The 72089-nt window shown below is 39.4% G+C and overlaps 3 protein-coding genes across 4 annotated transcripts in view; all 3 read left to right on the top strand.

Moving 5' to 3' along the window:
- The window catches only part of Abhd10 (abhydrolase domain containing 10, depalmitoylase), a 10102-nt gene extending 7086 nt beyond the window's left edge, over positions 1 to 3016 (top strand). The window contains exon 5 of the mRNA XM_047564194.1: positions 2354 to 3016. Within this exon, the coding sequence (XP_047420150.1) occupies positions 2354 to 2689 (336 nt within the window). The 3' untranslated portion in view covers positions 2690 to 3016. The remainder of the gene's footprint in view (positions 1 to 2353) is intronic.
- Positions 3017 to 9617: 6601 nt separating this feature from the next.
- Tagln3 (transgelin 3) lies at positions 9618 to 23769 on the top strand. The gene is made up of 4 exons (XM_047565408.1): positions 9618 to 10352; positions 11479 to 11653; positions 21804 to 21906; positions 23288 to 23769. The coding sequence occupies exons 1-4, from the start codon at positions 10173 to 10175 to the stop codon at positions 23427 to 23429; spliced, it is 600 nt and encodes a 199-aa protein (XP_047421364.1). The 5' UTR covers positions 9618 to 10172; the 3' UTR covers positions 23430 to 23769.
- A 15594-nt stretch (positions 23770 to 39363) lies between these two features.
- On the top strand, positions 39364 to 71459 carry Tmprss7 (transmembrane serine protease 7). Of its 2 annotated transcripts, XM_047564881.1 has the most exons (18): positions 39364 to 39411; positions 41249 to 41456; positions 45100 to 45230; positions 47299 to 47366; positions 48429 to 48622; positions 49293 to 49331; positions 50103 to 50331; positions 51637 to 51767; positions 52415 to 52527; positions 55477 to 55583; positions 59177 to 59313; positions 61131 to 61238; positions 63406 to 63516; positions 64601 to 64717; positions 65623 to 65794; positions 67410 to 67678; positions 69239 to 69375; positions 71043 to 71459. In XM_047564881.1, exons 1-18 carry the CDS (start codon positions 39364 to 39366, stop codon positions 71211 to 71213), a joined length of 2490 nt encoding a protein of 829 aa, XP_047420837.1. In that variant the 3' UTR covers positions 71214 to 71459. The 2 variants fall into 2 exon arrangements, with proteins under 2 accessions (XP_047420837.1, XP_047420838.1); XM_047564882.1 differs by lacking the exons at positions 39364 to 39411; positions 41249 to 41456; positions 49293 to 49331 and having other exon boundaries at positions 45138 to 45230; positions 48432 to 48622.
- The last annotated feature ends 630 nt before the right edge of the window (positions 71460 to 72089 follow it).

Here is a 72089-nt window from a genome sequence, read left to right as displayed (position 1 = left end):
TAGCATTGTCTATATAATCAGAATTTGCATATTATTTCCTGTCAGGGTTGAAAATACAAAGCTGGTCTTCCTTGCACTTATCTCTTATTTCTGAAATATTTTCACTTTGTTTCTTACTTGTACAAAGTTGCTCAGTCCTAATGCTTTTCCTACCCTTGACTCCATCCACTTCACTCAGTAATACAGTCCTCAAGGTAGGAAATTATCTCAGAGATGTGGCAGAGTGAAAAGGAATTAAAAGCCTTTTTATTTTTAAAAGGCATTAATTTTTTAAGTTCATATGAAAAGATCTGTGTATGTTTGCTTTTGTACATTGTATCTACATCACTCTGCATGAAGATGGGGTGTATATTTCCTAATGATTGAAAAGACCTCTAGTATGCAGATCAAGGCCTATATTTGCTAATCCTAGATCAAATTAGTAAGTGGTTCTTAATTTAAAAGCATGTAAAAGGAAAGAGCAGGGATACTGGAACGTCTGTCTTCTCCACACAAATAGCTAGCCATAACAATGTCAAGGGAGCAGGAGAGAATCATATCCTTTTTAACCTTGGGAATATTAAGCACACCATTTCTCTTTGTTTGCCATGGAACTTGACCTCCCTCATAACTGACTAATCATCATCTCTTCTTCAGACAGGATGCACAGCTGTTTGGAATCTAAGATTCTAAAAATCACATTGCCTTGATAATAATTTCTTGGTGTAAAAATTATATATATTGAATATTTTCTTTGGGTAATACTATTTTTGCTATTTCTGAACTTTTTGTTTTTGAGAGTTTGGGACATGAAACATTTTATAAAGTTAACTTTGTTCTTCAAATGAACTATATGAATTTAATTCAATGGTAGATAACAAACATAGTTGGGGATCAGGGATGCATAATATAAATATTATTAATTCAGTATCTTGGTAATTAGCCTACCTTCTATTTCAGCAAATAAACAATGGAACTAAGTTTTAATTACTGAAATGTACAAATTCATGAACAATCTTGCTTGAAGATAACTGAATGTCATTTTTCCTCTAAACATTTGGTTTACATGTTGTTTTACTACAGAAAACCTCATGATTTTAATATAGATTCATACATTTTTGTATCTTATAGAATTTTCATTAATTTAAAACCATTTGGAGACATACTGAGAAGCACAACTTTCAGATATGTACAAATCTTTTCTCAAAGATATTCAGTGAGTAATAATATGGGGATGGTCAAGCTAATTATCTTAAGTTGATCATAGTAGACTATTCTACAGCCTTTAAAAATTATAGAATTTTGAAAAGCCCAGGAATATACATACTGAATAAATAAACCAGTATAGAAAATTGTATATGAATACATAATAGATAATGTAGTTTATGTATTACATATATAAAACCAAATACATAAAGAAAAATATTGAAAGCCAGAATGTAAATGATTGTTATTTCTGTGAGGCAGGATTATGGATAGTGATTTTTTTTCAATTTACTGTTTTTATTTGCTATGCTTTCTATAATGAATATATGTTATTCATTGAAAATTCTAATTTTTAATTTAAAAAACTGAGAAATTATAATCTCAAAATTAGGAATTCTCAAAAGGAGTATGGAACATGAAATATTTCATATTAAGGGAATAAATGTAGAAAAGATTTTTCAGTTTTTAAGGAAGTATTTGGAAGACTCCTATGTTATTCAAAACAAACATTTATTTTCTCATTTCTAGAATGCTGAAAAGTAAAAGCTATACATTTTACCTTCAGCCTAAAATTGTATGAGCATGTACATGGTTGTTCCATAATCATTGACATCTTATTTTTATTTTTAATTCCATGCTGAATTCTTCCCGTACCCCATACCCATTCTACATACTTCTTATGGTTTCTTTTCATTTTACAATTTTGAAATCTAAACAACTTTTATTTGAAGATCTAATTTTATATAAATATGAGTGTAGTCTTGGACTGATTTCTAGAAATTATTGTACTTTTCGCTGTCTTTATTTCCCTTTTCAGTTGGAGTGAAGCAACACCTGATTTAAGAAGCAGTATGATAAAGTTAGATAAATCTAAACTTGATTCATAGTCATAACAGTCACTCACTTTGAACTCCGAACATGATTTTTAATTTTGCTAAACCTTAATATCCACTTTTATAAATCTGGAATGAATACAGAATTACTATCACGATTATGAGATAATATGTGTAAAGTACCTATTACAGCACCTTGCTCATAGTATTAATTTTTAATAATTATTTCTGTTATATTTTTGTCCTTTTATACAAGGACTGCTTTCCTGAGACAAAGCCTATTGCACGTGTTAATGTTACTTACATGCTTTTATTTTCCTCATTTTTCCCAATAGGTAAAAAAGGAAGTGGAGATAAAAGGTGTGTGGTCCATGCCATCAAAATACCATGAGGATGGATTTTATCATGTTCAGTACAGTTTAATTAAGGAAGCAGAACACCACTGCTTGTTACATAGTCCGATTCCTGTGACCTGCCCTATAAGATTGCTCCATGGCATGAAGGATGAAATTGTACCTTGGCACACATCCATGCAGGTTGCTGACCGAGTAGTCAGCAAAGATGTAGATGTTATCCTCCGAAAACATAGTGATCATAGGATGAGGGAAAAAGCGGACATTCAACTTATTGTTTACACTATTGATGACTTGATTGATAAGCTTTCAACGTAGTTCACTAGAATCACATTTTTAATAGGTATGTAAATTATTCAGAAGATTGAAAGAGACACAGCAAATCCAAGACCCTGATACTGTAGGTTTTTCCCTCTTACCTCTATTTTGTAAATATCAGAAAAGTATTTATTTAATGATGTCTTTGCACAAATAACACATATAGTGATAGAAGTACTGGCTGCTGTTTAGAAAAATTTCTCCTTCCTTCAATCTCTTTGTCCATTAAAATATTTCTTATTTTTTATTCAAGAGATATTTTACTTGTGCATGTGAGCCTTGCTAGTTCTTATGTTCTATTATTAATAAAAAATATTTTGACTTCTGTTTGCTACCTTTATAAATGGAAATTTGTAAAATTCTGATTTTAAAATGCAGTTCACAAAAGATAGGAAGATGTTTATTGAAATAAATTTGAAATGTCTAAAGCATAAGAAAGTTCAAAAATAAGAATGTCATATTTGAACTTAAAATTAAGGTTTTAATCTTTTAAAGGCTTACAGCTCACAGTACTCACAATGATATGAAAAACATATTTCTAAATTTTGACTACATGTCATATATTTAAATGGGAAATTCATCTTGATGAAGCATTTTAATATTATGAATGATAAAACTAAAGAGAAAATTGATCTTTTTCTATTGCCTACTTGCAGAAATACTTTTTATTAATTTGTGCCCTAAGTACAAATAGCCAAGTGATTTCTGAAGTGTAGCGAGTCAGGAAAAGAATATGAAATGCAAGTATAAAGGGTTTTTTAATAAGTAAAACTTTTTCAGTAGTCAGCCTTGATACTATTGAGTTGGTAGTCTTTAGCTATTAATTTTGACTAGACTGGACTTTAACCTGCTTGGGTTATTTCTTTCAAAGTAAAACTTTTATAAAGATGACAACATGACTCATATTTAAAATGAGCATGTATTAAAGACTTATTTAACTCATTAATGAGGCAGCCAGAAGATAGTAAATTGATTCAAAGGACATTTTTAAGAAACAGTATTTATAAGCATTGCAGAAAAAAAGTTGGGATAAAATTGCTGTGTAGAAGTGTTTGATCAGACTGACTGACTATCTCTGGAGACCTGTTTTAGAAGGTTGGCCCATGGCTGTCATCTGGGAACTTGAATTTCAATTTCCACCATTCTCAGACCTGATTGAAACAGTTCACTCTGCCTAAACTGTACAAAATTTGATTTGTACTGAACACTTGGAAGTCCAGAATTTTCATATATGCCCAGCAGAAAATACCTATATGACCAGCCCTCAGCCTTGAACCTAACAAGCTTTCCTGTTGGACAGAATGTCACATGTGCTGCTGTAAAAACTCATTGTTTGGCAAACTGAACTGAACCTTTGTACTAAGAGAGGAATCTTGAAAGTATACACCTATTTTCCCCAGATTTTATTCACCACGTGCCTTTTTCCTTTGCTAATTTAGCTGTGTGTCCTTTTCACTATAATAAATCATAGCTGTGAATAGAACTACATGCTGAATCCTGTGAGTCCTACCAAATTTTTGAACCTGGGGGTGGTATTGAGGATGCCTGACACAGATACACTTAACCTATGATCCATTTGTTGTGTTGTATACCAGAGAAAAATCACAATAAAAAGGTGAATCATTTGTGTGCCACAGTGCTGGTGCTGTGGATTGATAGAGGTGGCACTAGCTATTCTTTAGCCTATTTTACCCAGACATTGCTAGGCTTGAAGATTATTGGGAAAAACAAAAAGGGTCTCTGCCCGGAGAGTTTTCTAGAGTTAAACATAATTGCAAAATGGAGAGGTGCATAATTACACAGCGACATAACAGTGGTAAAGGGCAGAAACTCATGCATGGGTTTGAATCCTGGCATTTATTAGCTCTGTGCCTGAGCAGTTTACTTAATATCGCTGAGCCCTGGTTTCCTCATCTGTAAAGTAGCATAATATAAACCTAGATAATAGAATATCAGGTAAATATGGAAGGTACTACCTTTTTGATTTTATTTGTATTGTGTACAGAGCACAATCCAGTAAGAATGATGGGCACAGATAAATAATCCATGGTGGAGACAAGAAGAGTAGAGCTACTAAAGGTGAATGAATTTGACTTTCCTAATACAAGGATTCCAATTAAAGTGTTAACTTTATGATGTTCATTCAAATATCAGTGGTTAAAAAAAGGGAACTTCAAAATCTAAAGAAAGTTTTCATAAAAATTTAACTTTGCAGAAATTGACATCACAAATTCCCAATATGATTAAATTTAGTGTATTCTAGTACATTGTTAACTACAGTTGTAGTTTTTCTACTTTCCCTCCAAAACTACCCCTAGGACTGCCCCATCAATGACATGTGAGTTGCATGAACAGACAGCAGCCCCTATGTGCCTTATCCTCTGGAATTTATTACTTTAAAAGTGTGTGATTCCTCTATTTCAGCATGTGCAATGGAAAGGAATAAGGCAAATATCAATGGAAAGGCAAGTTGAGGTCATATCTGTTGATCTTGGAAACATTTCCAGACACAAATTTAAACAGTATGTGAGTCTCTGAGCAGCCAATAAAAAGGTCTGTATGGATGAGAGGATCATAAGAGTTCCTCGACAAGACTTGAGTTTTAAAGACATGAAGATAGCTAAGAGAAGCACCTCACTTCATTAATTCCAGGACAGTTCCCAAAGTGACTATGTCTAAAATTGATTGAATTTGGAACAGCAAAGAAAAAAATAATCTAAAGAACCCTTATTTTCTAGAGTAGGGAAGAAAGTGGGAGAAATTTAAACCTCCCTTCTCTGCAACAGGGATTGTTTCAGCACCTTCTGAGGATATCAAAATCCAAGGATGCTCACGCACCTTTGTAAAATAATGCGGTGTCTACATATAACTTCTGCCATCCAGCTTGCCTTTTTTTTTTTTTTTTTTTTTTTTTTTTTTTGCAGTACTGGGGATTGAACTCAGGGCCTTGTGCTTTTGAGGCAAGCACTCTACCAGCTGAGCTATCTCCCCAGCCCTCCAGCTTGCTTTTACGATATCGCTATATTACTTACAAGGCCTAATAAAATGTAAATGCTATATAAATAGCTGTTATTCTACATCGTTTTAGGACGATATCGCTATATTACTTACAAGGCCTAATAAAATGTAAATGCTATATAAATAGCTGTTATTCTACATCGTTTTAGGAAATAGTGGCAAGGAAAAAGGTTTGTACATATTCAGTACACAATTTTTTTCAGGTAATTTAAAAATGTGCATTTGGTGGATCCTCAGATACCGTAAACTGTGGCTGCACAGGGCTGATGTACACCTTTGTTAAGATCATGTTTAACTGCACATCGAACTTTTTGATTTGGAAACAGTATATAACTTGGTTTATGAAAAATGTGAAGGTATGTTAGAGAATATATCTAGAAAAATGCAGACAGTGTTTTAACCAAATGTATATTTGTGGGAAAATATCCTTGTTTTATCTTCCTTTTCCCAGATGTTCAGGTTTTAACTGACAATTTAACTTGCTTTTACTACTAAAAATACTGAAAACAAAAAGCTTGGGCTGGGGGATGTACCTCAGAGCTCTTGACTGGCATGTGTTGAGGCCCTGGGTTGAATCCCCAGCAGCCCCCTCAAAAAAAAAAGCAGCAGCTCAATTTGGTTTTCATTCTTGACTGCCTTCAGCAATAACCAGTTAGTTTCTCTGTGAAGACTTTCCTGACTCATCCCCATCTTTCTTTTTTCAGGGAGTTCATTGCTTGGTCCTGTGTGTGTGTGTGTGTGTGTGTGTGTGTTGGTAGAGATTGAACCCAGGGCCTTCTGCACGCCAGGCAAATGCTCTACTAGTCAGCCACATCCCCAGCCCTTTTTTATTTTATTTTGAGACAGGGTCTTGCTATGTTGTCCTCAAATTTGTGATCCTTGAATTTGTGATCCCCCTGTCCCAGACTCCCAAGTGAGCTGGGATTACAAGTATGTGCCACCGCTCCCAGTTTGTCAATGCCTTTTTGACAGAACTTACTGCGGTCGAAGGCTGAGGATGTAGCTCAGTGGTAGAGTAAAATTCTCAGTCTATCTGCCAACCTTTTTCTCTCAAAGGACCTTTGAGCCCAGATTTGTTTTGACATTGTTTATCCTCAGAAGTCTCTGACATTCCACATCAACGCCTTTGTGGGCTTCTCTTTGTGTGGCTTTTAATGTTCCCTTGGCAGTCTTCTCATGCTACTTACTCATCTTGAGCAACATCACCCATGTTTATGGTTTTAACTACTACCTGCATGCAGATGAATCAAGTATATTCCTACAATCTAGATTTCTCTCTTGAGCTCCAGACTCATAAAACCAACTGCCTAATGAGCCTGTCAAATACAGTAAATCCCAACCTTATTATCTTTCCCCTTTATGTATCATCCTACATATGAGTCCTTTTGCAATGATGACACCTCCATTACTTCTGTTATACAAGGTAAACTGTGAGTCATTCTAGCTGTCTCCTTTTGCCCAAATTAAATCTTCCTTTCCTTATGAAAAAGCTCAAACTCCTTTGCATGATACATAAACCATGCAAATCTGGTAAATGTTTAACAATTAGCTCTAGAGAAAAAAACAAAAGCAAAACCTGCATTTGTAGCATTTGCCAACACCCAGGGCATAAATACATCGAGATTGTTTGAACTACTACCATGACATCTCTGAATACAAAGCTGAGAAGAAATGCCACTAGCACACCACTACATTGTATTTTTACCATATAGAGACAATCAGCGCAAACATTCTCAAGAACACAGGTAATAAGAAAGCATAGCAAAATAAATTAGCATTTGTTTTGAGTATTTAAAATTGTAAAACAGCAAGAATAAGTTTGCATAATTTACTTGCTAATAATGGCAGAATTTAATAATTCTCAAAATTCCTGAAAACTTTTTTGTGTCTCTACTCTTTAATCCTATGCCGTATTGCTACTAGAACATTTTCTCCTTAATTAAGCTGCCTTTTCTAGCTACCTTCCATAGACCCCCTTCCTCAGCCCATCCACCTAGCAAATACCTATTCCTCTTTCAATACTTAAAGTCATCTCATTTATAAACATTTTCACTGGTTCCCTGACCCCTTCCTCTAATAAATGTAGCAGCCTGAGTACTTATTGTTTACAAGTTTAACTTCACAGCTAAACCAAGGTTTTATGTTTCATTTATTTTTTTGTATTTTAGATACATACACACACTCTTGAAAATTTGTTGGGAAAAAAAAAAAAACTAGAACGATAGTAGGTATTCAGGAAATGCAAGTTTCAGCCAATTTTCATTGTCATACATCAGTCCCTGCAGGAGATCAAGCATTTCTTCTCTCCCCACCCACCCTCTCTCTCTCTCCTTCCTCTGGATTTCTGGACATTTTAACCTATGCCTTGATGCAATCCCCCTTAACCACTGTACTCTTTCCAGAATCTTGGCTTCAACATTCACTTAAAACACATCAGCTATTCTGTTATAATTGTAAGGAATCTTTGGAGACAAAACATGGAGTGGGGAGAGGCAAATGTTTATCTTTAGCATTGTATCCAGCTTTGTATACCAAACCAAGGTCTTCCTTAGAGCAAGTCCAGCCATGGAGAAAGATAGATGCTTTCTGTATGAGCCTCTGTCTCCTGAGTCACAGGTTGGTATTAACCTTATTGTTGCCACCCAAGATGCAAATAGTGATTTCCATAATTCTACTGATGATCTCCCTTCTCTCAACTCTCCCCCTAAGCTTTGAGTCTCTGGAACATCTGTAGAATTTTTTCAACTGAAATTCCATGCAGCATCAAGGCCTTTATTAGTCAGCCCTTCCCTTATTTCTTTCTAAACCACCTCTCCTAACGGCTCCTGGTTCTTTCACACTATCTTTCTCAGAATTTGTTCTTCTAGGTCTTCAAGTACTGACCACTAAGTCTTTTCTCAGGCACACCACTCACATATCCTCTGAGTAATTTAATTTTCTAGGCCTCGGGCCTCAGAAGATTTTTCTCAATACATGTTTCATTTGAACAGTTGATTCCTGCATGACTTCTGATCAATTTCCCACAAGGACAGTGATCACCGTCCCATCCATGTACCAGAATTGCTGTTTCTAATGTGTTTGATTCAATTTATCAATCCTTTCTAGAGCCAGAATTATGCTTTATTTTTTCCAGTCCAGTATTATGACAATTGAGCACTTAATATTTGTTCAATGAAGAAATGCACCAAAGAACAAATATTTGAGGGTTTTTTGTTTGTTTTGTTTTGTTTTTGCATGAAAAGTACCCAGTGACTTACACAACCCCAGTGAGAGTCTATCCTCAAGCACCTTACATACACTCTAGGAGAACAAAATGCCAAGCCCCTTGACTGTTAAAATAATTCCAGGTCAACTTAAACCAAATGATTTCTCCTAAGATCTTGTTTGCTGGTGCAAATATTCTGTTACCACTAACAGTCTTCCAGTGTGCTTTTGTGGTCCTTAATTGAAATAAATGGATGACATTTCCACACTCTACCAAACTCTTTTACTGTTAAGAGTGTGTAGGACACAAATTTATAAAACATCTTTGTTTAAAAAAAGCATTGAAAAGAGCCCTTGAATAAAACTAGATGGAGGCACAACAGTTCCCCATAACATGGAAGTTTCTGGATGAAGCTGGGCTTAGAGTTGAACGAATAAATGATTGCAGCTCTCAGTTTCCCCCATCCTGCCCTGCCACACAATTGTTACGTCAAGGCAAGGGAAAAGTAGTTTGGCTATTCTTGCCAGATGGACAGTTAGCAATAGGGACCCTCCTACAGCCTCCATCCTCTCGTGCTGCTGTTGCCGGCCAGGCCATACAATCGCTGTCTCCCAGAGGAGGAGAAAGAATGGTGCAGTCCAGAAAGAAGCTCCCAGCGGAAGGGAGGTTGGCGGGCTTTTCCGACATAGGAGAGGGTTGGCTTTTGGAGGGCTCTTAGCAACGGCCCTGGTTTGACCCCCTTCAGCTCTGAGAAAATCAAATCATCGTACTGTTCTTCCAGGCGCGATGCAGCATCAGCAGCTGTAGGTCAGGGCAGCGTTCCTCCCGGCCTGTTAATTACCTGCTCTTTGCCCTCTCTTGGTTGCTGCCTCTGCAAAGCGCTACTGAGAAGTGGAGAAAACGACCACCACCCCTCCCCCTCACTGCCTGGGGGTTCAGGCTCGATTGTGAGTCCTTGTACATACATCATCTCGACGCGTTGATAGGCGGGACTGAGAGGGGGGTTCCAGCCCCCCTGGACTGGCCGAGGTTTTATTCCAGAGTCACTGGCGCGTGGCTGCGCTTTTCTTTCCTGTTTGTAGGTGAAACCCCATTGGCTTCATTGGCTCCTTGATTTAAACCACGCCCGGCTTTCTGCCCGCTTTGCTGCTGCTGGGCCCGGCCGCCCCGCCGCATCTCAGACCCGCTTGCAGGGAGCCCGGGCGCTGCTGCGGTCGCTATTGTGTGGATGCCGCGCGTGTCCTCTCTTCTCTTCCAGAGATGGCTAACAGGGGCCCCAGCTATGGCTTAAGCCGAGAGGTGCAGGAGAAGATCGAGCAGAAGTACGACGCGGACCTGGAGAACAAGCTGGTGGACTGGATCATCCTGCAGTGCGCCGAGGACATAGAGCACCCGCCCCCCGGCAGGACCCATTTTCAGAAATGGTTAATGGACGGGACGGTAAGACCCGCAGCGATCTTGGTTGCCCGGGCGGTGGGCAGGAAAACCCGCCCCAGGGCTCTTTCTTTCAACGCGAGGTCCCGGGAGGAGCTGCTGTTGCCAAGCTCTTTCTCACGGGAGGGACGGGGATACCCTTATTTCTTCAGGGTTGGAAAATTCGTACTCCATGCACAATTCCTTAGCTAGCTCAGAGGATTCCCCACCCATCCAAGCATCGCAGCTTCCTTCCGAGTTGCCGGCAAATTTAAGGCCCTAGTGATTTTCCCACTGAGAATAGAAATAAATATTTCCTTGTGATCTCAGCAGCCTTCTTGGTGCATCTGCGCTTCTGGGCCATTTCTTCCCCCAGGGGAACCAGCTGGTTACACAGTAAAACAAAGGATGGGTGTGGGGGTAGCCTCCTTCCCTACCTTCTGGGAACCAGGCTCCCTGGAGGTGCTTAATGGCCGCCTGTGGATGGATGGGTTCTCAGGAACCTGAAGAGAGTCCTTTGATAACTGCTGTTTTGACCAGATGTTCATGTGTGTTTGGGGATTTGAGGAACATAGACTCAACTGATCCAAACAAGTCCATCTCTTCTCACGAGCTGTGATTTACTGTTACATAACTGCTATTCCACGCATTTGTTGAGTAGTCCAAGACTTGGGGTATAGGTGTCTGGGTGAAGATACCACCCGTGTTAAAGTTCAGTTCTTTTACACATCATTAACACATGTGGGATGAGTTATTGAAAGCTGATTCTGATTTACCTTTGGTACAGAGCAGATCAGAACCCACCTCCCTCCCCCAGAAACCACAAACTCATCTCTTCATTAAAAATGTAGACTCCCATCCTCGTCACCTTGTGCCATTCTCTATTTGTAAATATTCTGTCCTTTGCTGGGAAAAAGGAAGAGAGGAATAAGGAGGGAATGGACTGCAGGACTCTGTGGTCAGGTGCAGCCCTGGGCATGGGGTGGTGTGAGTGTTGGGGATGTAGTGTGGGAACCTGGCTGCGCAGCCCTGACCAAACCCGGTGAGCTGTGTCTCCTGCTGTGTGTATTGTGGGGGAGGGATTCACTTCTCATTTATGACATTGATTAAAAAGGGAAACACTGATTCTGTGTCCCCACCCCACCCCCTTCAGGTCCTGTGCAAGCTGATAAACAGTTTATACCCACCAGGACAAGAGCCCATCCCTAAGATCTCAGAGTCAAAGATGGCTTTTAAGCAGATGGAGCAGATCTCCCAGTTCCTAAAAGCTGCGGAGATCTATGGCGTCAGGACCACTGACATTTTTCAGACGGTGGATCTATGGGAAGGTAAACAGCCCTTCAGCCTCTGGGTCTGTCCTCCCCCTGCCCCCACACCCCTTCCATTTGCCCTGTTTGTGAAAGCCACTCAGGATGTTCTTCCCTGTGCCTGTGGGTATGTGGGGAGTGCTCTCAGCAGCCCTGGTACCCTCCTTTGTGATGTTCTTTCAAAAGGGGTACTCTCCTCTAGGAACGCACACCCTGAGGACATGCATGGTAAAGGATCTCAGAAAACTAGTGCGTAAACAGAATCCTCCACAGAAAGGAAGCAAAAATGGTTACATGGATGCCTTTTATTCCTACTGCCCTCCCATAGCAAATCATAGCTACTGGAGGAGAAGGGAGGCAGGGGGCCAGTGTACTTCTGACTCACCAGCATCAAGGCTTATAGACAAAGCCATCTGGTGCAATGTTGTCATTCAACCTGAGAAATAAATAGCACTCCAATCTTTTACTAAACAGTTATCTGGGAGCTTAGTGATTGTACCTCTCAGTATGACAAATAATTTTTTTTTTTTTTTTTTTTACTTTTGTGAAGTGACCTGGTGAGGAAATCTTACAAAGGCATAAAAATCAAATCACATTCTTAGATAAATCTAGCATTCCACCATTATTGGGGAAAACAATATGAATTGAGACATTCTCAGAGTCTAGTGTACCTTTAGCGAAAATATGCATTTCCATCCATGCAGCTGTATCCTTTCTTGACTGAGACCTGCCCGAGGCACTGAGAGATACAGACTAGTTTAAGCAGGACTGCCAGATTGACTCTCACATGCTCATTGTCATTAGCCATCATCATGGCCTGACCAATAGAATCCCCAGGCCAGTGACCCAAATGGGTTTGCTAGCAGTGAGAATGGATAATGTTCCTCTGATCAAATGTCATGGCATTTTAAGGGGTATTCAGAGGGTGGTTGAAAGAGATTTCTAGCAGAGGAACACTTTACCAAATAAGTTATAAAGAAACAGCTACCTCTATAATCCTCAGTTACCTCCTTGGACCTCTGTCATGCAGAGAGCCATTTCATGTTTCTCACAGATGAGTAGTTAAAATCCTAAGATGCCAAGAGATTTACCTTGCTTATTACCATTACTTTAAAAATTCATATACCCCAAAATTCAGGCCAGATCACTGGACTCTGTGACACTTGCCTCCAAATCCCCGTATGTCATGGTCCAGCCTTGGTGCCTGCTTTCTAGGTCAAACCTATGGTGATTCTCCTCAGTTAATAAAGAGAGCTACTGGTTATTGATGTTCTCCTGTACACTAGGCATTGGATAAATGCTTTTCTGAATTATGCCAATCAGTTCTTCTAACAAAATTTTAAGGTAAGTGTTTTTAAATTCCCCATTTCAGTTGTTGAAGTATATGGTTATGTGTGACCATCAGAGAACTAGTAATTAGAAGAGCTGGGACTCAAACCCAGGCCCTCTGATGCCAGGGCCTTAACTAGTCTGCCAGGGCATTCTTTGGCCAGGAAGCCTAGTTTCCTTCTCTTACACCGTGAATGTGCTGTTGAGTCATAATAATGACTAGTTGCTGCTGCTGCTGCTGATGATGATGATGATGATGGCGATGAGGAGGATGAGTCAAGGCTGTGTGGGACAGAAGGATAGGGAGCTAGTGTGGATGGCAGGGACCCTGGTGAGGCCCCCTGCCAAGTGCAGGAAGTATGTAGGAGTAGGAAACTGGGAGGTCTATAGAAGGCGGGGATCTCAAGGGAGCTTTCCTGTTTTTATGTTTCTTAGGAGATTTTACTCCCCTCCCACCTTTGTCCAAAGACCATGAAGGTAAGCTTTACACCTGGGAGGTAATTACAGCCAGAGGAATGGAGTGTGGGGAGCAATGAATGATCCCTGATGAACAACCTGGTGGAGGTCTATACCACCTGCTCCAGCCCCCTGTGTTGGATCCTCCTTAAGGAACAGGAAGATAAGGAGGCGTGAGTGTGACTGTAGTAGCCTGAGTTGGGGCCGTGAACCGTTGACCCCAGGATAGGATAATGCTTCTAGAAAGGGAGAAAAAGACACACTAAGGGTCCCATCATGAACGCAGAAAAAGGATCAGCTTTTAAAGGAAAGAATGAAAGAGACTCATTCCAAGGGTGCTGTGACTGATGATAGTCAGAAGAACACTATGTAGACTCTGCAGAAGGTTGGGGTGAGTTGAGAGTGTAGACAACAGGGAAGCAGAAGCTTAAGAGTTTCCTAATGACTCCAGAGACCTCTTGGGGCTCAAGGATTCAGGGAGATTGGTTATGATTTGGACAGCACTCTTGGTATTTCCCAGGACCTCTGTCTGAAGCTCTGGCCAGAGCTGGTTACTATATAATTGATCAGAGGTAGAAAAGTTGGTTTCCTTCAACAGAAGCAGGGAGGGTAGGGCTAGTGGTGTGGAATCATGGAAGTAGCAAGCATGGCCAGAGTCCTTCCTCAAGAGTTGGTTGCTAGTCATGAGTTTTGGGATGACTAAGCTGAAATCAAAGGGCTGTTGCAGGGCAGGGTTGGCGTGTTTTTATGTCTGTGTTCATGTGAGGGCGTACACATTGTATACACAGATATTGGACTAGCCATTTAGCTTAGTCCCACATTCTCTCTACATTCTACCCCTGACTGAGGTTTCAAATCTGTCCTCACATTTCGGTTTACTCAGCTAATTCCCAATTCCCTGAACCGTGGCTGTGGTGGCCATGGTTGCTGCAGTCCCAGCCCCCTTTCTTGGGCATTTTTCTTTCTTCTATGACATTTTATACTCAACTGCTCTCAATCTTCCATTTCCCTGGCTTGATGTTTTCTTCCTAAGCAGGGATCTGCTTGCCCAGAGATGCCTGGTGACTTTCTAGGCTGCCTCTTGCAAACCAGTAAAGCTGAAGAAGTCCAGGATTACCAAATGCCTTCTTGTTAAGTCTTCAGTTATTTATAGAAGCAGGGGCCCTAGATACATCTACTATCCTTAAGCCCCTTTGAGGTGGAATATTTGGAATGGACTTGGGAACAATCAGAATACAAGATTCTTCAAAAAGGAAATCAAGGCTGAATGTTCCAGGAAAAAATCTGTCAGGGACATTGTAGACAAAAGCTACTGAAGTCCCCTCTAAAGGAAGCTGGGGTGACCAGTTTCCTTGTGGTGACAGAGAAGAAGGGAGGACAGTTTAAAAGCATGGAAGGAGGCTGGGGATGTTTTTCTCTAGGATAAAAGAAATGTTGTCAGATTGCTATGGATGCCTGGATGAGGCGGGGTGGAGCCAACTCAGCTGTCTATGACGCAGAGGAGAGTATGCCGTAGGTAAGACTTAGCATCTTTTCTGAGAGCAGAAATGGGAGAGGAGAAAGAGAGGAGCATAAGGGAGGGGTGTATGCGTGTGTGTGTGTGCGCGCATTAGTTAGACAACACATGGGAGTGAGTGTGCTAGTACAATATCTGGTTAGAAACACTGCAATGGACACTTATCCTGGAAGGTAGAAGAGAGTACAGACTCCTGAATCAGAAATTAGACTGCCAGGTTCAAATCTGTGCTCCATGACTTTTCAATTAGCCTCTAAGCCTCCATTTTCTCAGGTGTAGTAAAATGGGGATAATAGTACCTACTTCTTAGAGTTGATATAAAAAATAAATGAGGGATAATAGAATAGTGTCTGGAAGAAGTAGAGTATATGAAGAATTGGCAGCGTAGAATTACTCTTGTCATTGTCCTGTCCTTTCTAAGACTAATAACTAGTAAGAGATGGAGGAATGAGGCTAGAAAGGCACACACTCTTCTTAGAACAAAGGACTGAACTAATGGCCCCACACAGGAGCTGATAGGATGGCCTGTTTGACCTTTGTCCTCTCTGCCACCATCTGTGGAATCTTCATTGGTCATCCTGCACACAGGAAGGTGCCAACTCTCTGAGTCACTTGATAGACTTGTCACTCAGTGGTTATTGTTTTTTTTTTTTTTTTTTTTTTTGGTGTCTTTCCCCACAACATGTAGCTTGGTCAATTTCAGACCCAGAAATGGAACCAGCATGAGTTTCAGAGTAAGGTAGATGGACAGAAGCCCTTCTTCAGCTGGATACCAGCAGCATGACCATGTTGAGATTGCTTAGCTTCTAACAGCCTCTGCTCTCTTCTGTGTAAACAGGTCTGGTGTCTCCCTCATGGATTTATTGTAAGGATTAAATGTAAAAAGCCTAGCACAGTGCCTGGCTCCTAGACACCTAATAAACTTCACCTTCTCTTCCCCTATGATTAGCCCATCAGTAACTGACCTTTCTGGTTTATTTGTGTAACCACTTGGTGGGTGTTACACATAAAGAATTCTAGAATGTCAGAGCAGGTGAGGCTTAAAGATCAACCAATCCAATTACTCTTCTCAGTGAGCTCACTGATGAGGACCCTGGATGCCTGGTTTTCCCTTCTGTGGATGACTCAGAGCTGAGGGTTGTGTTTTACACTGGAAGTGGAGAGCCTGGAAGGTTCAAATATATTCTTCGGGGAGGTGTCACTATATGTGCCATTCCTCAACAGCAAGAGCAGAAGAGACATTCCTCCCAGTGTGAGATATGTGGGGACATTGCAGGGTACTTGAGACATAACAAATGCCTGCTGCTTGAAGCCTCCTTTTCTGTCAGCACACTCTTCATTGCTTTTGTTGTTTAGTGGCTGCTGTCATTCATATTTGATGGGATTTTCATTTAGCAATGGTTCTCAAACTGGCTTGCATCAGAATCACTTGATAGTCTTGATAAAACACAGACTGATGGGTGACAGTTCCAGTTTCTGAGGTATTAACTGTGGGGTGAGGTCCAAGAATTTGCATTTCTTACCAATTTGCAGGTGATGCTCCTTCTGCTGGCCTGGGGAACCCCACTATGAGAATCAATCCTGCAATATTTCATCATGCTGGGGAGGCAAGCAACAAAAATTTATAAAAACTGCAGAACAAATTCAACCTACCCTTTGGCATTTTCCCTTTGGCTATAGAAATGTTTACTGTACCTTGAGTGGGAAACTGGGGACTGTGCCTAAGATATTATTCAGGGAAATAAGAATGATTTCTATTCCACTTCTTGCTATCTCTGTAAGTGCAAGAAACATTATTTTAATAATCCAGTTTCCAAGAGTTACAAGACTGGGACTGATATAAAATAGAAGTAGCTTTGAAAAATACAACTTTGATTTAAGACTAGTTTTTAGCATTAAAAGTAGAAATAGAAAGTAGAGCAGGGCTGACCCGACTTTCTACACAGCTGATCTCTCTATTGCCTTTGTATCTCTCTTTATCCTTCTCATTTTTTTCTTCTTTCCAAAGATATGCATAAGATATCTTGGAAGTACTAAAAAAATTAAGAGAACAAAATTCTTGTTGAACTATCCTTATGGTAAATATCTCTCAAATTTTACCAGCATTAAGAATCCTTGGGTTGGATCATTACAGTGCAGAACCTCTGACCTCAGTCCCCAGAGATTATAATTTAGTAGTCTGGGGTACATGACCATATTTGGAATAATGTTACTTTGTGATAATGTGTGAAGCAGGGAATACTCTACTGTCAAATAAAAGCATCCATTGCTACTTGACACTCTTTTTCAGACTTAACAGGTGAGACAGAGAGAGCTACCATCCATGCCACCAATCTTTTCAAAATTTTTATGACTATTTCTTTCACTCAGTTTTAAGGTCACAACAAAATTAAGAGACAGATATTTCCCATATGCCCTCTGCCCATCATCCGCCTCCCCATTATCTCTACCATAGTGGTAAATATGTTATAATTGATGAACCTATATTGACACATCATTATCACACAAAGCCTACAGTTTACACAGGGTTCACCCCTGCTGTTGCGCATTCTGTGGGTTTGGACAAATGTATAATGACGTGTATTGTAATATCATACAGCATATTTTCACTGCTTTAAAAATCCTCTGTGGTCCATTTTTCATCCCTCTCCATCCCCAACCCTGGCAATTACTGATGTTTTTATAGTCTTTCTAGTTTTGCCTTGTCCAGAGTATCCTATAGTTGGTATGGTACAGTTCATAAGCCCTTTCTGATTCTACCAGCATTTTTTTTTTATTATTGTAAACAAATGGGATACATGCTGTTTCTCTTTTTGTACATGGCATAAAGGCATACCATTTGTGTAATCATAAATTTACATAGGGTAATGTTTGATTCATTCTGTTATTTTTTCCCTTCCCCCCACCCCTTCCACCCCTCTTTTCCCTCTATACAGTCCTTCCTTCCTCCATTCTTGCCCCCCTCCCTAACCCTAACTCTAACCCTAACACTAACCCCAACACTAACCCCTTCCACCCCCCATTCTACCAGCATTTTTTAAAAATTTCAAGTCTAATATTAGCTTCCTCCCATGACAGAGGTCTGGAAGAGACCAGAGAGCCCCATCAAAATCCTGAGATGTTAATGTTAATATGGCCCCTCCTCTTTCCTGTGTTACTTTCCTTCTTATGGTCAGTGGTCTATTCTTAGATGACCACCAAGACTCAATCTCATTTCTGCTGCATCTAGAAAATTCTCAACCTCTGGTTTGTCCTTTTTTAGACTGTTTTTCTCCTTTTTTCTTGTAAGAATGGCCTTGAGCTCAAGCTGACTTGAGGAACCACAAGCATCCAGCAAAACATTCAGTGGCATTCTCAGGGAGCAACATGATTCTAAGTCGCCAGAGCCCTGGACTGACTCCCAACTTGGGTCAAAGCCCTTCTAATGAAAGGTTTTGTGTTTTGACCTTGTGGAAGATATCTCTGAAGGAAGAATTTATTGCTTAACAAATATTTAGTATTTATGACATGCTGGACATTGTGATATTTTAAAAAATTGAAAACCAAAGTATTAGAGCTCCTTGCCTGTTCATCTGGCTGCCTCAGAATCATCTCAAAAGATTACCCCAGAATCTGATTATTTAAGATGCTTAGGTAATTCTGATGCTTTTTAAGTCACAAGGTTTTTGTTTTTTGTTTTTCGTTTTTAAAAAAAAGCAGGTTTTTCCAACTTGCCTAATGATTTGAATCACCTGGGGAGTTTATTAAAAATGTAGGCTCCCACAACTTGCCATATTTATCTCCCAAGACAATAACCTCAACATTCATATTTTTAAAAAGATGGCCCCCACCTATATCCCATAATGCGCCAAGAGGCTTGGGAATCTGCTCTGAAGCAACTGTGTATGGCCATTTTTTTTCTTTTTTTCCTTGCATGTCTTTGAAGGCGTCACAAGGCAGATGTTACACTTGGTTGTGATACAAGCAGTCTATCCGTTGTTGTTTTATTCCCCAGCACCATTCACAGGTCTTCTTGAACTTCACACTTCTTTATACACTTCATTTTTTTGACATCTGGTTACAGGGATCAGGCTCCACAAGCAACCCCAGATCCTTCCTCAGTCCTTTCTCATCTAACAGTACATACCTGACAGGGCTTCTGAACTGGCAAGAGAGGTCAGGCTAGAAAAAGGCCCTCTGACTGTCTCATCAGCCCAGGAGTGCTGCAAGTCTCCACATGGAACCTCTACTAGAAAATACACTAGACATGACAAGAAAATGAGCTAGTATGAACTGGTCACAGATGGCAGATTTTCGGTCATGTTAGTTAGAATCTTGTTAGTAACTACCTTGGTTGGCACACTGATTCCAACAGATTTTCTTTGCTTTAATGTTATTTGGGTAAAGATACAGCAAAGTTACTCCAGATGAAAGCATTTCAAGATTTATGGCTATTTGAGGTTGATGCATTTGATCCTGTGGAGCCCAAAACCTGTACCTTGGTTTTATCTCTCCTGCACTCTGTCCTGGCACTGGATCAGCCACTGTGACCCCTCCCATCATCCCTGATCACTGGCTCCTGCTGAGGAACCTGCTTCCACGTCCAGTCTGCAAGGGGACACTGTGACAGATCATGTGGTCAAGTGGACTGTAACTTTTTGCATTCAGGCAGATCCAAGGTAGAAGTGGGCTCCAGTTGACCTGTTGGGTGATTCTGGGCATGTTAATTAACCTCTTTGAATCAGTTTTCCCATCTGTAGGTGGGGGGGAATAATCCCAACTCCATGGGGTTAATTATGATAACAGAATAAACCATCTACCCTGAAACTGATATTAAATCCCCTGCCTTGGGACCTTTCTTAAGGGAAAATCTTTCCCATTTGTTCTTGTGAAATCATGTTTCCCCCTCCAGTTTCTGCCTCCATCAGGTAATCCATTCCTTTTTTACTCTGCTGTGATGAGGATGTATCTGTGGGGGGGGCTGTTTCTGGACATCTCTCCTTTGCCTGGAACAGCTTTTCCTATCCCTTCTGGGTTCACATTGTGCTTAAATTAATTAGCTCTCCCTGGTGAAGGAGACTCCTGTGGCCGAACGAAGCTTGCATTTCACTCTGCTGCAGGGCCGCAGCTATGGCTGCCTTGCTGGGTGTCAGGCTTCATATTTCCCCAGATCTGGACATTTCAGGCCAGGTCTTTCCAACTGCCAGAAACAGATTTCCTGTGTGCCCTTTGAACAGAGTGGAGAAGATGGTATAACCTAACCTGAACCTTCCTATGCTCCATGATTCTCTTTAAGAATGCTGTGCTTAAGACCAAACCTACTCCCTATCTTTTCCCAGAATGACTCTTTAAAACGTCATTACTATAGTTCTATTTTAAAAAAAAAAAAAAAAAAAAAGTGCATTCTGTCATACAGTGACAATTACTGAAATGCTTTTCATCTTTGGAAGAGAATTAACAACCATCTCTGCGTTTCCTCTCCTAATTCCTTGTATTCTTTCTGCTCTTCCCCTTCCATCTGCCACCCAAATACTCCATTCACCACCCCAGCTGTTCCTTGAGTCTGGGCATTCTCCATTGACAGCATTTCATCCTGTATCCATCAGCCAGTCCCACAGGGCCTCCTGGGATCCAGTCAATCACCCTGTGGTTAATGCAGGAGGTGGGGGTGGAGGAGAGAGGCCAGGGAAGGAGGATTTTCTCTCTCTTTGTATGAATGCACATCCTGGACTCAACTTCCGGTGAGAGCCCTAATTGTTTATTTTATTACAGTTCATACTCCATTCTCACTTTCCATCTGCCTTTCTCCTGTAATTCTGTATTCCCCAGTGACCCAGCTGTAGCAGTCAGGCCAGAGACCACAGATGGCTCACTCTGTCCAAAGAAGGACTTTTCATATTTGCCTTTTAACCTTCTCAGCTCCCTGCTAGGCTGAAGGCTCCTTTCCTTTTAAACCAAGTACCTTTCAGCTCTTGTCTTCCACACCGGTATCTTGCACAGACCTTTGCTCTGCTTTCTAAATGGCAGGCGACCTACACAGTAGCATCTCTCTCAACCCAGGGCATGTCACCTGGAAGGGAGAACAGGAGAAAGGATAGGAGGAACAGGCTGACTTGCAGGGTCCAACTGCCTCCTCCACAGGCTCCTCTGTGGCAGTGCTCCCTTCCCATGCAGGCCGCACTTCATGTGTCTCTTTCCTCTCCCACTCCTCTCTCTACACACAAGCTAGTGATTTATAGTCCCCATTTACTTCCTTTCACCCAGCACAAAATAAAGGGTCTTTTACTTGTGTCACGTGGAGTGGGTTCCGTGTTGATTTGCTGTTCTCCATTTGCCAGACCTCTGGCCTACAGAGCCAAGTGAATACTCAATTTGATGAACATGGATGCTTTTAGATACTTTTAACCCAAATAAAGCACAAGAGAGGAGCCACCTGGTGTTTGGTGCAGAATCGTTTCATCCAGTTTCTCCTCAATTTTCTTTTCTCTTTCTAATCCTAAGTAAAGTGCTCTTCTGCAGACCAGGATGCCAACCCCTCCACAGGACTTCCCTTCACGCAGCTTGTAGAACTCACAAAGGCAAGTTCCTCTCCTTAGGCCAGGGATCTTTCTAGTTCTGAGCTGCAGGTGTTCAAAGTGTTCATTCATATAGCCACGAAGAGTGGATTGGAAAGGTAACTGATAGGAATTGAGAATAATTAATCAGGCTGATTTTTGTTCCTTTCTGAGTAATTTGGGAATGGTTACCCTAGGACCACTTTGGTAAGTGATAGCACTTCCCCCTTGAATGTCATCATCCACAGCCCACTATCAGAAATTTTGTCCTGGGTGTCCTTCCAGAATTCCTTGGCTCTAAAATACACTTTGCTTTAATCTCTTTATTGGCTTCCAGGGAAGGACATGGCAGCTGTGCAGAGGACCCTGATGGCTCTAGGCAGCGTTGCAGTCACCAAGGATGATGGCTGCTACCGGGGCGAGCCATCCTGGTTCCACAGGTAAAAGTCCCTTCTCTACCTCCTGCAGCAGACAGTTGAAGAGAGGGTGAGAAGCCTAGAAGCCCCCTAGGGCCGTTTGTATACAGAGTCCCTAGGAGCAAGCACTCCTGGTCCCACAGCTGAGTCCCCCAGAGCAAGGCAAGGCTGATGCTGTTCTTCAGGCCAACATTTCACCCAGGGAAAAAAGAGTAACACCTTTCTTATTAGATACCCAGATCCTCCTGCTCCTCCAGGTTCCTCTCCAGGGGATCACCAGCAATGGATGGGCTTTCTTAGAAGCAACTTGATATCTGTACTTGGTTTGTTAAGACCCCAGCAGCCCTGAGTGTTCTACCCCTGACTCACTCACTCACTTACCATCTTTTTCCCTTCCTTCCTTCTTCCCTTCCTCTTTTTATTTTGCCTTTTGTAATTAGTGAAGGTTAAATATGTCCTGTTTGTCAAACACAGTCCTGGTTAATATCTGTTGTCCCAGTGTATTAATTAATAACACCCACTTTCTTCTCAAAAGTGTCCCAGTCTAGATAATAAGTTATATGAACATCTCAGGTTACTAAAAGGACTTTTTAGGACCTTTTCCTAATATGATATTTTTGGGGGTGTGTGGTAAGGACAGGGAAGGCAGGAAGTTAAATTGCATAGCTTAGTTGTAGATAAAGAGAAAAGGACATTTGTAGCAGATAATTGGTAAATCATTTCCCTGTTGCCCTTTTCTTGTCATTGAGAATTATAAAAAGATACCAGCTTGTGTCATTTTAAATGACCTTGGTTTGAAAATCTCCTAGATATTGACCCATTGAATATTGATCCAGCATTATTAGTATGTGGCTGCAAATCCAAATTTATTTGCTATCTGGCTTTTTAGCAAAGTCTTCAGACTTCTGACCTAGAGTAAGACATTTGCCCTTGATAACTCCTAGGTCCCTCAGCTTTAAAATGGGGCATGAATCCTTGGTCCTGAGCAGGAAGGGTGGAATGGGATTAATGGCTTGGATTGTAGGAAGCATTGACTTTAAGTTTTATAAGAGTTTGAGGTAACCTTGCGAGAGGGGGTGAGAGGATGCAGACTGAGATGGTCAAAAATGGTGGAGAAGAAAGGCAAGTGGGAAGAGGAGAAAAAGAAGGAAAGATGAAAGTCAGTTCCCCAGGGAGGAAGCCACGGATTCTCCTTTTCTCATTTCTGGAAATTCTAAAAAAATCTGGGCTTCTATGGATAGGGGGCTCATGCCTCAGGGTAGGGCAAGAGTTGGGGTAGGTCATGGTTCAGAGTAGGGCTTGCTGGTCTATTTGATGCTCTTGGGTAGAGCCCCTCCAACTGTCCATCTGGACAAGGCTTTGACACTGTCATAGGACATTATTCCATCTCACTCTCCCCATCCAGGAAAGCTCAGCAGAATCGAAGAGGATTTTCAGAGGAGCAGCTTCGCCAGGGACAGAACGTAATTGGCCTGCAGATGGGCAGCAACAAGGGAGCCTCCCAAGCAGGCATGACTGGGTATGGGATGCCCAGGCAGATCATGTAAGGTGCCGCGTCCTGCCCCCCATAGAGAGGACCGATGTTCCACCCCACAGTCTCTATGAAAAAGAAATAGGTAGTCAGTCACCTTCTGACCTTCTCCTCTTTCTCAAAGCCTCCTGTCCCTGGTTTTTGCAAGTGCTGCAATTCTGCTGAGAATCCACGTTGCCTACTGCTGCCACCTTCTGTTCTTTTAGAACTATGCAAGGACTTTGCTTCCTTCCTCCTCCTGAGCTCTTTCTGTGCCCTGAAGTCCCCGTTTGATTATTTATTTATTTATTTGCCAAAAATCTCCCTCCTCAACTTATAGAACACACCTAATAAACAAATTAGTCTTGTGTCTTAAAGTGTATGGTTCATTCTTTGTCTTTGGGACTTCGCAGACTGGGCTGGTTTCTCTTAAATTCAAGAAACCCATAGGATGGAATTAAGCTATAGCTGTAGAAATACGGTTAGCTCTGAGGAAGCTCTCCAGTATAATGTTTATCTTGACAATCGCAGCAGAAAATTTAAAAATAATTTTGTCCACTATAGAGCTTAAAGCTATGAATTCAAGAAAAGGTCTTTGGCCCCCACATATTTTTTTGAGTACCTACTTTTTGCTTATTATACTAGACCTTGTAGAGGATGCAGGAATGAAAAAGGCAAAGCACCAGTTCTTCAGGAACTCTTGTATCTGTGCCCAGGAAATACCTGATGGGTGGCTGGATGGATGAACAGATGAATGCTTTTTATATAATGATGAATGGATAAATGGTTGAATGAATCAGCAGTTCTCATTTCTCTAACATTAATATTCCTGATACAGGTAATACCTTGGGCCTGATGTTGGCAATTATAGTTCTTCATCATTCAAGAAGGTTACGTAGTCTGCTCTCCTAAAGTCATCTATAGGATCTAAACCCTAATACTCTTGAATATTGCTATATTGAGATCTGCCTAAGATGGATAAGTTTTCAAGATTTTTTTCATGGGTAGGAAAATTAAGAGGACAAATAAGCCTGGGGACCTTCAGTTCAGGTTATCTTTTCCTACAAAACAAACCTTTTAAAAAGTAATGCATTTAGTAAGAAAAGCAATAATTTATTCATATAATGAGTTGTAAGTTAACACATAAATGAGACTAGAGACATTGCCACCCTGTAAATGTTTGGGCAGTACTTTTTCAGACTTTTCTTCACAGTTCTAAGTTTCCTTAGGCTTCCATGAGATGCCTCTTAACATACCCTCCAGGAGTACCTGAGACCCTTTGTAGCTGCAGGTGAATCATCCAAGATGTCACCCCAACATGGTCTCCAATTCTTTCCTCAAACCTCACCTTGGAGTTGACAAAAAGTAAGAGAATGAGGTTGGTGGACACTGAAATGAAATAACACTGGGAGGACATTCCTAGAGAGATAGAAGGTTTGGAATGAGGGTAGGAGGGCTGAGAAAGAGCTGTCATCCGGGAGGAGACAAGTTGAAGATGGCATTCCAGCTATCCTTTGTCCTGACTTCCACACTGTCCTGGCTCCACTATTGGGAGGGCCCAGTTTGTAATTCCAAAGAATTCCTGCCTCCATATGTTTTCACCTCCCCCAGATCACCAAAACTGATCCAGACTTGGGCCTGAGATGTTTTTCTCCTTTCTCCTCACTTTGCACTTGCAAACTCAAGGAATATGAGTTCACAGGTAGCAACCGAAGACCCTTGAGATGTGAAAGCACTGTCAAGATCAGATGAAAGAATCACTTAGAATCAACCTAATAAACCCAATAACATCCAAAAATAATAAAGGGAAAATGTTATAAACATGGAACCATTCGTCATGAAGAAAAAAACTGGAGATGAGGAACTTCAACAAAAAGAAAATGAATGGTTATGATTGGTAGCAGAATGGATGCAAAGAACAAATCAGTAAATAAAAACACCAAAACGAAGCACGTTTTAAGAGATAACAGGCACAGGGTAGCGGGTGTAAGGAATCCCACGAAAACCACGCCGGACACCGGAAATCACATAAGGGAGTTTATTAAGCAAACAGTGTCTCCCTGCAGGGTAAGAGAGAAAATGAGAGGAAAAGAAAGGGAACGAGAAAGGGTGCATGCTAGAGAGATTGGAAAAGTGAGGAGGAGAAAGAAAGTGAGTCAGAAAAGCAAGAGAGAAAAGATGGCAGTGAAGCTATCTTTAAGAATCCTGCCAGGCTAACAGGGGAGCAATAATGGAGAAGGATACTTGCAAGCTGACTGATGAACCAATAGCTAGCTAGGATGTTCACAGACTGACAGTAGTTGGGAGGTGGGGAAAATGGCTGCACCGGAAAGGGCAGGGGAGCAGCTTTGTATTACAGCGGGGACAAGTGCTACAGTGCTTGCCTGTCATGCAGGAGGCTGGGTTTGATCCCCAGCAGCCAAATAATAATAATAATAGGAAAAATAGATGTAAACAAAAAATAAATGTTAAAAATAGGAGTTTATAATCATATAATTGGGATCTCAGAAGAAGAGGAAAAATCAATTAGGGGAGGAAAAGTTTAAAGAAATATTATTTTGAGATTTTCCTAGAATAAAAAGAGAAAGAGATAGAAAGGAGATAAGAACAGTTTTAAAAAACTCATAATGTGCAAAAAAATAATGATGATAAGAGTCCTCAGTGGGAAATATTACAGTATTTTATATTAATGTATGACCTCTGAAAATGAATAGAATACCCAAAGGACTTAAAATCAGCCTACTCCAGTGACACAGCCACATCAATGCTTATAGCAGTTCAATTTAAAATATCCAAGCTATGGAACCAACCTGGGTGCCCTTCAACAGTTGAATGGATAAAGAAAATGTGTTACTCAGTCATAAAGAACAATGATTTTTAGGACTTTTGCCAGTAAACGGGTGGATCTGGAGACTATCATGCCAAGTGAGATAAGCCAAAGGTCGAATGTTCTCTTTGATATGCAGATGCTAACACACAACAAAGTCAGGGGAAGGGAAGAATAGAAGTTCAGTGAGTTAGATAAAGGGGAATAAAGGGAAGAGAGGGTGGATAGGAATAGGAAAGACAGTGGAATAAATCTGACATACTTTCCTAGGTACATATATATATCCACCATGGTGAATCTCAACGTCATGTACATCCACAAGACTGTGTCCTTATTAGAATGAGTTATATGTCTTGTATGTATAATATGTCAAAATACACTACTGTCATGTATATCTAAAAAGAACAAATTTTTAAAAAAGAAAATAAATAGAAAACTCCTAAAGCTTTTAAAACAAAATAGCAGCTAACCAACTCCAGTAATATATTTTGAAAATCTGTTCAAATGAACCATTTTCTCTTCTTTTTCTTCTTTGAACTAGATGAGCTCTTTGGTAACCTACTTTTTTTGAAGTAAGCCCCTGTAAAACTGAAACCTTGTTCCATTTCTTATCTTTTCCTCTTTTATTTTATTATTTATTATGATTGTTATTGGTACATTAAAATTATACATAATATTAGTAGTGTGCTACATTTGTACATGCACTTAACATAATTTGGCAAAATCTACCAAATTATCCATGTACAAATATAGTACAATGACTATTTTAGTTTGTGCATTATAATTATATAATTATATATATTATGTATCATATATTTGTATAATAGATAATGTATTGTATATTATTGCATATATGTTATATATAATTATATAATTACACATATGAATCATAATATATATAATTATAATGCACAAACTAAAAGAGTAATAGTAATAACAGAAGGAAGATCAATATAGAGTAGAGCAAGTAGATTGTGGGAGAAAAGAGGGAGAAGCTGCTGAGGAATGACAATGATCTTTCCTCTTTTGAAGACATTGAGAGACTGCCTATTCCAAGTACTAAGTTTTATTTATAACAATGCTAGTGACCAGAATGAAATAACCTACCCAACAACATTTAGCTAATTAATTTCTTAAACAGGATTTAAAATCGACTTTTTTTTAGACTCACAGAGCAGATCTTTCTGCTAATCCTCTCATTAATTCTTCCCAAGGCACTATTAGTTATTCGGTTCTTTAAAAACTCTTTTGGTATCAGCAAAAACCACCTACGTGTTGAAGATATGAAACTGACTATAAAACTGTCCCTGTCAATCAATCAATAAGAATTTATTGAGTTTCTGCTATGTTTAAGAAATTATATGATAAACTGGGAGATAAAAAAAAATATGACATGATTCTTCACTGAATGAATTTATAGTCTAGTTGAATAGACAGAATATCCTTGATGGTTCCTTGCATCATTAATTGCCTGTTTAAGGGTCTAATGAAAGCAACATTCACTTGGACTTTCCAAAGGCAGGGTTCTCTGGCATGGGATGGTCAGGGAATGTTTGGTAGAATACACTGGACCGAGGAACCCTGTGCCATCATGGACATGTATCTGGTTTCTTTACCATTTTTCCCACAACCTTCCTGGACTCATCAGCTTTGAAATAATGAACAAAAAGTGCTTTGATTTCAAGACAAATTCTTCCTGGGTAGACTTGAACAAGGAGCAGTGGCTTTCATGTCTGGAGGTCTTGTTCCATGATGAATCTTTAGAAGGAAGGCTTAAATGTCAGGATCTTAATAGAAGGCATAAAAATTATTTGTTACTTTCTTTAAAGACCAAATTCTGTCAGCATTTGTGCCAAAAGCTTGGTTAGAGCTCAGCTTGATGTAGATACACAAAAGCTTTCATGGTGATGGCTGTAGGTCTACCGTCTCTGCTTTGTACATCAACTTCTCAACCCAGGGATCAAGATCAAGGCTCCTGTACATCATAGAAAAAGAAATACTTGCTTACAGCCAGTGACATCTTTAGGGTTGTACCAGGCTGCTGTGGGAACACATGTCCCATTTCTGGTTCTTTGATAAGTCAGGCAGAAAGATGAAGAGAACATCCAACACTAGGCTGAGAAGGTAGGTTAGAGTTCTGTACTTTCCATCTCATCCCTCCCACCAACAACTGTCACTGAAGCTGAGTCTTATATCAATGGAAACAAAGAGCTCACTTTTCAGAAGGTTTTGTTTTCTATTTCCAGGCGTCTGTCTCTTTAGTTGCCATTTGCAGAAAGCCTTAGTGGCATAAGAGATCACAGTGCTATTGTTGATAGTACATGTAATTGCATGGCCTCAAATTAGCAAAACTATTAATTCAATTAGTCATTAAAATTGAAATAATCCTATGAATCTTTCACTGCTACGATAACTGTAAAGCACAAAGAAAGCTTTGAATTATGGTAGCATTATTGCCAGAAATAAGTACATCATTCTTTTGAAAGTTTTGTGGGATTACTTCCCTTAGACATTTTGAAACCTAATTTTCCATATTCGAGTAGGTCAAGGTCAGCCTCTAGGATGACGTAGGTCCTGGACTGTCTTTCGAATGTACTTGGCTCACAGTGTGTGCATGATGAATGAAATCAATGCCATCATGACCCCTTATATAAAATTCTTTGCTCCCAAGCATTCAAACCACTTCAAATCGCAGGTGCCAGTCCTTGATAGGTTATTTACCCATTTCAGTTCCAAAACAGAAATTTCTTTGGGTTTCAAAGTATAGTCAAGTCCTTTTTTATTTTTAATAGAGCAATCTTTTTCCTTTCTCAAATTACAGACCTACTTAGCATGTTATATTTCCTTTCTAATTGCAAATGGTAGTGATTACGGGGGAGCAAACCTTGAACAGTCTTTATGTAAACCCTGAATGTCTTCAGTAATGCACCTCCTGTGGCCAACAAAGCCATAGACTAGAGGCCAATTGAGTAGGATTCTCTTAGGCCTCTAGTATTCAGTTTTTTCCACATTAATATTCTGTTAATTATAGAAAAGGAAATTTTCATGTCAAACAGTTCTTTGCTAACAGGTGCACTCAACAAACAAACAAATAAAAAAGATAATTGAATAGTTCTTAACATCAATTCTTCCTTGGTATATAATCAACTTGAAATTTCCTTGTATTGCAATAAATAGGTGTGACATAATCTAAAGAAGGCGGGTCTCTGGGACAATTCTCCTTGGAAATCAAATGGTGATTCTAGATGTTGGTTTCTACCCATTATCTTGCTGCCACTTTATTAATAACATAGATCTGATGTTTAGCATGCTTAATTTATAGAATGTAACTCTAGCTTCAGGAATTTGTATAATGGGGCAAAGGGATAATTCCCTCCCTTTAAAAAAAATTTACAAATAGATGTTTTGTCCCTTGATAACTTTTAAAATATTCTAACAGTTCAGGGCATATGAAAGACCCTTTTAAACTCCATCCTCCAGGATAACCACTAACCACAATTTAGTGTGTGTCATCCTAGCATATTAGAATGTGTATGTTATCAGCATAATCTATTTAGAACATCTTCACCATTATGATTCCTTTGTAGTGATAGTTCCACTAGTGTGATAGTCTCTCTCAGTCACAACCTGTCCACCATTAAAGCTTCCTAAGAAAGGGAAGGGCAAACATTTTCTCAGGAAACAGGAGGTGACTTGTGGGATATTCCAATAAGATCAAAAGAGAAGCTGATCCCTTCTACAGGGAAAATTCTATGATGTGAAAGTGACTGAATGTTTTTTCCTTGAAAAATCCATTGAGTGGGTGTATTGTCTTTCATTTAATTAATCCTTTATTGTTGGATTTTAGAATGTTTCCAAATTTCACCACTAAAATTAATATCATGAGAAATATTCTTATAGATGTATATGTATAATAATCACCTCAGGATAGTTTCATAGGTTCTGCATATCCATTCTTTATCAATATTATCAAATTCCCATCCACACTATTAATCCACAGTTTCTCCTGCAAAGTATAAATATGGTCATTTCTCTATGCTCTCATCAGAATTATCACTAAAACAATGTGTGAATATTTTGAAAGACACTTTGTAAATTGGGATGTTAATGGAATTTGGTGTCCTTCTTGGATAGCGTCAAAAGAATTTATGATGACTTTATTGCCACAAATCCCAGTACTTTTTATGTCTACCACAGCATACATTAAATCTGTGAGCAAGTCATGCTTGTTAACAAGTCTATGAAGTAAATAGGGTTGGTAAACACAGAAGGGTTGACTAGTAAAAAAAAAAAAAATATTATAAGTTATGGCACCAGAACAGAAATATTGTTTCCAGAATTCAACTTAAATGTTTTAGGTAAGAAAGCCAAAGTATAACATGGGTTAATTGATGTATCACAGAAATCAAAGCTCTAATGGGGTTCTGAGCCTACAATATATTATCAAAATAAATATGACAACTTTTATAGCCCTGAGCTAAGAAGGTAAAGCTATTTTGAAGGGCAAGGATAAATCTCACTGTGATTCAAATGGGTTTAGAGAAAATATTGTCCTACTGACCTTTATTTTAATGAAACAGATATTGAATGGCCTTCTTGTAAGATAAAGTTAAATATCCATTCTGGCCTCACAGTCTTGGATCAATAATTCTTTGAGAGAACACTGGAACAGTCTTATGATGGCGTGATCTGGGCTTACTTAGATTGCAAAATAACAAACTCTGCCTGTGAAGAAATTCTGTTTCATAACAAACTAAAGGGGAAAATAATGACTTGGGAATTTCACTTTGGACTGCTATAGCAAAATACCTTCATCCGGGTAATTTGTAAATAAAAGACATTTATTTCCCACAGATATGGAGGCTAAGGAGTTCAAGGTCAAGGCATCAGACTCTGTATCTGATGAGAGCTGCTCTTTTTCCCCAAGATGGTACCCTATTACTGTGTCCGTTGGGAGGGACCAACGTTTTGTGCTCATGTGATGGAAGAGATGGAGGCACTAGACAATTCTCTGAAGCTTCTTTTATAAGGATATTAGTCCCCTTAAAAATAGGGCCTTCATGACTAATACTTATCATTAGATGCTTATAGCACTCCTGCAGGATGAGTATTTATATAATTTTCCAGATAAGAAAAGTAAGGATCAAAGAGGTTAAAGGATTGTTTGAGGTCCCACAGCTAGTACGAGGGAGAACTAGGATTTGAGCTCTGAACATCATCATCCCAAGTATGAATTCTACACAATGCTGCCTTCTACACCTAGATATACTAGTGGGCTCTGGGAAATACACAGGTAAAGACATGGTCCCTGTACTCAACTAGAACTTTATCTTTTCCCAGTAAGAACTCACAGTGAAGCTTGCCTGTCTACTGTTCAGAAAAATACAGATGCGTGTATTTCTTTGGACTCAGCTCAAAGAATGAATTTAATTCTTTCCTGGAATCAGAGCACCCCTGTGTATATATATATAATCAATATTTGATATAATCAATATTTAATATATATTAATGTAGCTTATTTTACATTTGAATCACATGCATAAGATTCTGGATCAAAACTGTCTCTGCATTGTTGTGTAGATGTTGTAGAAATCTTTCTGTCTTTGAGATCTTTTAACTAGGACCAAGATTAAGGTAGGATAAGCAAAGCATTCTTCTTGGGCACAAAATTAAATTGTGAGAAGCAAATCGGTCTATAACTCTCCCTTTTATATTAAAAAGAAGAAGGATGGTGAAACTAGGTCTTTGACAATGTTTCGGTTCATGAATCGATAGTAATAAATGGGTGTTATTACTTAATACCTAATTAATATTCCAACCAAGATTTACTGAGCACCTGCTATAGGCCAATAACCTTCCTTTAGGTTATTGTAAGAAACAGAGATTCCCCCAGCTGGTGTAGGTTTGTCATAAGAGGAGTCAGGAAACAAAATCCCACTAACTTTGCAATCATGCTGCTTGGCTTTGGTATTTGACTCTCGGTCTGATACCAGCACTGTGGACTGATTCCAAATTCCACAGGTTTGCTGGAACACTAAGGCATTTTATTGGTGAGTCTAAAGAGACTTCATCTCTGAGTAAGGGAATTTAGCAGCTGAGGTGGGTGCTAACTGTGGTTGGATGCTATCAAAGACTTCTGGTGAGATTCAATTGATGAAAGTACAAAAACACCATTTAAGATAAAACTTTTTCCAGTTCATTGGAGCAAATTGATGCACTGAGTGATCACTTAGCAGAGACATCTACTCATATGCCCTTTATGCTTGAGAAGAATGTGAGAGGATGGCAGCAGGCACCTTCCAAAAGTCAGTTACTCAGCCAGTTGGGCAAGCAGTAAAATTCCACTGGAGGAGCCTTCTTCCTGGAAGTAAGTCTGTGAACTTAACTGATCACTTTTTATAATTTTCATGAGGTCATTAGCAAGGAGACAGCCAGGAGACCCTCTTCAGATCAGCACCTGTCTCATATACCTGGAGGTTTTAAGTAAGCCTGATTAAATAGGGATGCCATGGAAATAGATAAAAAATAAATTAGTAGCTAATGTTACACAAACTGCACACAGACACTATATATGTCGCAGGAACAAAACTGATTCTATGGTTACAAAGGGAAACAAACAAAACAACCCCCCACCCCGTAACTGCTTAACACTATGTGACTCTCCAATCAAGATGGGCAAAGTAGTAAAACCAAAACTATTCTCAGGGGTTGGGGAGATAGCTCAACTGGTAGAGTGCTTGCCTCACAAGCACTAAGGCCCTGAGTTTGATCCCCAGTACCAAAAAAAAAAAAAAAAAAAAAAAAAAAAAAAAAAAACTATTCTCAGTAGAAAAGGTCCAACTCAATTCAGAAATGCCTTTATCTTTTGTGGGGAGGGGAAGGATAGAGTAAGATTATTATTTCCTCACATCACTGATGTTCTGATCTGAATTTTAATCTCAAGTATCTGAGCTTTTGATCAAAATGATGGAAACATACTCTCACATTTCTCTTACTTGACATTTGTGAATTCAATCAAGCCTATTGAGAGCTCTAATTGGAGTGATTTGGGATCATAAGCAAGGAGTTGAATAGTATTTATCTCAGAGTCCAGAACATGCATGTAGTCTGTGGAAAACTCAGAGTGACAAGGTTCTGAGCTTCAGAAGCAGGACTGAGATGGATTTGCTGGAGATGCTAACTACAGCCCTAGACTCCTTCCTGCTGAGAGGTGGCCTGTTCTCCAGGACAATGCTAGCTATAGAATGCACACTTACAGTGATTTACTAAGTCCTGTCCCTTCGTTTTCTCCTCCTCCCATTTTTATTCCTTAGTTTTCTCCACATTTCTCCATGCCAGGTTCATTTTCATTCATTCGTTTTATCTTATCCTTTCTAGTTTCCATTATTCTGTTGTTTCCCCCATGCTATTCTTTCTTACTAGTCTGATTTTTCAAAAAATATTCCTTTGTAATCTTGTGGACTTTGCAGGATTTCCAAGTCAATATTTGTCAATGCAGCAGATACACCTTCATCAAGCACTAATCCACTTAGGTTCCTGCTGCATGCCAGACGCTGTGGGAGTCCAGTGTGCTGATGGCTGTTTATCTTGGGTCAATCTGGGCCTGGTAGGATTTGTCTGGTTATGGATATGAGGTAAAATGGCTCTGGGCTAGTTGGCTCTAGTGTTCCTTAGTCCAGCCAAGTGTTTATACACATCCTATATCAAACAATTAAAAAGGAAAAAGAGGGCTTTTCAGGAGGTCAACTGAATCAGAAAGAAAATGGCACTTAGTTATCAAACTTCTTATTCTGCCTTTACTGGTCTAAGTTGTCCTGTCCATTAATATGATTGACCATGGACTCATAGCTCCTCCTGGATCATGACTAAGTCATACTGCAATGTCCTCTCCCCTCCCCATCACAGAGGGAAAGAGCCAGAAAGATAGGGCGGGGTTCCAGGATCACATCTGATAAAATAGTTACAATGCCACTGAAGTCACCCCAGTTTGTGACCAGGCTTTAGAATGCCTGCAGTGCGATCCATTAGAAGCAAGTTCACTCTATCAAGAAAGATGAGAAAGACAATCCTCCAACAGCTTCTCACACTCCCAGAGGGCTTGCTGTGGGCAGGGAGTAGGGGTTTAATTGTGTCTTCCAAAAAGGATACATTGAAAACCTAACTCCTGCTACCTCTGAGTGTGGTCCTATTTGAAAATGGAGTAATTGCAAAGGTAACTAGTTAAGGTGAAGTCATACTACAGAAGAGGGGCCTTTAATCCAATATGGCTGGTGTTCTTATAAGAAGAAACCAGACCTCAATGTATGATAGCATGTGCAGAGATGGAAGTGCTGCAGCTACAAGTCAAGAAACTCCACAGAGAAGCAAGGAAGAGGAAAGAAGGATTCAGAGGATTCAGAGGGACCATGGCCCTACCAATCTCTTGATTTTAGACATCTAGCCTCTAAGACTGTGAAACAGTATGCTTTTGCTGTTTCAGGTCCCCAGTTTGTGGTGCATTGCTATGGCATCCCTGAGAAATTAATACACCGTGTATGCCAAGAATGTTTTGCCCTGGCTTCTCCTTCTTGTTTGTTTCTCAGGATGTGTTAGTAGGGAACATCCTTTGGGGATGAACTAGTATCTCCATCATGGACAGTGGACAGACTTGCTTATTGTTTGCTATAAAAATGGTGGATTTCCCAAGTTCGGAGTTCCTCAGCTGTGATGTGAACCCACTATACATGCAGCATCATTTGGACTATATCATTTTGTACCCATGGTACTTAAGGTAAGAAAAGAACCAACACAAATGAGCTGAAACCCAGGACTCTTGCATTATTATTATTATTATTATTATTATTATTATTACTTTGGCAGTGCTGGGGCTCAAATTCAGGTCCTCACACATGCCAGACAAGTATTCTCCCACTCAGTCACATCCTTATCCCTCATGATGCTTTTATCTTTTGCCACCACCCATGAAATCATAAATGACTAACGTATTAGCTTGTAAATAAGGTAAAATCAAATCTCAGACCCAACTAATTCTTGAAAAGCATCTCATCTCCAGGCCTCTTCCCAAGGATATTTTAGTGAAAGGACTGTACAGGGATCTGTCATCAAGGAACCTGGAGTTTGGAGATTGGATATACACATGGTAAGCTAAATAAGATGCTGAAAGTAGTAGTTGAAGAATTATTATAATATTATTATGATATTATTCAAATCCCAATTCAAGGATATACCATAAAAGTTGTGAGTTAGTGGAGAAAAGAGAGTGCTAAGGGTTGGGCTTCAATCTGAAGAGTAGGGTGGACAGGAGGCACAAGATTCAAGAGAAAGGGATGTTGTTATCACACTCCTTTTATGATTCCAGGATGTTTGTTCGCATCTCTGTGATAGTATTCCTTACATAAGGTTTAAATCAGCAGCTTACATGTCTGTCCCTGCCATGGAGAGTCTTCTAAGGAGACTGAAATATTTTATTTACTTAAAAATATCTTTGGCATCTGTCACATAGTAGGCATTTAATAAATGTGTAATTAGATGAATTGACAAATACATGGAGGAATGAAGATTGAAAGTGCATAATTTGATGGAACATTTCATCTACATGATAGGAGGACACAGATAGGTGGCCTGTTGCCACACTGGAAAATACCTTGAATGCCAGGCTAGGGGACTTGTTAGTAAAGGATGGAGGTGATATTAAAGTCATTTCAGAAAGAATTCTTTAGCAGCATGGGCTTGGGGGTCAGATACAGAGGAGGAAAGCTGGGTAAGGCCATATGACAACTGTCTAGATCTAAGATACCCTGTTGTAATTCACTTTGCAAAACAATCCATATGATATGACACAAAAGATTAATATCACATTCCTGTGAGTCAACAGGGAAAGAGAAGCCAGGATAGTTGTTGTGCCAGTTTATTGCAGGACACTAAGGGTGACCCTGGGAACCTTGTGAATCCTCAGGATTTGTGCTTCAGAGAGCTGTGGTGAGTAGCAAACAGATGGCAACTTTTCATGTGGTCATTTATCATAATAGGGAGAAGCAAATCCTAAGCAGCAGAGATGCACTTAGTGTCTGAAGAGCTGGCCTCTCCTGCAGCTAGGGAGAATATGTCACTCCCCACTGCTAAGTGCCTTCTGTGCAAGGGCTCAGAGCCTTGCTTATGTTAGATGCAAACTTGGACCTACATCCAAGTCTTCACATTGCACTAGTCTCAGTGCAGAAGGTTAAATATTTTCAATGTTTACATAGGTTGAATTAATGTCTTGGTCAAGTGTCTCAGTGGCCACTGCTGAATCCATTGGAGAGATGTTTGTCCTTTGATCCAGATCATGGCACATGATGTACTTGACCAGTCTGCTGGCAGACACCTGCCCTACTTCCCTCAGCACAGGGACCTTTGCATCTGAAAAAGGAATAGAAAGCTCTCCACTGACTTTCACGCTGCTTAGGATGAGAAAGACCAACCTATATCTGGTTATTGTGATTGTCTGTGATCATCTGTTCTGGGATTAAAGTGATCTGTACAAAAACTTCCATACCAGTAAAATCAACAAGGAGGTCAATGCATGCTTGCTCAACAAGCTTTTACAAGCTTTCTTATCTCAAAACCCAGCTTTCTTTGCCATCATCTCTTAAAAACAGTGGCTTATCTAAAATATTTGACTGTCAGAGGTGATCATTTTTCCACCAACATATTACAAAGAAAATCAAACATAATGTTGAAAGAATTTTCTAGCATAAATGCTTCCACCAAAACTTAAATTCTACCATTAATATTTTGTTATTCTTGCTTTGTTATAAAGTCATTCCTTTATACAGGTTAGTTTTTTAACAACCTCTTCCTCTATATGATGAAATTATTTTCAGAAAGAATCATAAAACAAAATGAATGATTATAATAGGTAGAAAAAAACTGACAATTTTTACTAAATTTGTAAAAGTAAAAGTAGTGAAATAAATATTACATATAAAAACATTACACCTTGCAGTTCATGCTCTGTATAACTGTATTAAATCTTAAATACAAATTAACACTAAATGGCCACATGGAAGATAAAAAAGAAAGGTCAAAATTCTGTTTCTTTGTCTTTGCAGTGGTTGTGCTGTTATCCCTTGTTTCAAGTCTTACGTTTAAATGCAGGAAAATGTAATCCTCTGGGGATTGAGGAGAACAAAGACTCAGCCTTAAGTAAGTTCAAATTGTTCCAATAATTTTAGACTGTTAGAACCTTACTCTTGAAATGAACAAGTGTCACAGAGTCTTCTTGCATTGGAAGATCAACTGCACAACTGGGAGTTCTCCAAATTAACTTCTATATGACATTCATTATTTATTAAAAGAACAGTAAGAAGAATGTGCTCATTTAAAGCATATATATATATATATAAATATACATATATAATACATAATACTTATATATATTATGAAAAATCAAGGGGCTGAGCCTGGTAGAATAGTTGTCTAACATGCTTGAGGCCTTGTGTTCAATGCCCAGTACAGCAAAGCAAACAAACAAAAAAATCCTCAGTTATGATGGCAGCGTTATTAAGAAGTTAAACCAATCAAAGCCTCACCCAACCCCTAGGAGTATTTTGCTGCTTACATTGTTTAGAATTACTGGCATGATAATAAAAAAACAAGCTTCAGTTGGTTTTAAAATTGCTTTTACCTTTAGTTCATATAGTGCAGTCTCCTATTATTTGCTGCCAAAGAGAAACAGAACAGGACACCAGTGACAGGCTGTAATGACAAATTGTATTCCATACTATTGCAATAAGGGAAAGAGACTTAAGTATAAAGCTGAGCTCATTTGCAAATACAGCAGACACAGCTGGGAACTTAGCACCAATGAGCAGAGTGAGGGGATCAGTGGATGGAAAATTAATAAGAGAAGGTATCAAGGGAGGGAGATTCTTGCTAAGTTGACTTACCAGGATTCTTGCTATACTTGGACAAGGCTAGCTGAGAATGGGGCCCAAGGATGGAGCCCAAGTTGAAAAGAGGGCTCAGTAGATCCTGATTAAACTTTGATAAAGAGAGAGTCTTTGCTAGGAACCACTGCTTATTACACATATTTTACTAAATTAGTAGAAGGTGAGTTTGTTATTGAATTAGCAGGGAAATAATACTGAAATGGTGAATCAATAAAGAAAGCTTACTTTTACATTTTCTAATTTTATTACTATAAAACTTAAGGTATTCTTAGTCATTGTGTGAGAGTCACTAATAAATAACAAAACCCAGGAAGAAAAATTATGTCACAACATGACATAATTTGCATGTCATTCTTTTCTCCCCTAAGTTAGATGAAATTTCAGGCAGCTCAACTAGTCTTTACCACTTTAAACCAGTTTCTTCCTTGCTTATACACAGCTCTTGATGATCAAATTAGTGTCCTGATTAGCAGACCAGTGTGTGAGTGCCTTAAAGTGTGACTGATCAGCTTTCCACTGATGCCCAGAGCCCACAGGGAATGTTGTGTTAATGTACTAGTTACAAGGAAAATTCCAACACTGTCCCTATGGATTACTCTTCCCATCCTTGGTTGTAATTCAGACTGATGATGGGAAAAATAGGAGTGATGGGAATAAGATTTACATAAGAGAGGGCCACTGGGTTTACTGAAGACTGCAAAACTAAAGTGAGAAAAAATGGGGGGAAATCCTGCTAGACAGTTTTCCAAAAGTGAGGCTAGAGAACTGAGAGCAGGTTGGAGAGGGGAACTTCTGGAGCAGGCAGCACTGTTAGGTGTTGAGGATCACAAATTAGACCTCTTCCTATATTTTAGGAGATGCAAACCAACAATTTTAATGACTTGTCAATATTTTTGGACTTTAAAACTGGATTTCTTAGTAAGGAAACTTGGCCATGGGGTTGGACTCTGAGAGTCCTCACTCATACTAAGGCTACATAAAGACATCTTTAGGTTGGGGTGGAAAGCTGAGTGTTAGGTCCCTTTAACAGTCACAGTGTGGCCATGAAGCTGCTTCAGTTTCTGAACTGGACCTGGCAGAGGTAAATTGATTCCTTTCCTCTGAAGCTAGCTTGACGGCGGTGACAGTTCTCTTAGTTCCTTTTAAGTGAGCATGTAAGGGGGTGAAAACTGGCTTGCAGACACCCCTGGATGGTCACACTCATGCACCTAAAAATGGAAAAAGAAAACAGTGATGCTTCATCCAAACCAGCTGACCTGAAAGTAAGTAGAGTGTGGAAAGCCTTCCCTCATACTTGAATGCCCTTTACTGTTGACCCTGTTAATGAAATGAGGCTGTGTGACTTTCTAAAGATAAAGGGGACAAAAAGACAATACTTTATCTCTTTATGGTACTTAATGGATTTTACAAATGTGAGCTTGTTTTAAAGCACTGTACTCAGCAATCGATTAGCAGCTGTTTTTCTAAAACTCCAGGGAAATTGTACTGATCTCTATACAAATTCCACTTTAAAATTTAATCAGGGCTAACTGAGACGATCTATAATGTGTTCTTGCACTGAAAGATCCAACTTTGGCCTTACCAGTTCTACATGCACTGGCGTTTCTGTGCACCTTTTCCTTTTCCTTTTAGAGGAATGTTTGAAAGTAGCTTGACAACAGAGTGAACTCATCTTTCAAAGGAATATTTTTCTCTATGGAAATTCCACCCTCACTCCTGCAGGACAGTGAATGAAGTTTGGTCCAGTTCAATGTCTCCTGGAGGGATTCAAGCGACATTTCACAGCAAGGGTTGACAAGGGTGTTTGGCAAATAGAATGAGGGAGCCATGAATAATTCAGAGTGTACTTGACCACATATTATCCCATTAATTGGCAGGAATAAGACTGGAAGACATAGGTTCTGAAGGGGAGAGTGAGGAAGAGTGAAAAAAAATTGAGAGAACTAAAGGCAGTGCATAAGAGAGGTTATTTTTTCAGAACTGGTGTTCTAGATGGTTGCCTCTAAAAGAATGTGTGGTTAAAAGTTGTTTCATCACTGGAGTTTAGTTACCCTGACATGTATAAATCTCTTTGTCAAAGAAGCTAAACTTTCGCCTACATTATTAAAGAATTCACAGCATCAAATGACAGAAGGTAGAGGAGAAAATAAAAGAAGAGGAGGAGGGGACAGTTAAATGATGCATTTTTTTCCTTATGCACGCAACACTTTGCACATCAATACGTCTAAACCAATAATTTTCATTTCTAACAAGTTCTTTGTTTCATTCTTTGCTGTATTTTTAAATTATTCTGTTTATGACTGAGACGCTGAGTCACCAATCAGCTCGGCCCTGGTGACAGTAAGATAAGCATGTTGGATTCTTCCACAACCCTACCCCACCATGGCATCATCTCCACTTTTTATGCCTACCTCTCAGTCACGAAGCCATAGACAGGAAATCCATTTATTTCTGTGAGGATCTCACTTACATTACTATTTTCAATCATGCCTCAGTCTAGAAAGAACTAGTTATAAGAGAAAAGCAGTATAACACAGACATTTAAAGGTTATACAGACAGAAAGCTGTGCATGCGCATGAATCTACAGAATCTTTATTTTCTACCCCAAACTTCAGGTCCCTTAGTTGCTTTGCTCTGTGAAATTCAGGCCTCAGGCCACAGCATCCATTCAGTAGAGTTGGAGAGTTGGGGAAAAGATCTGGAAGTCATTGTACTGGGGTTGTATAATGTCTAGTTTTTCTGATTTTTTCTTTTCTTTTTTGAGGTATAATACTGGGAATTGAACCCAGGGTTTCTCTACTACTGAGTTATCTATCTTTAATCTTTTTTATTTTTTGAAAAATTTGCAATCCTCCTGCCTCAGCCTCCCAAGTGGCAGGGATTGCAGGTGTGGGCTGCCACACCCAGATTTAGTCTTCCTCATCTTCTTGTAGTGACTAGGTGCAAATCGACTTATTACACTTCTCTGAATACTCTGAATACAGGTAGACCTTTTAGCACCAAGATCTCCTGACTGGGGAAATTCCATTTACACTTGACTACCTCTAATTGATAATACAGCTGTATCTTTCTTTTTATTTTATTTTTTTCTTTTTAAGATATCCAATATCTCAGTTCAGGTGATCAGCGTCCCAGGGAAGCTGCCAGGGAGGCGCCCACCACGAACACCAGTTGGCAAAGGCAAACCCAACAAGCAAGTCAAGAAGAGAGCTCCTTTTTGGAACGTCCAAAATAAAATCATTCTCTTCACAGTATTTTTATTCATTCTAGCAGTCATCGCCTGGACACTTCTGTGGCTCTACATCAGTAAGTGAAAGTCTGTATTCCTCCGGGAGTAGGCTTGTGATGTAAGTGCTGCTCTAGCCATGCAGGTCTAACCTGCCCTCAGGGGTTTCTGATGGAATTTTCCTCTTTCCTAAACTGACACACTATTTCTAAAGCTGATGTGGAGACTTTTGAAGGAGAAAGAAACCAGAACTGACTTCCCCATTTCTTCTCTTATCACCACCTCTTTCTTCCCATGGGCAAGTAAGAGGAGAAGAGATGGGAGATAGGCTGGGAAAGGTTGAGGAGGATGCTCAGGAGATTTGGAGTAGTTAAAAAATACAATGCATTTATAGCTTTAAAAAATGAATGGAATCCAAGCTGTTTCATTTCCTTGTTCCACCCACCACTGCCTGTTTCTAGGCAACCTTAAATTTTCAGCTCCCTGAGCTCCATTTTATACAGCATCTTTGTCCCTATTGTGTTTTTGTCAATCTGATCCTTTCGGACAGATGTGGCAACAGCTCTTCTATTTACTCATGTAGCTCAGTAACGACATCGCATTTGGCTTGTTTTAGAGTTCCCATTCTATACACATTAATATACTTGATGGAAGATTCATGTATGGGGACCTAAAATGAAATGCATATATTTGAAATCTGCCCCTGGTTTCTGGCACAGATTTTCTAATACTCTTGTAATTTTCTGATTATGATTAGAGCATCTTTTTTTAATATGTAATATTGATCTTAGTCCCCAGTTCCTAACAAAGAACTTCTAAGAGTCTTTTTTGTGTTGATGAGTTGCCTGGTGGCTGAAAATCCCTAGAAAGCCAGAGGAACCAAAAATGTGATTAAAGGGACAAAGATGATGGTACAGGAAGAGGGACTGGAGATTGAACTCAGTCACTAATGGCCAATGATTCAATCAATCATGCCTACATAATGGAACCCCCATAACCACACTAACAGACAGAGTGCAGAGAGCACCAGGGCTGGTAAATATCCACTTTCTGGGAGACAGGTGTGCCCCAGCTCCACAAAGGCAGAAGCACCTGTGCTGTACCTATTGACCTGGTCCCTTATTTGCATTTTTAAATAATATAATTTATAATAAACCAATAATAATATGTAGAGTTTTTCCCTGATTTCTGTGATCCATTATAGCAAATGGAAACCCCCTAACTTATAAAAGCTGTATAGGTAGCCTGGGGACCCGCCACTTGTGACTGGCATCTGAAGTGGGGTCAGTCCTGTGGGAATAACCCATAACCTGTGTGGTCCGACACATTGGATAGCTAGTGTCAGAATTAAATTGAATCATCGGATGCCCAGTTGGTGTTTGCATAGAACTGTAGCATTGGTAGATGTGTGTGTGTGAGGAGGAAGCAACACCACAGAAGGTGGTATTCTGAATTAAAAAAACAGATTTCTTACTTGTACTCTTAAGGATTCTAAAATCTGGAAGGCAAAATTTATAGGCAAAGAATTAATGAATATTCTCTTGAGTTGTTTAGATTGCTTATAAATTGATCACCTAGAATTTACTTGGCAGGGGTAGGCCCTCAGATAAGCTTCAAAACGTTCCTATGATACATTTTCTACTTTCAAAAAGCTTACAGTTCAATACTAGAGAGAAGATGTGAATTGATTATTTTTTTGTGTGATCATAGAAGAGGGGAACTCGACCTGCTTTGGAATGGAGTGCAGAGAAAGCTTCATGAAATGGTTCCTGAAGATTCATTTGATACATCTTTTGAGGGCCCACTGTCTTGGCCCTGTGGTAGGCATGCAGGACAGTCTGATTTCCCTCCTCAGGGGTTTACAGACTAGTAGGGGAAATCAAGTCAACGGGCAATTAAGACAAAGCTGCAAAACCCCAACTGAGAACAAGCCAACTTATTTCCAATCATTTGCCCACTGTGCCTCCACTAATACATTTGCATTACTCTAGAATTTTTGCATAAAATTTGGAATTTCCTTGTTCAGAATTAGTTTATTGCTTCTGTAAAAATCAGAGAAGGGAATTTCATGGAGAGAGATCAGTATGAACAAAGGGAAACAGATATGGATAAGTAAGGACTGTTCAATATGAAACAGGTTAGTGTTGAGACAAGAAATTTGGGCATAGAGGGTGGCCTTGAGAAATGAGGTGGACAGCTCACCAGGAAGAACATGTAGGGACTTGGGAAGTTGTGCTGAACATGTACATGTTAGGTACATGTAATTGCATTCAATGCTAATCTGATTTATCTTGCAATGTTGCTGTTCTGACCCTTGAGTTCTTATTGACATGAGAAGAACATGTGAGCTTCTAGAAAGAAGTCTTAGGTTTCACTCAAATTTAAAGAGTCTGCAATTAGAAAAAAGAAAAAAAATATTCTAGAAGCACATCCCTGATAAAATAAACCCAAAGCCATTGTTTGCTTTATGTGGGAGACCTAGTGAAATGAGGTGATCCCCCAAGGTCAATAACCCAAAAGAAAAATTCTAGGGCAGGATTTCAGGCCTCTTGCCCTTTCCTTGTGCTCAAATGCCCCTCCTTAGCCTCACTACTCTGCTTGGGTCCAAAGTGATCCTGAGTGGGTCCTACTAGGAAGACTGCTTGCTGCCACTCTGTAGATTTCATCTTTTTAGTTCAGCCATCCTTTAGTTAGCATTGTGGTGTGGTGGCCCTTGTGCTAACAGGGGTGTTCTCTTTCTCTCTCCTTCCACCCAGCACCTCCCTCCCCAGCCCCTTCCAAAAGCAAAGCTGTACTGGGTACCAAAGCCAAGCCAGGCCTGACTACCGTGATGGGGGCTGAGGAAAATACATGTTACTGTGCCTTTGCTCGGAGCTCACAAAGGGAGGCAGACAAATAGACAATGGTTCTGCTGCAGTGTGACTTGTGCTACAGGAAAGAAAAGTGCAGGGCCAGGGAGCCTGCAGGGTTGCCTAAGAGGAGCAAAACCTGGGAAACAAAGAAGAAACAGGGAGAGGAGAGCCCTTCATTGCCCCCAGCCTCTGCTCTTTAGGTGCCCTATGGCAACACAGAGGAAATGGCCTGCCTTTGCCCCTCCTGCCTGCAATTTCTGGGCTGGCAGAACAGTCCTCACTGGGCAGAGGATTGGAGCAGGACTGACCTGCCACAGTGGACTGAAGGCCACACTTGTGGGCCTCCAGCGACTTGTGGGAAGGATGGATTTCCATATATTGAATAGAGCTGAAGACTGGCCCCGCACCCGGAATGTCAGGTCACACAAGTCACACAGAGGATGGACGAAAGCTCCAGAGTTCAGTGACTGGAGTTCTTTCCCTTCTTTTCATCATAGAACTTAATGGTGTAAAGTTTTTACCTCCCTATATTCCACAGACTTGGGATCCATGGCAATTGTCTGTGTTCTTTTTAACACTTTAGAGACTCTAGAATAAAGGCCAAAATGTATAGCTTTTATCTTTAAGTCATTAGGTATTTGCCAGAAGCCGATAAAAAAAAAAAAATAGAGCATTCTAAGAGATATGTTGATTTGCTGCTGATAGAGGAGGTGTCATTAAGTACATTTAGAGCATCATGGGTTATGATCCAGTAGTGTATGTAGTTGCCTAAAATGAAGTCATTTGGAAGACTCATACTGACATCCATCAATTGATGCCTTGTGGCCACACTGATTGGAAAGCCTCCTAATTGCCTTCTCTCCTCTTACAGGTAAGACAGAAAGCAAAGATGCTTTTTATTTTGTTGGGATGTTTCGTATCACCAACATTGAGTTTCTTCCTGAGTACCGACAGAAGGAGTCCAGGGAATTTCTTTCGGTGGCGGGGACTGTCCAGCAAGTGGTGAGGTGCTGGGGTGAGGGAATGGGGGTTAGGTGGTAAAGTGGGAGGGTTAAGGGGATAAGGGAGGGGTCACCAGTGTCACAGGTGAATTGGGTTTAGGGAAGTAGCAGGCAGGAGGTGAAGGAAGTTGTCAGAGGGAAACGTGGCCATCTCTGCCATAAAATAGAATTGTTTCCCCCTGCTTAATGTCAAAAGAAGTAGCTCTCTCAATTTCTATTTTTGGATCAAGTGATCTTTAAAATGCTTTCCATATCTGAGGTTACATACATACTAATTAATGTTATTATTTACACACTTATGCAACCATGGTGCATTAGCAATCCCTTCACTTAAACAAACAAACAAAACTGCCAGGCATGGTGGTGAACTCCTGGAATCCCAGTGGCTCGGCAAGCTGAGGCAGGAGGATCACAAGTTCAAAGCCAGTCTCAGCAACTTAGTGAGGCCCTAAGCAACTCAGCAAGACCCTGTCTCTAAATAAATTTTTTTTTTTTTTTTTTTTTTTTAACAAAAGACGGGGTATGTGGCTCAGTGGTTAAGCCCCTGGTACCCATTCTTGGTACCAAAACAAAACAAAACTTTCTCATTATAGAATGAATAAATATTTATTGTAAAAACCTGCAAAATCCAGGAAAGTATTAAAAAAGAACATTAAAACCTTTAATGTCATCACTAGAGATAAAGCCCCTTTTTATTCTGAACTACATAGACATAGAGGATAATGCATACTGGAGTTTTAGTGAAAATTCAGTTTTACAATTTGACTTTTGTTTTCCTCTTAACATTTTTTGCATGTTTCTATGTTAGTAAATAGTCTTTAAAAAACACAGGTTCTAATTGCCTCTAAGATACAAAATTCTTTTTTATTGGATGTTTAAGCTGTTTTCATTTTTTAGCTGCTACTAAGGAAAATGCAGCAACCACACTGCCACATAAATTGTTTCTCGGACTACTTCCTTAGGTGATTTCTTCAAAGTGTAACTACTTGGTCAAATAGAAAATTATCTATTTATGGCTTCTGGCACAGATTGCCAAGTAGAAAGTTTCTGCCAATTTTATTTCTACAAAACAGAGGGGGTTACCCAGCAGAGGCTTCAAGGCAGGGACAGGCATGGTGTCCTGTAGGATGAGGAAGGAAGTGAGAGAGACAGCAAGCAGTCACAGTGACCCCTACTTACTGACTGCCTCTGGACACTGGGTACTTTACCAAATGCTCTACCTCTGAATACACGTGAACCAATTATTCCTCAAATTATCCAAAGGAGGCAGGCATTTTGATCGCTCCTGTATGGATGAAATAACAAAACAAAACAAAGAGCAACTGAGGCTCAGCAGATTTAGTTAATATGTTTTGTGTCGCATAATGACTTTAAACTTCAGAGCTCTTATTTTTTCCTCTGTACTATATAATTTTTTAGGGTTTTTTTTTTTTTTTTTTTCCCCTCTTGGGCAATTAAGTAGCTGGTTTTGCTATTATGTAGGAGAGGGAACACAAGAGAAAACTTGGGAGAAGAGAATGAGCTTCCTTTTAGAAATGCTAAGTGAACAAAGAAGGTAAATTGAAAAAGCTCTCCTTTGAGAAGCCAACTACAGTTTTAAAGGGGCTACGCATTTCTGGGAGAGACTATTCTGAATTGGTATGGTGTACCTCGCCCTCTGGCGGCTCATATGAAAATGTGTCCTTAAGAATAATCAAATACTGAAAAGAGAGTTCTTCAAATCTATGAAAATGTGCTCAAATGAGCGTGGCTTGTTCACTGTGGGGAAAATAATTGGAGCGGGTGAAGCACAGAAGTTAAACTTGACCACAGTCTTTAAAGAGAGAAATAAATGAATGGGCGTAAATGATCATTCTTAAACAGCAGAATAAAGTAATTCAAGAATTGCTGCAGGAAGTAGGGATTTATTTTGATTTATTTTGATAATGTCTGAGTTTGGGATTAGAGACCATTAGGGTGAGGCTTGCTTTTCTCTTTGCTGACTGTCAGAGTGTGGCTGTGCAACATGCAGAGTTCTGTGACTGGAAGCCAAGTTTGAAAGAATAAGGATACTTAATTTTGTTTTTCAGGTAAACCTTGTTTATACAACATCTGCCTTCTCCAAATTTTACAAGCAGTCTGTTGTTGCAGATGTCAGGTAGTGTATGTCCTCTGTTTGGGGATTTCTACCTTTATTGCTATAAATTCCCCTTAACTCTGTGGAACGACTGAGATTCTATTGTTCTCAAGCAACAGTTTAGGGGCAATCATAGGTTCATATGCCATTATCACAGCTAAGGACCCAACACTCTGCCCTGTTCTTTATCTACCAAATCCTGTATTCTCCCCAGAGCTGAATTCCTACATCAGTGCCTCTGGTTAAAACGGCTGTGAACGTGGCTACCATATTAAGTGGATGGTATGGGCAAGAATAAACCATGGACCACTATTTCTCAAAATATTTTCAGTGAAAAATGATTACTAGAGATCTTCTGAGAAACATTTTAAAAAAGATTTTACATGCAATAATTTTTAGGAGTAGTTGTGAGCCATATATTATAGCCCATCTCCCACCATTTCCAATATATCTACAGGAATTTTGTAATCTACTCTGGCATTTAAAAGGAACTGAGCAATCTTGGGGTGAAGCAAATTGTTTTCTTTAACTTTCTGTTTCTCATGATATTTAAACTCTCTTATGTTTATTTTACAAAATAACCAGTCTTTGTGCAATTAGAAACTCAGAGTTCGGTATCAGTCTGAAAATCAAATTGGACTTAATTTATCCATCTACCCTATTAACTAGCTGTGTGGTTGTGAGTCATATTTGGCTTCAATTTCGTCATCTATCAAACTGGAATAATAATAGGACTTTTCTCATAATACTAAATGGGGTAAAGCAGAATTAGCATTGTTCCTAGGTATGGTCAGGTATCAAACATTAAAACTATTGTTTTTAATGGTATGAATACTGATTCATATCCACAGAAATAGTATATTCTATGGTTCTAGATTTGAATTCTAGCATAAGAATCAGAAGACATAATACTACACTTTCTCTTTCTAATTCCCATAATAGGAGCCAATGGCTACCTAAAGAAGGGAGTTAGGTACAGTTGAAGGATGTGCTTATATCTTTGAATCTGTCACTTGGGTCCCTTTTCTAAGAAAGTTTACATCCTAAGAGATATCCTTGAACATCTCTCATTTTTCCTTGTAGCAGCAACAACAAAGGTGGCCTCCTTGTCCACTTTTGGGTTGTGTTTGTCATGCCACATGCCAAGGGCCACATCTTCTGTGAGGACTGTGTGGCGGCCATCTTGAAGGACTCCATCCAGACCAGTATTATAAACCGAACTTCTGTGGGGATCTTGCAGGGGCTGGCTGTAGACATGGACTCTGTGGTACTAAATGGTGACTGTTGGGTAATTGGTGTTTAAGCATTGCTTCCTGTAGCTCCTGTATGACCATTATAGTCAACATTGTAATGAAGTAGCCTCTTCCACAATCCAGTGGCACAGGATTATCCAAAGACATCAGAGCTACATTGGTTACAGAAGTTGCTAAATGTTATATATAGTACAGTGATTGAAGAATAGAACTGGGAACAAAACATATACCAAATTGAATTTTCAAAGTATATTTCATATATATATGCTAGCCATATGATAAGTGGCTAACAAATGAAATATTTGTTGTGTGAATGAATGAAAAATCTCTAGTGGAAAATTCTGTACTGCATTTACTATTTCAGTCATGAGATTAATTATTATTATTTGATTGCTTTCTTACCTTTAAAAAATGTTTAAAACTTGTGAATATAAATGATTCCAAGGACACAGAAGTAAAGAGAATAGTATAGTAAACTCTCATACATCCTGACCTTCAACAGCTATCAACTCATGGCTGCTTTATTTGATCTCTAAATACCTAAGCAATTTACCCATCCCTGACTAGATTATTTTAAAGGACAATCCTAAATGTGCTTGAATGTTCTGAAGAAGACTGAAAATAAGTTTTACTGAGCAAAATTCTAATAAAGTTCTGGGACTAACAGTCTCTTTCTATGTTTTCTTCAATGCAGCTGGGCTTCGGTCAGATTATTCTTCAACCATAGGATCTGGTAAATTCTTTCATGTGGTATCTTCTTACCCCCAATTAATATCTTTTTTGGCCATAATTTTCCTTTTAAAATGATGAAGTGTTTGTTAGTGCTTTTTTAGTTGCAAGTGACAGGAACATATTTCAACTTGCTTAGACACAAAAGTAACATGACTGGCTCATATAACTGGCACACATGTGGAATATATTGATTTTAGGCATGGTTGGGTCCAGTTTCTGCAATAAAGTGCCAGAACTCTGCATATCTGCTTTCCTCTGTGGAGGCTTCTTTATTAAACATGTTCTTTATTGTAGTAGCAAAAATGATCACCAGCAGATCAAACTTATCATTTATCCTTTTCTCAACCATGGTGGAAAAATTCTCCACACATATTTCCTTACAGTTCTTACAGAAGTCCTGGGATTGAAGCTCATTATCTAGATTGGCTGACCTGTCCATTCCTGAAGCAATTTCCTTGATTGGCCAGTCTGGGTCATGTGCCCACCTCTAGAGCTAGGGGTGAGTTTAACCCCAACCAAACTATACAGACAATGTAGGGACAGTGTCTCAAAGCAAAATCTGGGTGCTGTTACCAGAAGAGAGGAGTGTGGAATCTGCGGACAAGGACAGCAGATGTCCTCCATATGACCTCTTTTGCTCTTTATTCGTCTATAAACATTTCTAGAAAAGTCATTCCTTAAAAAAAAAAAAAAAAAAAGAAAGAAAGAAAGAAAGAAAGAAAGAGACAAAGAAAGAAAAGGAAAAGAAAGAAGGAAAGTACTGTCTCCACAGACAAAGGTTGCTCTCAGGACTTGTATGCAGATCATCTGTCTCTCCGCTACCCTCTGGAGATTTCTGCCACCTCAGGGAGGCTGATGTGTCATTTCAAGTTGGTGGCCATAGTGGGCTGTCTGATTCGTCTCTCAATTGAGTCTATCCAACTGGAAGCTGACAACTGTGTCACTGACTCCCTGACCATTTATGACTCCCTCTTGCCAATTCGGAGCACCATCTTATACAGGTATCACACAGTCTCTCTCTCTCTCTCTCTCTCTTAGTGAAGGCACTCTTGTTGGCAGGCAAAAAGATTTTTCACAATTCTGTTTATATGGGCTCCCCTGGGATTTTTACAAAGAACATTTTGATGTAGACTCATGAAGTCAAAGACTGACCTGCATTCAGTTTAGGATACTTAAGTATCCTCATTAGAGTCTATCAGACTCAATGTTATTGCTTGTAGCACACCAGACTCTCAAAATCAGTATAGCAAGAACTTTAGTAAATGCATCTAAAATATAAGATATTTTGTTTAATTTTACTTTTATTGCAAAAGCATTGAAGTCTACTATTTAAGTTTGACAATTAATATTCTATAATGATTACCTAGCTAGTAAAACAAAATTATTTTCTCATTCCAGATGTTCACTGTAGAAAAATATTAGAGAAAATAATATCAATTACTTTATGATCTCATTACCCAGGACACATTTGTTACATTTTAGCATAAATACTTTAGTTAATATGTTTATAATTATATATACATGTACTTAACCATATTCTAATATTTTTCACTTGATGGTAAACACCTGCTTAAGGGTACTTAGTATTTGAAAAACTAATAATGACAAACTTTATTAAGAAATTATTATTTATTATTCACTGGTTAAACAGGTACATGATTGTCTTGTTTTCAAAAATGTATGTGTCACAATGCTTTATGTGTGTATTGGTATTTATATTTTGATAATGAATGTTTGTATCAGAAATTCAAACACTATGCAAGGATAAGTTTGCCGCTGGCTCTCATCTCTCAATCATTGTTAGATTTTTTTCATCTTCCAAATATTTTTGGTCATTATCACTTCCACTTCTCAGCACAGTGCTATGAGGAATATACTATTATTATTAATACTATTTCATGGAAGGAAAAATGGTACACACATGGATCTGGTTGCTTGATTGCCTGGCAGCTTTCATCCAGTTAGTTGATGGAGCTGTTTTGAATCCAGTTTTCCTGGTGCAGAGCCCATGACTATAGCCCTTATATACACTGCCTTTATACCAAGTTGTTCTCAAGAACAGCCCAGGGAGGGTCATCCAGGAGAATTCTTTGGTAGTAGTTTCTGGACAAACATTGCTGTATCTTTTTTCAGCTTTATTCCATCTGTAGTATCCTGTGGTCACTGGTTAACAAAGACCTGCCTGGCAGAAACTAATTCACAAGAACCTTGTGAATGACTCTGGAAATGTGTACAATTACTGTTGGGTGGAGTCCCACTTCTCCATACCTGCTATTCATGTACTTTGTTTTGCTATCTGATTTCAGAATTTGTGAACCCACGAAAACACTGATGTCATTTGTTTCTACAAACAATCTCATGTTGGTGACACTTAAGTCTCCTTATATACGGAGGCTATCAGGAATCCGGGCATATTTTGAGGTCATTCCAGAACAAAGTAAGTATTTTCTAATTGGAAAAAAAAAAAGTTGCCTTTGGAAACATTTGTTTTGATGCTCTTATCTTTCCTGAGGCTGTTATAATGCTAGTTGCATTAGTCAGGAATCCTGACTTGGGGCCCAGTCAGAAAAGAGGACAGAATGAACTGTTAACTTGGCACAAAGCTGTTAATTAGGCAACTCAAAAGGCAAAAAGGACGCAAGAAAACAGAAAGATATCATGGAGGTAACACACTCTGAAGCAACCACCTCCCTTGTGGCTGGGGTAGCAAAGAAAAGATGTTCAAAGTATTACCACTTAGAGCTTGGAAGAAGCCAGTATGTGAAATGAAACCCTGGCTTCTTAGGAGGGGCTGCTGCTGCTGGAATCTCCAATTCCAGAAGTATGTTCTTAAAGAAAGTAACAGCATCCTTCAGATATGTAGCCAAAATGTAGGAGTTGGCAACAAGCATGGAATTTGGAATTTGAGAACAAGTATTTTAGCTGAACCTCTGGGGGTGCTATTTCTTTAAAAAAAAAAAAAGTTCAAAAAATATGCCAGATTTTTAATCAAGAAAGTGTGCCTTTGTAATTAGATAAATGAATGTAATGTGTTTTCCCATAGCCTCACAGCTGCAGGTCACTGTGTGTGGACATCTTTTTCAGAGTGTGAAAACACAGTTTTGGTCAAAGAAACCACTGGCTTCAAAGGGAAAATTTCAAGTCCATACTACCCGAGCTACTATCCACCAAAATGCAAGTGTACCTGGAAATTTCAGGTAGCCTAGTTTTCCAGTATGTTAGAAAAATATTCTTATCCTATTTTTAGTAGAATTTCATTACCTTTATTTTTTAAATTACAAAATAATATCACTTAATTTTATAAAATTTAACCTTACTGTAATATATTATCTAGAAATTTTCCTGTAATTTCAACCCTCTTTTTACAAAGTAAGTTCTCTTAATAGATATGGGCTATTTTTCCAACTTATTTTGTTTATTTGTGTTAAAAATGCAAAGGCATGCTTGCAGGATCAAACAATTATTTTATTACAACAGAGCTCATGTAGCAATTATTAATTACTTTATCATAATAGGAATTAATAAAAATAAAAAATTAGATTAGGCAATATATATTTCAGTTGTGTAAGCAAACCAAACAGTAAATTTATATGAAGTATATACATCTTCCCTCTGGTGCTAGATGGGGCATTGCTTTTTTTCCCCAATCTTTTTTAAATCTTAAAAAAATCTACTTTTCTTTTTCATGCTACAGTATCATGAAGACTGGGCAAAGTGTCACCTTTGCTCAGTCAGTGTATATAAAATCATTATTGTGTAGCATAGCAATTAGATGTAAGTGGTAAGTATATAGTTTGCATTTGTCAATATATTATTGAATGACTCCTATGGATCAGGTTCTCAGGCACTATTCTAAACTCTGAGGACTTATGAAATTGGATAAAACTTTTTAAAAAGTTCTGCTTTCATGGAGACTACCTTTCAGTAATGGAGATAGGTAACAAACAAACAAACCACATACACAGTGAGTAGCCAGGTCTAGGTTCAGAACTGTGGATTCAACCAAAGGCAGACAGAGTCCACATCTTTACTGACCATGGACAGACTTTATCCTTTTCATTATTCTCTAAGCAATATAGTATAATATTAGCTATTTACATAGTGTTTAGATAGCATTAGATATTATAAATAATTATATGTTTATTTACATAGTGTTTAGATAGCATTAGATATTATAAATAATCTAGAGATGATTTAAAGTATATTGGATTTGGCTAGGTTACATGCAGATACTATACCAGTTACTTAAAACATTTATTATCTGTCAATTTGCATTTTTTTGTGTGTGAATAAACAAACAAATGATAAGACTGGAAAAAGTTTGACATGTGTTCTCACGAGTCCTGGGCTTTTGGTGAACATGAGACAATTCCGTTCCTCTTGTTTCCCCCACATTTGTTTCCTAAAGCTTGAGAAACTGTGAACAGAGTGACCCTCAAAGAAATGCTGGACTGCTTTGGATCTTTGGTCTGCTTTTTTTTAACATTAGGAAAGTTACTCATCTTTGATTAGTTATGTGGGTTTATTTATTTTTTCTTCCTCTATAAAATAGAAATCAACCTTCTTTTTTTTTTTTTTTTTTTTTTTTTTGCGGTGCTGGGGATCAAACCCAGGGCCTTGTGCATGCAAGGCAAGCACTCTACCGACTGAGCTATCTCCCCAGCCCAAAATCAACCTTCTTTGCCTCACAGGATTGTTATGGTGTTTAATTGAGAACAACAAAGTGCCTGATTCACTCCCTCTCAAATGTAGGAGGTGAAGGGCGACTTCCTGCAGTTAGTGTACTTCAGCAACAAAGACAAACACACACGCACAGACATGCATACACACACATGAAAGAACACAAAATAATGGCATGACTAAAACTCTCTGTCACAGTAATAAATGTCAATGGGTAAAATTCATCTAAAGAAAAAGATAGTAGGATTGAATTGCAAAGTACTACAAAATTAAAAAAAAAATTACTCAGAAAAGCTGAACAGAAAGGATGGGCAAGATCGTACCAGGCATACATAAGTAAAGAAAACAGTGTTCATTCTTTGTACTTGGTAACACTGAAACCAGGGTTCCAACATCCCTGGTTTGAACATAAGAGCTGAAGGGCAACTTATAATAATAAAAAGGGTGATTCACAAAATCTAATTATGACAATTATTTATGCAGTGAATAATATAGCATTAATACATACAAACCAAGAAGTATAGGAAAGACAAAGAGAAGTGGGCAAGGGTTAAGTAAGAGATAGTAATTCACTTCTCTTGCTTGGTTCAGAGCATATAGGGCAAGAGAGGCTATTAAACCATACCGGTGTGTTTGGCAGTAAAAATAAGCAGAGAGACCATGGAACATTCATAATTTGATCACAATCAAATGCTTAAGAAAATAAAAAAAAATTAAAAACAATATAAACCATAATCTTTCATCTAATTGAGATGGAATTAGAAAACTTGAATATGGGTGAGCCAAAATCCAACTCTCTGGAAATATAAAAATTTTCTCTTCCATAATCACTGGGTCAAAGTGAAAGTGAAAACTAAATGGTATATCAGACATGAGGGGCATGTATACCACACAGTGCGATTAAAAGGCCAGTTGCATGGTGGCGTAGTGTGTACGTGTATGTGTCTGCTCCCACACATGGGCAGCTCTGGCTCCTTTGACCTTTTCAGAAAATACCCAGGATGATTCAGTGACAGTCCTCAGGAATACCCAGGTAATATGAAGAGGATGCTGATTCATTTCTCCTTTCTTTAAAGAATCTGAATGAAGCTTTAAATAAACCACATCATTGTTTTCATCAACAGAGGACATTCCTTATGCTCATTAACTGGTGAATATTTGCAAAATTAAGCTCATCCAACAGGAGCAAGCTGAAACCCGGAGACGCTGCTGCCTGCCATGTCCCACCTCACCTGGGCCCAGCAGTTGCTCCTTGAGTAACTGACTGTCTGCTTTGTTCTCCACGTGCACTCCCCCTCATCCTGGTTGTTCAGGGGAGCTGGCCTAGCACACCAGGGGCACAGCTCACAGAAGTAGAACACTCCTAAAACAAGCCAAGGGTTGAGTACTGAGCTGGCAAAAAAATGTTAGCCTGAGACTCGTCATTAGCCTGAAGCAGTTTTTGACTTGATGTTTGTTTTTCACAGACCCCTCTGTCAACTCTTGGCATAGCCCTGAAATTCCATAACTATTCAATCACCAAGAAGAGCATGAAAGGCTGCGAGCATGGGTGGTGGGAAATTAACGAGCACATGTAAGTGATTTTCATACCTGAGGAATCTGATGAAACGTTGGTGGCCTCTATCCCCAAAGAGGATTCTTCTGTCCCCAAAGAGTTTCCACTTTACTGTGGACAGAGGGCAACCGAGAAACAGAGGAAGTAAGAAACTTGCACAGAGCTACTCAGCTCTTGAGTAGGCAGGATTCAGGGTAAAGTTGATGGAAAGACAGGGCTTACCTCTGCTCTGTGCTGCCTGACTTTTGATGTATATAGTGCATGCTTTACAAAAGTATTTGGTGACTAAAATGTAAAATAACTAACTTTTATAGTACAAAAGGTATCCAATTCTTTGTGGTCTAGAGACCTGATCCACCTAGCTGGATCCTAAGGCTGGGAAATGGGTTGAGGATAACCAGAAAAAAAAAAAAAAAAAAATCTGAGAGAGAGGTAGGTGCTTGGGCTTCCTGAACCAACCTTTGTCCCCATTCTCACAGTTCTCTTCCCCCGGTTCTGGGTATTGAACCCTGGACCTTGTGCAAGCTAAGTGTATGCTCTCCCCTAGCTACACTCCTGGCTCCTCACTGCTCACTCTGAATTTGTTCCTTACTTGTTAGTGTTGCTTATTTGCTTCTGAAACTATAATAGGTATTTAACATTCAATTGAATTAGCATTCAAAATACAGGACACCCTGTGTTGGCAGTAGAATGACTTCTCCTTTCACCTTTTAGAGAAACATCCCATGAAGTTGAAAGATTTGCCTACTAATTTTTAAAAAAATTTTACATGCATTTTGAGTCAATATACACAAATGGGATACAACTTTTCGTTTCTATGGTTGTGCACGATGTAGATTCATACCATTTGTGTCATCATTCATGTACATAGGGTAATGATGTCTGTCTCATTCCATGATTTTTCATACCCCCTCCCTCTCATTTCCCTCTACACAATCTAATTTTTTGATCATTATTATTTCATGAATGAAACCTTCCCTTTCTAATTGCCTTTCCTAAACAACCTTCTTTCAGTTCTTTTAGACAGACAACTTGCAAAATAGTCATTGGTCCTGTTTTCATTGGAGTAGGCCCTGTAAGATTGTAAGATGGATACAAAGATGTTCTTGTATCCATTCTTAAAATGTAGCCAGTATTCCTTTGAGAGGTGTAATTGAATCAAGGGTTGTTTTGTAGGAGACAGGAGACCTGGCTTCAAATTCCATCTCTGTCATTTAATAACTATATAAACTAAGACTAATTACTTAACATCTTTGGTTTTCAATTTGTAAAATAAGATGATAATTCTCAATAAGGGTCTGTTGTTTTAGCAAGCATTCAAGGACATAATGCATACAACACATCAAAGATGTTATATATATTAATTTAAATAATGAGGGTTTTTTTGTTAATTATATTTGACGAATAAACACTATAGAATGTGCCCCAAGGCTTCACAGATACTACATTTTGGTACTTGATAAAAACAGGGATCCAGAACACAAATCTTTACAAATCCTTTGTATCATAAGCCTATGACTAAACTGCTTCAAATAAGAGATATGATTTTTTTCTCCTAAGTCACAGCAAAACAATTAGGATACGTTGCTATAAGTAGGAGCCGGGTCTTCTCCCAGGTAATATCAGGAAAGCACTCTGCCCCACTGCTTCTCCTGAAAGGCCAGTTCTTCCTGTAATCTGTAGGCTGGCTGAAATCCTATCAGATTCATTTCTTGCTAGTTGTACCTTCAGGATTTAAAATGCCAGCCCTTTCCTTATCCTTCCTCTTTATCCAGAAAGGGAAGACTCTCATTGAATTAGTAAGACCCCTTGGTGAGAAGTTAGCCTAAGGGAATTGGGGCTGTAAAGGGAAAGGTGGAAAAACTAAAGATTTCCTCAAATAGTTCAGAGAACATAACCCCAAAGAAATAATGGTCAGCCTACAAGAAGGAAGCCTGCGGAGAGCACAAGCAGAGCAAAGCCTGAGGAGAAGGTTTTTGGTTTAGCTTTTGCTACAGTTTAACCTCAGGCAGACTGTGTTCAAATCCTGATTCTATTTATTTGCTTTTGAACTTTAACCAATTATTTCACTTATGTCTCAGTTTCCTGACTTGTTATATATCTGGATACATAAATTGACTCTTGTTGGGTTTCTCCAATCTCTCACTTTTTTTTTTCACTTTTATTATTTTATTTTATTTAAAATTTTTTTTAAATTTTATTTTTTATTTTTACAGACTGTACTTTGATTCATTGTACACAAATGGGGTACATCTTTTCATTTCTGTAGTCGTGCACAATGTAAATTCCTACCATTCATGTAAATCTCACTTTTTAAGCGCCCATTCTCTAAGCCCCATCATGCTCCATTGCAGAGGCTCTCCCTTCAAGCTCCAGCCAAAACATGGAGGCAGACATCCTTCTTAATTCCTCTTGAAGATACCTGAGTGGGACTTATCTTTGCAAGAAAACTAGATGTTAATGGAGAATACACAGAAATCACATCATGTCTTTAGGCACAGGATGCCAATCTCAAGATGATCACTTAGCGTAGACTCTGATCCCAAGAGCTTGGCTTGGCTTTCAGGAACCTCACAGACTTGGCTCCTATTAGGTCGGGTGGCTCCCTACACTCCTCCTTATATAACAGGAACTGGCTTATCAGTCCATCAGTTCCTGAACTTCAGCCAATTGCAAGAGACTCTTCCTGAATGACATGAGAATGCTTTTCTCCTTCAGGCTTTAAAATCACAGATTATCTGTACTTTAGAATGCCAGTGTTTGGTTCATAGGACATGTGTGGTTCCCAAGTGATTTGAGATCCTAGAGGGATTGGCATTCACAGGTTCCAGGGGACAATGTCACCCTCAAGTCTTGTGCCTGCTCTCTGTCTCCCATGGAGAACCTATAGTTTGCACACTGGAAAAAGCCTTGCCCACACAGGGTCCTGGACTAACTAACTTCTCATGGGCCTATTTTATAATAATGCTCATACTCCATTGCCCACAGTGCTCATTGTAGCAAGAATTAGTAACCAGAGTGACATTTTCCCAAAAGAATTCTGGGAACCCTGGTGGCATTAGGTGATGAGAGGTAAGAAAAAAAAAAAAAAAAATCAAGTGAGGGAAATATTATGTAGAGACATTACTTCTTTGAAATTCTACCAAGGACAAACCCAGAGGTGCATATCATATTTCAATTTAGATTGAAATAATGTTGTCTTTGTTTCAAGTGTTGATGAAGTTCCTGCATATTTTCAACCTGAGTTCAGAGATTCCACTCTGCAGAGAGGTCTGTGGGCAAAAGCAGGCAATTCTTGTTTCACTTTTTTTGTTTATTTTTTTGTTTTGCACTAGAAAAGGAGAGAGGCCTAGAAGAATTAAACCCATAGTTCTGCTTGTGGGTGTTGGTGAGGAAAGGAATAGGTTAATAGTACTATTACAGCTCTATTCAGCAGAAAATAAAATTGAGAAGATACTAGATTGCAGTCATATAGCACAGGATGGATAGTACTATTAGTGCATTTCTGCTTAAGAAATTCAAATGACTACAGTACTGGTGAATCACTATTAACAGGAAGGCAGTTGATGAAACCTCATACTGTGTGTCCTCTCCAACTCCTGTCTCCTCAGGTACTGCGGCACCTACATGGATCACCATACAATTTTCCGAGTGCCCAGCTCTCTGATTCACATTCAGTTCCAGTGCAGTTCAAGGCTTTCAGACAAACCACTGTTGGTAGAATACGGCAGTTACAACATCAGTCAACGTAAGCCTGGTTATTAGTGAGATCCTTAGAAAACTTCAATAAGTCATTATGTGGTGAGCCAGGCATGGTGGCACATGCTTATAATTCCAGCCACTTGGGAGGCTAAGGCAAGATGAATACAAGTTTGAGGCTAGTCTCAGTAATTAGAGGCCCTAAGCAGCTTGGTAAGACCCTGTCTCAAAAAATAAATAAATAAAATAAAATAAAATAAAAGGACTGAGGATGTGGCACAGTGGCTAAGTGCTCCAATCCCCAGTACCAAAAGAAAAAAGAAAAAAAAAAAAAAGTCATTGTATGGTGGCCAATGCTTTATAACTCTTAGCCTCAATTTCAGAAATGAGTATTGCTTTATTTTTGTTATTTCCTTTTGCATATGTATTTTTAAAAATAAATGATAATGAATAACATATATAATACAAAGACAGTAAATAGTATGTAATAAATTATGTATACCCACTTTAAGTTGTAGAGAAATTATTTAATATTTTTGACATTATTGATTTATAGTTGAAATATTACTTCTTATATTATTCCTGAAGTTCAGGACAAGTCCCCTTTTCAGTTTGTTATTTTTCTTGCTAGCCATGATTCCTTATAAAAATAATATTTACATCAACACATAGAGGACCCAAGACCAACAGTTTTGATTCATTTTGGTTTATGATGTACAAGGAGAGCTGTCTGGGTGAAGGGATTCAAATATCAGCACTCAGAAGGTTGAACTTGAAATTCAAATGGAAACTGCTGGAACAGTGGCCAGGAAGTGACTAATAGAAAAAGGCAACATTTGAAGGAAGTAATTGGAGCTGGGGAGTGCAGATAATGACTTATTCGAGAAATCTAGACCCATTAAAAAAGAGGAAGTATAAAAGGTATTCATTGAGAAACCTATGAAGATATGACATGAGCAAAAGGACCTTAGATCATGTCATTCTCTGCCAATCCCCAATATCCCTGCTTCTGCATTTGGAATATTACACTCAGAAGACTGAAGTCTCCAGCAGGGGCTCAGGAAGAGCCAGCTATCTCATTTTTAACTATCTTTTCCAACCATGACTATTCCCCCTGACTCACCCACTCCACCACATGCCATTGAGACAGTGGGGGAACTATCATGAACTCTCTCCTGTTCTTTTGCACAAGGGAGAAAGGATTTATTATTTCAGCGATATTTATCTATAAGCTCAGGATATGATTTAAACCCATAGAGGGAGTGCATCTTTAATGAGCAGGGTGGTTAAAAAGGAAAGAATAGTGTAGTGAATAGTGAGGTAGGAGGCAAGAGTCCTGACTTTTGAGGTCAGGCACTAATCTCTCTAGGTCCAGCTTGATAAGATCAGTGGTTACTCCTATATTTTGGAATAGAGATCACTTGAAAATGCAATCAAAAACTGCTTTTGATCACAGACAATTTGGAGAAAGCAGCATCCTGTTTGTAACCCCCAAGGAGTCTAAAGACTGCACACCCAGAATCCTGGCCTCTAGTAGGTTTCTTCCCCTTTCCCATTCTTCAAGTCTGTGATAATGCTGTAGGGCTGAGTGAAGGCTCCGGAGGTAGAGGTTGGATTGTGAAGGTAGCTTGGATGCAGTGGTTACTCAGATCTCTTGTTCAATTAATTTTCTTTTGTCTTTGTTCACTTGGATTCTGCTTTTTTGACTTGTTATTACCCATAGCCTTGATTAGATGGAAGTATTATATAATGTCTCCTGCTACCTTGTCAAATCCCTAGTCACTTAAAACTTCGTGTTTCTTTGCTAATGTGGTCTGGTGAGTTTTCAGGACCCATGTGACATTTTCTATTTTTTATTGCTTATAGCTTGTCCTGTTGGATCTTTTAGATGCTCCTCTGGTTTGTGTGTCCCTCAGGCCCAGCGCTGTGATGGAGTAAATGACTGCTTTGATGAAAGTGATGAACTTTTCTGTGGTGAGTATTCAGGCTTGGAATATGACTGTCTTATAAGTAGCTTGTGGGGACCATCGTTGTTGCTAATGTACACCTACTGTCTCTGTAGTGTAGATAGTGTTATCTGTCACTATCTAACAAGCTATGCCAAAACACAGTGACTTAAAACAATAATTCCTCCTTCTCCTCCTCCTCCTTTTCCTCCTTCTTCTTTAGTTATTCTTTCATTTTATTTTTTTCCATTTTGCAGCGTTGGGGATAAAATCCAGGGCCTCATGCAGCTAGGCAAGATTCTACCACTGCACCACATCCCCAATCATGCTTTTTTTTTTTTTTTTTGTGGTGCTGGGGATTGAACCCAGGGCCTTCTGCTTACACGGCTAGCACTCTGCCAACTGAGCTATCTCCCCAGGCACCCAATCATGCATTCTTGATCATGTATGCATGTGTTATCTTGGATATGTCTGATCTAGGCTGAGCTCAGTTGGGTGACTTTGCTTCAAACACTGGATCATCCTGAGTTGGTTCTTCACAGGTCAGGATCAGGTCTATTCTTTATGACTCTTTCTCTCACTGAGCCATGGGTAGCCTTGATAGTGATAGAAGGAAGCAAAGGAGGAGTGAGTAGAAACGCATGGTTTCTCTGACACTTGTAATGGGCACCCATCACTCCTATATAGTTCATGACTCAAAGCAGATCACATAGCTGAGACCAAAGTCAAGGTGCAGGGAATTTACTCTCATATCTGGGGTCATGGCAAGGATGGGTTGTATTAATATGACCACAGGGAGTGAAGATCTGTGATCAATAGCTTAACTCACCACAATCTTAAACACAACAGTCCTGTTTGAAGCCACAGATCTTCATCTTGAGAGAAGTTCAGAATCTACAAAGAAGTAAGCCTTCTCCTTTATGGAGCACAGGTGTTTGTGAATGGCAGTTGTTTTGTTGCTATTGTCTTTAATCTACACAGTTTGTATTGACATCACATTGGTCATAACTAAACCAGGGTAATCTGTCCCATAATAATTCTATTGGCGAAGACAGGCAACTCCTCCAATGCCAACCCTGACAGACCTTCCTAGGCTCTCCTCAATCCAAATAGGGATCCCCATACTCCACCCGCCCAAATCCTCCAATGTCCACCTCCACATTCTCCATACAGACCCTTAGGTTTGTCCATCTGATTTGAAAGTCCTCTCTTTATTTCCTCTGTCTAGTAAATGCTATGCATTCTTGAGGTTTCCTTTGTGTTCTTTCTTTTTCATATCAATAACACCTTTTAAAAAGTATTTGACACACAACTGGTGCCCCCAAAACAAGCAAACAAACAGAACCCAATTGAAATGAGTGACCTTTCCCAGTAGGGCTTCTTGAGGGTAGATGTGTGGTCTGTGATTAGAAATGTCTAAGGAACCATAATTTCTGAAAGCGCTTGCTAATATACTCTACCTGTCTTTGGTCTAAAGAGAATATTCCAAAAAGGAGAAATATGATAGATTTTTCTCTGCATTTTCTAATTGAGGAAATGGACCTCTCAGGATAAAATCATCTTAAGAAGAGTTTCCTTGCACACAGACCACAAGTCTATTGTCCTCTAAGATCTCACATTCATTAATTCATTCAACAAAACCTCATTGAACTCCTACTATGTGATCAGGGGCTTGGGGTAAAGAGATGAATAAGATAATTTCAGTACACTGCCACTTTCATTAGGAGGAGAGACAAGTCCAATTTAGATAACAACTTACAATATTTATTTTTCTGAAAATAGATTACTTTGGAAGCATTTAATTGTAATTAAATAAACAAACCAGGGCTGGGATGTAACTCAGTGGGAGAGCACTTGCCTAGCACGTGTGAGGTCCTGGGTTCGATTCTTAGCACCACATAAAATAAATAAATAAATAAAATAAAGGTGTTGTGTCCATCTATAAGTAAAAACTATTTTTTAAAAAATAAATAAACCATCAGAGTTCAACGCATCTACACAATTGCAAAAATCAGATCTGACAAACTCAACTGCTCCAAAGTTTAAACATCAGCTTTTCCTCATGAAGGTGCCAGTATTGAGGAAAATACACTCTCTAGTTTGTCATAGTAATAGTTTGTCCCTGTAGAGGGGCACTCCTGGTCATCAGAGCTGATGTCCCAGGCTCACAAGCCTTCTCTCTTTTCTCATTCTAGTGCCTGTTAAACCTGCCTGCAATGCCAGCTCCTTCAGGCAGCACAGCCCTCTGGTCTGCGATGGCTTCAGGGACTGTGAGAATGGCCAGGATGAGCAGAACTGCACTCAGAGTGAGAGCTGCCACAGGCCCAGTGCCCTGCTGTGCTTCCTGTAGAACACTTCTAAATCAGAATCAAAATACTCTGCTGAGTTAGGGCACTCCTTAATCCCAGTTCCCCCAGAACTTTCTCAGATTTAGCACTGAAAATCCCTTGTCTGGGAAATCCCCTCAGTCCTAGACAAAATGAGTCAGTTGGTCACTGTAATGGAGATGGACTTGTGGTGGTGGTGGTGGTGGTGGTGGTGGTGGTGTGTGTGTGTGTGTGTGTGTGTGTGTGTGTGTGTGAATACTGGGAAATTTTCATTGCTTACTTGCTTTTTTTTTTTTTTTTTTTTTTTTTTTTCTGTACCAGGGATTGAAACCAGAGGTCCTTAACCAATGAGCCATAGCCCTTTTTTAAAAAAAAAAAAAAAATTATTTTCATTTTGAGACAGGTTATTGCTAAGTTGACTAGGGCCTCACTAAGCTGCTGAGTCTGGCTTTGAACTTGTGATCCTCCTGCCTCTGCCTCCCAAGTCACTGGGATTACAGGCTTGCACCACTGCGCTCAGCTGCTTACTTGCTTTTAATGCTACTTAAATTGTAGGATACTGAGGACCTGATATAGAGGAACTTGCCAGAGACCATGAAGGGACACCCTCTATTCTAATCACTACAGAAATGCAAACCTCCAGAGTTGTGAACAAATGTGTGGGAATTCACACCATGTGTCTATTTTTCTTTTCTTTGATGGTATAAAAGGACTGAATGTCATAGTGATTTATGTTCAAAGACTTTCCTGGGGGATAAGACACAATAGCAAAGAGGTTGTGGCCTCAAGACACTTACTTATACAGCCAACTCCTTTGCATCGCACCTACAGTGGAAGAAAGGCCAGGCAGTTGGATTGACTCTCAACTGGTGTTTGCCTGCCTGCCTGCCTTCCAGTGACTCTGAAAGGTCACCATGGGTTTGCTCCATTTCTCTCTGCTAGTTTTTACCAGAGCAGCAAATAACAATTTTGTGGCTAATCCATCCTTTGCAAAGATTAGTGTCATTTACTCAGATATTTTTCTGGCTAGGAAAAAACTGCTTCTTCTTTGGTTCCTTTTTAGGTATTCCATGCACCAACAGAACTTTTAAGTGTGGCAATGATATTTGCTTTAGAAAACAAAATGCAAAATGCGATGGGATCATGGATTGTCCAGATGGAAGTGATGAAGACAGCTGCAGTGAGTAGAAAGCTGCTCCTTTTGAGTCCTATCTTCCCACTTGGTTTCTCCATTTTCCATTTTTATTCTCTTCCTCATGTAAGTCCCCTGGCAGATATTACCACAGACCAGGAAATAATAGCAAATGTTGGTGAACTGAGTCTGAATTTATTTCTCTGACATAAAATTTCTAGAGTTTTATTCCATCTTCTTTCTTGAAAATAAGCATCAATGCACTCAATGTTTCTAAAGAGAGCTTTCAATTTCTAGTAACACTAATCAAGGAAGAAGATCTTAAATAAAATGACCTGCGATTCTGGAGGACTTATGCCTTACATTGTGAACAATATCAATTGGTGGTTCTTTGTTTATCCAAGACCTACTAAATGTTCTCTGCCATATGTTCTTTTTAGTCATGTGACTTCTGATTGGCCATGTGGCAACATGTTAATTATCACCATTATCAATACAATTTACACTAAAAGCAAATTACACTAAAAGTAACTGCTCTGATAACTAGTTTTTCTTAAGTTTTAATTTATCTTAGATTTACAAATTTTTCTCTTAAATTAGTACAACTTCAAAGACATTGTCAATTCTGTTATATCAGAACTTACCTTTTCCTCTCCTTCTAGCAACCTAACACCACGGGCTGCTGTTTGTATCAGTACAGCTGTTATTATGGATCCCTCTGCCCTTGCATGCATGACTGTATGGAGACTTCTTGTCAGGGCTTGTTTACAGGAGGGGAGAAGTAGTTGGTTGGTGCTGGTTTCAGACAGACCTATAAAATCCTTCTCTAGATAAGAAGGTGATTTTAAATTGCTTATTGATGAGTCAGTTCCCAACCCAGCACTGAACCTGACCTAATTTCCAGTTTTTCTTAAAGTATGCCTTTAAATCACGTGACCCTTCCTCTACCAAAGGCTGTAGCCGGAGTTCCTCCACTTTCCACCGAGTCATCGGGGGCACTGACTCCCAGGAGGGGGCTTGGCCATGGCAGGTCAGCCTCCACTTTGTTGGATCTGCCTACTGTGGTGCCTCTGTCATCTCCAAGGAGTGGCTTCTCTCTGCGGCCCACTGTTTCCATGGAAACAGGTAGGGCATCCCAATCCTTACTCTTGAGTGGCACACTCTGACTACAGACCATACGTCTGCCCTGAATTGTGGGAAGAAGCCCCTGTTGGGGGAAAAAAAAAATCAATCAATTCATTTGGGCTTCTTTTTTTGTTTGTTTTGGTGGTGGTGATGGGGCACCAGTAAGTGTCAAGTACTTTTTAATTTTTTTTAGGTGTTATTGACATAAAGAAAGAACACACAGGAAACGTCAAGAATTAATAACTTTTACTAGACTGAGGAAATAAAGAGAGGGCTTTCAAGTCAGATGGGCCGACCTAGGGGCTGGGTGGAGAATGTAGAGGAGGGTGGCTGGAGTATGGGGATCCCTGTTTGGATTGGGGGTGATCCTGGGAAGGTCTGTTAGGGTTGGTGTTGGAAGGGCTCTGTCTGCCTCTGCCAATGGGGTTATTATGGGACAGATGCTCTTCCAGCTGAGTGGAAGGAAGCTTAAAAAGTGATCTCCCTTAAAAGGTAAACTTAGTTAAGTCTACTGGACCCCGGTAAAAAATTAATATCAATTATTTCTTATTCTGAATTTTAAGTGATTTTTCAATGGAGTTACACAATTTAAGTATTTACTCTTCCAATAAATTACAGGATTCATGTTAATTACTGAAATAGCTTCACCTCTGATCATTAGTCTTTAATGCTGTGAAACTGCTGTGTCCTTATTTTCTTCCAAAAGTTTCCATATTCTCTTCACCTTACACGTCTCTCTGGCTGCCTCAGGGTGAGATCAAAGTCACAGATGGAGAACCACAAGCCCCTCTGACTTGTGCAAGGCTGGGTGGGAGTGGGGTCAACATGAGAATTCTGGAAAGATGGATCATGGGGGTGGAGTTTGGTGTCCCCGTGACTGTCATATTTCAGCAGCTAAAGCAGTGAGCTATGATGCTTCTGGTAGCTTGCAGCAAGGAATGTTACTAAACTTCTGCTTAAGGCACTTCATTATTTTTTACATTCACTTTTTTATTTGTTCTTTTTAGATATACATGAGAGTAGAATATATTTTGATATATTATACATGCATGGAGTATAACTTCCCATTCTTTTGGTTGTACATGATGTGGAGTTACATTGGCTAACACTTCATTTTCTAATCTGTCTTGGTATTAGTATCATTTGAATTTGGTAGAAGGGCTCTCAGATCATCATTTTACTGGCCCTGTTTGTCTCCATCAGATGCCATTGTTAGCATAATAGGAAGAATTTAACAAATTAATTCTAGTTATTGACATTCTTGACCTGTGTATGGCTTGTGAAATACCAGTGGCAAGAATTCCAGGCATTTCCTTAGAATGTTGTTGAGGGAACTTTCTGGAACATAGTTATAATTGGCTACTCCCAGGACTGATTTTTTTTTTTTTTTTTTTTTTTTTTTTTTTTTGCTTGTTTTTAATCTCTGGTTTTACACAAAGGAGGAGCAGAGAAGTTGTGCTTCTTGCCATGCTCCTACACAGAGTCAGGGGCTAATTTACCGCCACTGAAGTCAGGACCTCCTTTCCTCAGCCTTATCTCTTTGTAGAGTTCTTGTTTCCAAATCGTATATGACTCTTCAGACTACTAACTTTGCGCTTCATTCCTTCTCTGCCAGGCTGTCAGACCCCACTCCATGGACCGCTCACCTTGGAATGCATGTGCAGGGGAATGCCAAATTTATTTCCCCAGTGAGAAGGATTGTGGTCCACGAGTACTACAACAGTCAGACCTTCGACTATGATATTGCTTTGCTACAGCTCAGCGTCACCTGGCCTGAGACCCTGAAACAGCTCATTCAGCCAATCTGCATTCCTCCTGCTGGCCAGAAAGTGCGCAGCGGGGACAAGTGCTGGGTTACTGGCTGGGGTCGAAGGCATGAGACAGGTCCGTGTGTGAATGAATGGGCGTGGCCTTCCACGTGGATGAGAGTAACTCGTGCTGATGCAGTGCTTTGGGATTCCCAGGGAAGTTTTGTGTATATCATCTTCTTTGGGCCTCCCAACAACTCTGAAAGATTGGATTGGAGAAGACTATTTTTATCCCTGTCCTATGATTCTTTCCACCTGCTCAAAAAGAAGCAGGGAGATGGAGTGAACCTATAAACAAAGCACAATTGACTAGGTAGTAGGGGCTCTTTTCAAACTCTGAAGGGGTGCTAGAATTTTCACTAGACAAGAACAATTACTCCTTAGCTTCCCTTTTTATCCCAAGATGTAAATCATTTTCATAAAGGAAAGGACCTTTATGTATGCACAACCCCCTGTCAACTCAGACAGCTATGTAGAAGATTATGGGTTATGTTGTACACCAGGACTGTTGTCCAAGAGATGAAAGTGAAGAATGAAATCCAGCCTGCCCTTAGCAAATTCAGGCTTGGGCATTACACCAAACTAGAATTGGTTTACTCAGAGGGGATAGCTTTCCGTACTTCTTCCACTCAGAAAAAGCCATCATTTTCCAACATGTACAGAAGTCAGGGAGTATACTAGGGAGCCTGTATGTTCATCCTGCTGTGATTTTCCATGAACTAGTATTCATAGTTAATTTTGAATATATTGTGAGGAGAAGAATCCAAATACAAGAATACAAAGCTTTATGTATATGTCCCCAGAGTTTGTGCTGGAACTTTCCCTTGATCTCCTAGTCATCTGGGATTCCCTTGCAGCCTATCCAAAGGTTTAGGACAATGTCTATGATTCTTGAACTTTACCCCACATCCTTGCTTTGACACTCTCTAAAGATTCACTGTGAGCAGCTTCTCAAATGCTCATTCTCCCCATTTAGTTATTGAAGTAGTAATATTCACCATTGTTTTGCTTGCTGAGGTCTCGGGGTCCTGAGAGAGAAGGCAGCCAGGTGTTTGAACACTTGTAACTCTGACAGGTTACCATGCAACATGCTTTCATTGCATTGTCATATATCACAAGGGAAAGTGTCTACCAAGTTATCATGAGACATCTTCATAAGCATGGCTCTGTGTGTGTTTCTGAATCATCTTAGCCAGACAGGTTTAAAAGAAAGTGAAAGAACTATATAAAGACAGTTGTTTTTATGGTTCTTCAGAGACTTCCAAATGTCAGTTGTGCTACTTAACTTAAGGAGCTCTCTTGAACGGTAAATATCAGTACCAAGCGTCATTGACTCACGGTGCTTCTAAAAGCAGGAGGTACAGGGTGAAGGAGTAGGGCACCGTGGTTCAGGTGATGGAGGCAGATCTTGGGTCTGAATCCTATTTGTATTTGCTAACTGTCTGCCACTGGGAAAGTCCTTTTATCTCTCCAGGTTTCTTTTCTTCATCAGCAAAATAGAGATAATAATGGAATTCTTCTCCAAGAATTTCTCTGAGGATGAAAGGAGATAATCTGAGTTGATCATCCAAATGAAACCTTAAAGAAATGTAGTCGCTACCATTATGGTGATTTCCAACTCCAACATGTTTTCCAGATAATAAAGGCTCCCCTGTTTTGCAGCAAGCAGAGGTAGAGCTCATTGATCAAACCCTCTGTGTTTCCACCTACGGGATCATCACTTCACGGATGCTCTGTGCAGGAGTGATGTCTGGCAAGAGAGACGCCTGCAAAGTAAGTCCTCCCACCTTCCTCTTGCCAACCTGTGCTTTCCACAAATGCTTTCACATTTAATCCATGCAACACTGGGAAATAACTAGGGTAGGAATTCCCCTTACCTCCTCTGAGCTACTAATTATGACCCAGTTGCCTAAGATCAGGAAAGTTGCTGAAAGAACTGGTTCTATAGAATTGGTTTGTAATCCCTGTGTATCTTCCTCCAGCATTTACATAGTGAGGTCAGCCTTCATATGTCTGCCACAATTTCCTTATAACAGAAACGAAAAAGCAAAGCAAAAAGTGACACACACATGCACACTATGTTTCAGGATTGCTACCTATTTCTTTAGCAGCGGCAGCTGTTCAACTTCCACAGCAGGGGTTCAGTTGGAGGTCACCTCGAAAGGGAGGGGCTATTTCTCTGAGCCTATGATTTCAAATCTATGCCCATGATCACCAAAGACTAAACAGATGATTAAGAAGGTAAGGGTGAGAGCAGGAACTATTCCCATATCTTTCCACAACTTCAGCCATGATGCCACAAAACTCATCTTATTATAATAATGACTTCTATCTTTTGAGACCCTATTTTGTGAGCGCCATAGTATGTCCTTTACATAAATTCATTCAAGTCATTCTTTTATTCCCATCTTACAGAAGAGGAAACAGGGGACAAAGGGGTAAATAGATTGCCCAAGGTCATTAGCTAGCAAGTGCAGATATCTGGGCTGGGATTTGAACCCATGACTCTCTAATGCTAAAGGTGTTGTTTTAGGTGTTTTCTGCAGTCGGTCAGTTACAGAGCCCTGTTCCACACAGCCATCAAGGTTATGCACTACGTTTTTATGAGCAGAACTGGTATTGCATCAATTAAAATAAAGGGCCCAGATTCTTAATCTGTCAGAATTCACCTAATCAAGTGTAAAATTGTGGGGGTGGCATCTAGGGGCAAATTTAGACTGCTTTGTCATCTTTGTATCTAAATAAGTTGCAACTTTCCCAACCCTCCCTAAAATAGAAAAATAGGACTCAGACATACTAAAGGATTTTTACTGTAGGGATTATGTTTAAATCTTGAATTATTTGAATCCTGGCTTTCTGGAGTTGTGATATCAGAAGGGACTCTCAAACAGAAGATTATGAAAACTGTCTGACAGTGACTCTTAGGGTTGCTGCATTGGACCTGCCTAACAAAAAGCCTTTTCTTGTTTATTCCTTGGGCCATGAGCCAACTGCTGAAGTCTCATGACCCAGCGATAGAAGTCACCCTTCCAAGATAATCGTAAGGTGGTTGTGAGGCTCAAATGATCCAAAACAGTGCTTGGCATATAGGGAACACTAAATAAAAGTTAGCCTTTAATGCTATTGCCACTTACTCTTCATGTGGGGTATGTGAGAGTTATTTTCTCCTGCAAGAGTCTTCTAATGTTATTCTCAGTCTTAATAATCAAGTTTTTTTTTTTTTAAGTGAATGCAGTGTTTTTTTTACTATAAGAAGATATCTAAATTTATCCAATGACATTAGCAATTTCACATTATTTCTTGATAGGCTGCATAGTGATCAGCCAAACCAAACACTTCAGAATGGGACTTCTGAACACAATCTGTTAGATACATTAACAGTGAACTTGATGATTGATCATGAGACAAATATCTTCATACTTACATTATTTTTGGCTTAGGGAGACTCAGGGGGACCTTTATCTTGTCGAAGAAAAAGTGATGGAAAATGGATTTTGACTGGCATTGTTAGCTGGGGACATGGATGTGGAAGACCAAACTTTCCTGGAGTTTATACAAGAGTGTCAAACTTTGTTCCCTGGATTCATAAATATGTTCCTTCTCTTTTGTAATTGTACCAGTTGTATTTTTATCTGTGATTTGTGTGATAGATTCCTTTAAAAAATGCAATAATTATCAATAAAGTAAGTCATGTAATTTTTTCAACTGGTAAAGTTAGATTGTACACATTTGATATTTACTAAAAGAAACAGATTAGTATGTATTCCATAAAAAATTGCCCCAAGGATATAGAATATTCATCCTAAGACATCAAAACATCATTGATTCAGGAATGGGGAAAACCTAAAGTAATATCACATGCCTGGTCTCTAAAATAAAGTAAGAAATGAAGGAGATGTTTATGTGTCCACAATTTATTTTGTTTCTATTCACGTATAAATGTCTGTAAGTATTGAGGTAAACATGATTTGCTGAAATAAGGAATTCCCGTAAAAATCCCCACCCTTGATCATTAGCAATCCCGTAATATTAAATGCACAGAAAAGTATCTCCTTCATAAACACAAATAAAACAGAGCTGTTATTAACAAGATAAGTAGCTGTGTTGTTGCTATCCAGTTCAGCGTTTCCTGACCATATCATAACAGACCTTTTTCAGTCATGGCACATGGCAGCATTGTGTACAGAGAAAACTAATCACCAACAAACAAAACTAATGGTTAGAAACCTCCAAAAAACGATAGAAGAAAACATCCTGGTAGTTGGATTGAAAGCACATATATGAGATTCGAAGAGATTGTGGGAATGTTGGTCAACAGTGAAAAGGCAAAGGAAGTTTTAGATGGTGGTTGTGCAAGTGGAAGTTTTTGGAAGTCTTGTCATCTGGCTTTTGGTTATTTCATAAAATCCATAAGCCTCCAGTACACTCTCCAACTATTCTAGTTTTAGTTTATTTTTTCTTGATCTAGAGGGTTTCATGTTTTATCT

This window comes from Sciurus carolinensis, chromosome 9 (assembly GCF_902686445.1).
Source record: "Sciurus carolinensis chromosome 9, mSciCar1.2, whole genome shotgun sequence".
In the NCBI taxonomy this organism is placed as follows: domain Eukaryota; kingdom Metazoa; phylum Chordata; class Mammalia; order Rodentia; family Sciuridae; genus Sciurus; species Sciurus carolinensis.
The sequence above is the reverse complement of the archived record's forward strand: the minus strand, read 5'-3'. Positions and strand labels throughout refer to the sequence as shown.

Coding starts and splice junctions, on each gene's coding strand:
- Tmprss7 (XM_047564881.1), top strand. CDS start 39,364: ATGGAAAAAGAAAACAGTGATGCTTCATCCAAACCAGCTGACCTGAAA. Junction 50,332..51,636: donor CGGAGCACCATCTTATACAG/GTATCACACAGT, acceptor ATCTGATTTCAG/AATTTGTGAACCCACGAAAA. Junction 55,584..59,176: donor TGGGAAATTAACGAGCACAT/GTAAGTGATTTT, acceptor CTGTCTCCTCAG/GTACTGCGGCACCTACATGG.
- Tagln3 (XM_047565408.1), top strand. CDS start 10,173: ATGGCTAACAGGGGCCCCAGCTATGGCTTAAGCCGAGAGGTGCAGGAG. Junction 11,654..21,803: donor GACGGTGGATCTATGGGAAG/GTAAACAGCCCT, acceptor ATTGGCTTCCAG/GGAAGGACATGGCAGCTGTG. Junction 21,907..23,287: donor GAGCCATCCTGGTTCCACAG/GTAAAAGTCCCT, acceptor CTCCCCATCCAG/GAAAGCTCAGCAGAATCGAA.